The sequence below is a fragment of the Berghia stephanieae genome, chromosome 2 (assembly GCF_034508935.2).
Source record: "Berghia stephanieae isolate SIO BIC M18660-M18661 chromosome 2, UCSD_Bste_1.3, whole genome shotgun sequence".
NCBI classification, from domain to species: Eukaryota; Metazoa; Mollusca; class Gastropoda; order Nudibranchia; family Aeolidiidae; genus Berghia; species Berghia stephanieae.
This window is the reverse complement of record NC_088361.1, coordinates 17365959-17438047: the sequence shown is the minus strand read 5'-3', so window position 1 is coordinate 17438047 and position 72089 is coordinate 17365959. Positions and strand designations below refer to the sequence as shown.

The window sequence follows — 72089 nt, the reverse complement described above, 5'->3', positions numbered from 1 at the left end:
CAAATTAAATTTAACTGGAAGGGATTTCGTTTGCTGTAATGTTAATTGATTGGATGAGTTCAATAAAGTGCGCACCAGTTCGTTCTGCCAAAAACAATTGTTGTTATCATTATTAGTAGTAGAAGTAGTAGTAGTAGTAGATAGTATTTTTTTTAATTTACTAGTAAAAACCCCGCAATTTCGCGGGGAAAGAACTATTTTCATTCGATACTGTACTCACCATCATTTAATGGGGGCAGATTGGTAAACAACGTTGTCTGTGTAATTTGGTATATCTTCGGTTGATTTTTCTGTGTGGCCCAATAATATATTTAATAATATATTCCCTCAACTAACCACAAGAAAAAATTAAACCTAGTACCTTTAATTAACCCCAATAGGAAAAACAAACACCCTAGCACTTTAATAATACTTATGACTAATCCTAATAGGAAAAAAAATCATCCGATCTCGAGCTAACCCTAATAGAAAAAAATCATGACAAATTGAATAAATAAACGCCTGACAAAAGATCAAAGGTGAAAATACAAATTTAAAGAATACTGGGGATGTAGGAGCTTTCGGAATGTCTCCCCTTTATTTAACTTCTGGAAAAACAAACTTCCTAGCTCCTTTAATAAGACTTATGACTAACCTCTCGAGCTAACCCTAATAGAAAAAAAACAACTCTCGGACTGCTTTGCACTACCTTTCAATATTTAACAAATCAAAATGGCGGCTGAAAATCAAAACAATGGTCAAATTAAGAAATTTTAAACTTTCACAAATCTATCAAGGTTTGTTCTAGAGTTTTTAAAATACTTCTAGATATAATGACAAATTGAATAAATAAATGCCTGACAAAATATCAACGGTGAAAATACAAATTTAAAGAATACTGGGGATGTAGGAGCTTTTGGAATGTCTCCCCTTTACTTAACTTATGGAAAAACAAACATCCTAGCACCTTTACTAAGACTTATGACTAACCTTAATAGAAAAAGAAATATCCTCGATCTCGAGCTAACCCTAATAGTAAAAAAAGAATCAAAATGGCAACTGAAATACCTTCATGTGATCAAGTGAATAATATCACTATGAATGCCACGATTTGCTGAAAAATGCCAACACCCACACACACATGTATACACCACACAACACACACCCACACAAACACACACACGCACACACACACACACACAAACATACACGCAATTAGAACATACATAACAACACTATCACCGCTAAATCAACAACACAACGGAAGTAATAATAATAATACTTGATGTCATAAATAGATGACGCAAATTGACAACTTTTTACAGTGTCAAAATTAGTTGATTTTGGGAGTCAAGTGTCGTCGTTGGTACATATTTTATGATATCTGTTTGACTCAACGAACTTTCAAACTGACTTTAAATTATAAAAGGAAATCAAGTTATCTGTTTATCTATCTGTAAAAAATACATTTCTAAATTTCAAATCTTTCACTAGAGTTGTGCGCCGTATCAATTTTTTTACTGACTCAAATAAGCACAATGTTCTCCACAATGCTATATTTTTTAAAGAAAGGATTATTATTATTATTATTATTATTATTATTATTATTATTATTATTATTATTATTATTATATTATTATCATTATTATCATTATTATTATTATTATTATTATTATTATTATTATTATTATTATTATTATTATTATTATTATCATTCTTATTATTATATTATTATTATTATTATTATTATTATTATTATCATTACTATTATCGTTATTAGCATCATCATTGTTGTTATTACCATTATTACTATTATTAAATCGTGTTGTTTCTATAGGACCCCTTTTAAAACGCTTCCAGCACATTTATTTTGTGTTGCCAATCTTGTTTTGTTTCTCCTCCCCCCACCTCCTCCACCCCCACCTTCCTCAGCCTTGTTTTTGTCCCCTCGTACTCCTACAGCATGGTAAACTCTTTTCAATTTCTCTCCGGAACCTTTCATGAATGAGATCGTTGTTAACATGAGCCCTATTGTCACAAGACACGCACAAATAAACAACTCGTTGGCTTACAGCGACGTATGAGAGGAAAAGTGTTTTGTTTTTTTATCTCCCCTATTCGAGCACTATTGGAAGCGCGTGACAAATATCAGAATTTATAGTTGATGCAGCGAAACAATCACAATGGGATGAAAGAGGCAATTTTTAACCCTGGATATTCAGAAATCCAACGTCAGAACACGTCACAATGTTTAACCCTGGACATGCAGACATCCAACGTCAGACCACGTCACAATGTTTAACCATGGACATGCAGACATCCAACGTCAGACCACGTCACAATGTTTAACCCTGGACATGCAGACATCCAACGTCAGACCACGTCACAATGTTTAACCATGGACATGCAGACCTCCAACGTCAGACCACGTCACAATGTTTAACCCTGGACATGCAGAAATCCAATGTCAGAACACGTCACAATGTTTAACCCTGGACATGCAGACATCCAACGTCATACCACGTCACAATGTTTAACCTTGGACATGCAGACATCCAATGTCAGACCACGTCACAATGTTTAACCTTGGACATGCAGACATCCAACGTCAGACCACGTCACAATGTTTAACCCTGGACATGCAGACATCCAATGTCAGACCACGTCACAATGTTTAACCCTGGACATGCAGACATCCAACGTCAGACCACGTCACAATGTTTAACCCTGGACATGCAGAAATCCAATGTCAGACCACGTCACAATGTTTAACCCTGGACATGCAGACATCCAACGTCAGAACACGTCACAAGGTTTAACCCTGGACATGCAGACATCAAACGTCAGACCACGTCACAATGTTTAACCATGGACATGCAGACATCCAACGTCAGACCACGTCACAATGTTTAACCCTGGACATGCAGAAATCCAATGTCAGACCACATCACAATGTTTAACCCTGGACATGCAGACATCCAACGTTAGAAATTCTCACAATGTTTAACCAGGTGCGTACTCCTGAAAAACGTATTAAAAATTTGGCCAGAAAACTCGTCCTTCAAATATCGATCGATTAAAATGACCCTCATCTTGGCAAAAATTATCAAACCTTGGACTATGCACTGGATAAACCCTATTCATTGAGAGCAAAAATGTCCATGGTGACAGATGTTGGGATCATTCAATGGTCAGTAGTAATGGCTGGCTATTCTTAAGATTAGACGGTAGTCTACTGTAGACTTCATTCTACCAGAATGTATGTGACCCAGCTACCCACTCACAGATGGATTCACAAAGTGGCTAATGTTAACTTCACTCGACCTGGAATCGAAACCGATCTTCTTGTTCATGAAGCAAATGCTCTACCAACTGGGCTACAAAGCCAGTTAGGTATTTTTATCCGCTCTGGTGAATAAAAAAAATACACGAAAAAGTAACAAATAGGGAAAAAATTGAGCGTTTGTATCCAATAAACGTGCTCAAAGCGCTTTACAAGGGGTCCCTGACCAACTGCAACACGTAACATATTGAACGAGACATGACGCCAGTTAGGCGATATTACAATTTTTTTTCCGACAGAGACAACGCTGTGAACGGACAGGTACTCATTGTACACCTTTGTACTGTGAGAGAAAGTGAGTAAATAGCTTTTTCCAGGGACTCAACTCGAGGCTCGAACCGAAGACCTTCCGATCCGAAAGCGAGTGTCATACCACTAGACTACATAGCCGCACATAGAACCCCCCCCCCCCACACCCATTCCCCCACCCTCCCCTCCCAGAAAACAACAACACAAACAACAGCAGCGACAAAAAAAAAAACAAAAGCCGTCATTACTTTCGTTCCAACGATGACCCTGGCTGGGAGGCTGGCAAATAAACAAGGGGTGTTTTCTGTGCCTCACTCATCGACTGGACTGCTATTTCGTTGGAAGAAAAAGGAAAGAAATTGGACCATCGGGGATCGAGTGAGTAGGAGGGAAGAAAAGTCGTGGTGTTATACTTTCTACTTTTCTGGTTGCAAATTCCTTGGAAGTGTGTATGTAATCAATTCTTCGGAGGACTAATAATGTATAGGTTACATATTTAAATTGAATTGAGCTTTATATAGCGCAATATCCACTAAATGTGCTCAAAGCGCTTTACAAGGGGTCCCTGGTCAACAGAAACATTTAACATGTAGGACGGGACATGACGCCTGTTAGGCGATATTACAAATTTTCAAAATATTACAAAATATTTACATATATATACACAATGTTTACAAAATATTGAATTATAAGGTGGCATAACTATTTTATTAACTGGATGTATTATGATACCGGGCTTAAAAGAGCGAGGATGGATGATCTTTGATGACAACCAGCATATATTTAGACTAGAAAATAAGATGCCTTACTCTGAAACCAGAAGATCAATTACACAAAGTAAACATTATATTCAATCCTTCGGAAAAGTGGTTTTACACTTCCAATGGGATAGGAACCAGTTGTTTGACATCACACGTTTCTTCCCTATTACAGCTTTGTTCACTCACCTTTGACCTATTGGCCAATTAGCTGAGGTATTTTTCCGTGGATAGATTTCCGTCAATTAGCAACAGGTGTTAGAGTCTGAGTAACAAACATACTGAACCGGTCACTATTAAAATCTTATCGTAACTGTACCAGAATGTGGAAAGCCTTAGGATGTCGGCTAATTTGAATACCAGTTATTTCTGATATAGTAGTGGTAGTAGTTAGTAGTAGTAGTAGTAGTAGTAGTAGTAGTAGTAGTAGTAGTAGGAGGAGGAGGAGGAGGAGGAGGAGGAGGAGGAGGAGGAGGAGTAGCAATAGTAGTAGTAGTAGTAGTAGTAGTAGTAGTAGTAGTAGTAGTAGTAGTAGTAGTAGGAGGAGGAGGAGGAGGAGGATGAGTAGTATTAGTAGTAGTAGTAGTATTAGTAGTAGTAGTAGTAGTAGTAGTAGTAGTAGTAGTAGTAGTAGTAGTAGTAGTAGTAGTAGTAGTAGTAGTAGTAGTAGTAGTAGTAGAATGCGGAGGTAGAGACAAGAGGAGGGGGAGGAGGAGAAGGAGGAGGAGGCGGAAGATGATAAATTGAAAAAAGAAGAAGAAGAAGAAGAAGAAGAAGAAGAAGAAGAAGAAGAAGAAGAAGAAGAAGAAGAAGATAAGGAAGATGAGAAGAAGACAAAATCATTAACTTTATTGTGATTGTTAATGATTACACTATCGTTATAACGAAAAGCAAACTGTCTGAACTTTCACCTGATTAATTAGCATTCTCCTCTTTTGAAGTTGTTGTGGTTTTCGTTTACCATAAAGTCTTTATATATATATATATATAATATTATATATATATATATATATATATATATATATATATATATATATATATATATATACAGAAAGCGAAAGACAAAAAGGAATATACAGAATGACTATCCTTTCGTTTCGTTTACTCGAGACACATATCAAAGAACCAGCTGGTCATCATTATTTATCATCAAGTTATTAATGACGAGCTAAATCCCAGAGGGACTCACTTCGATGAGAGCCAGATGGTGGATGTTTGCACAGATGGAGATTGAAAAAGATTTTGATCTTTTTGTCATGGTCTAAATGAGTGCTAAAGAGCTAACTCGACTACATTTATAAAATAAAGATTCGAAGAATAAGGTCCCCAGAATTTACTATTGTCAGATGTTTAATAGGTGGAGCGTGTTTTTCTTCTTTTTCTCAGCTGCCCCCCAATGCATAGCTGCAAAAATTTGTATGAACCTCTGAATCAATTTGTCTTAGTAAAAAAACATTTTTTCATGAATTTTAAAACAATATGAAAGGATTTCGTTTATTACAGCTATATTAAAATCGATAACAGGTGAGGATCGGAATTCATTAAAGTTTTACATTATCAAAATTATGAATTTTCCGCATATCCATTTTGAAGGAATTAGTTAAACTGGAGTGTTCGGTTAATTGAAGCTGATACGATATACGTGCAATATTTGAATATGAAGCAACGAATAGCAATTTTTAACTATCAGACATCTACATTCTATCAACTATCAATACACATTACTGGTGAATCCAAACGAAAGTGAAGATAACACGCTTCCAATATAATTTTGATTGCAAAAGTTTGAGAAATAGCTTTGTTTATGCCAAAGAGGATTACATCAATTTATGTAAAGCAAAAATTCATCAATTAAGAGACAGTGTCTCCACAAATATGTGTTCAACAATAACAACAACAACTACAACAACAACCAAGAAATACTGGATGCATCAATCAAAGCTAGTGAAGTGCTCCACAAAGTCCCGAGCATAAGATATAAATCTCGAAAATATAGATAATATGAGGAGTGGAATAGTATGGCCGTCAGGGCATAGGTTATTGAGAGAAGTGAGTGAGGACAATTAGAACGATCAGAAGGTAGAACGAAAAGTATTCACTAATTTGAAATGAATTCAAAGAGAAGGCGATTAAAGGAAAGATGATCTAATATTAGAAGGTAAAGTTTCTCTAAGCCTACAGAAAAATAACTGGAGTGAGATGAATTCAGTTCTTAATAAAATAAAACTTAAATAAAATAAATGTGAATAATCGTTACTGTGACGCTTTTGTTCTTTTGATTTTGTTGGGTTTTATTTATTTATTTATTTTGTATTTTTGTTTTATTTCTTCCCGTTGTTAAGTTAGTGTTGAATGCCTCCGCGCGACATTCAAATTTAAATATACAGGTCTCTTTCAGGCAGATAGACTGTTGAATGCCTCAGCCATATAGACTGTTGAATGCCTCAGCCACATAGACTGTTGAATGCCTCAGCCACATAGACTGTTGAATACCTCAGCCACATAGACTGTTGAATGCCTCAGCCATATAGACTGTTGAATGCCTCAGCCATATAGACTGTTGAATACCTCAGCCACATAGACTGTTGAATGCCTCAGCCACATAGACTGTTGAATGCTCAGCCATATAGACTGTTGAATATCTCAGCCACATAGACTGTTGAATGCCTCAGCCATATAGACTGTTGAATGCCTCAGCCACATAGACTGTTGAATTCCTCAGCCTCATAGACTGTTGAATGCCTCAGCCGCTATGAATGTTGATGCCTCAGCCCTATAGACTGTTGAATGCCTTAGCCACGTAGACTGTTGAATGCCTAAGCTATGTAGACTGTTGAATGCCTCAGCCACATAGACTGTTGAATGCCTCAGACATATAGACTGTTGAATGCCTCAGACACATAGACTGTTGAATGCCTCAGCCACATAGACTGTTGAATGCCTCAGCCATTTAGACTGTTGAATGCCTCAGCCACATAGACTGTTGAATGCCTCAGCCACGTAGACTGTTGAATGCCTCAGTCACATAGACTGTTGAATGCCTCAGCCACATAGACTGTTGAATGCCTCAGCCATATAGAGTGTTGAATGCGAATGCCTCAGCCATATAGACTGTTGAATGCCTTAGCCACGTAGACTGTTGAATGCCTCAGCCACGTAGACTGTTGAATGCCTCAGCCACATAGACTGTTGAATACCTCAGCGACGTAGACTGTTGAATGCCTCAGCCACGTAGACTGTTGAATGCCTCAGCTACATAAACTATTGAATGCCTCAGCCACATAGACTGTTGAATGCTTCAGCCATATAGACTGTTGAATGCCTCAGTCACATAGACTGTTGAATGCATCAGCCACATAACATAGACTGTTGAATGCCTCAGCCACATAGACTGTTGAATGCTTCAGCCACATAGACTGTTGAATGCCTCAGCCACGTAGACTGTTGAATGCCTCAGCCACGTCGACTGTTGAATGCCTCAGCCACGTAGACTGTTGAATGCCTCAGCCATATAGACTGTTGAATGCCTCAGCCACGTAGACTGTTTAATGCCTCAGCCACGTGGACTGTTGAATGCCTCAGCCACGTAGACTGTTGAATGCCTCAGCTACATAGACTGTTGAATGCCTCAGCCACATAGACTGTTGAATGCTTCAGCCATATAGACTGTTGAATGCCTCAGTCACATAGACTGTTGAATGCATCAGCCACATAACATAGACTGTTGAATGCCTCAGCCACGTAGACTGTTGAATGCCTCAGCCATATAGACTGTTGAATGCTCATCCACGTAGACTGTTGAATGCCTCAGCCACGTAGACTGTTGAATGCCTCAGCCACACCTTTCTGTGATATGTTTTATTTTATTTGTTTTTAAGCATACAATCGTACATATGTATTCAAGTTTAATGAAAAGATAAAGACTATTATATCAAATTTAATAATAGTTTATTTGCATTTCATTAACAAATCATTTAAAAAACATAAATATGATAAAAATGGACAACTAGTCTATCTACAAATATGGAATTTGAAAAATAATGTATAAAACAATCCTAGATATTATAGATATTGCGTGACGAAGCAAATACCTTTAAAATAATATCAAAGCAATGCGAATGAATTGATCCATATTATTATACGATAATAAGAACAATAATGATAATGATGATGATGATGATGATGATGATGATGATGATGATGATGATGATGATGATGATGATGATGATAATAATAATAATAATAATAATAATAACGACGACGACGACGATGATGATTATCACTTTTATCATAACAACACAAACATTAACAACAACAAGAAGAAAAATAAGAAGTAAGTTTTCATTATAAACTGCAATGTCCGAAATAAACTACAATAAATGGAATGCTATCTCATTATCGCCTTAACCAAAATCCAACTGCTACATGCGATGTGTTTATGCTAATAAATGCTAATAAGTGCACGTCAGGTACGTGCTATCAAACAATAAAAGTACATTGACATGTTATTCGCTCGGTTTGATAGCATCTAAAAACAACAAAAAAACTTGAGATTGTATTTAGCGCAATTACCACTAAATGTGCTCAAAGTGCTTTACAAATGGTCGTAGACCAACAGCAACACGAGACATAACGCCTGTTGGGCGATTTTGCAATTTTTGTCTTACTGATACAACGCTGTTGACAGCTAAGTACTCGTTTTACACCTGAGTACGGTGATAGAATATGAGTAAAGAGCCTTGAGACTTGAACTCAGGACCTTCCGACCCGAAAGCGAGTGTTATACCACAAGACCACATAACCGCGTCAAGTAAAGAGTAAATTGTGAAAACATAAATGATATGGCTAGGCACTGATTGGAATGGTCCTGGTCCTAACCATGGGTTTGAGAGGCGCCGTTATTGTGAGTCTGCCATCCCTGAAGTAACACTGGAGACCACTGACATCTACGTCATCGTTCACAGTCAGTCTTTTGGTGGTAGTTCTCTGTGACGTCATGTTTCCGGTTTTGGCCTGGTCCTTACTTGCAGTGATGGAGAGTAACCTTTTGGTATTGTCGAAAGTAACCTGCATGCTCTCTGGTTTGTAGGCTGGCATTTCGAGACAAAACAGAATCTTGCTGTTGTTGTCGATATAATTATTTTGATCTTCACTAGATTTTATATTCCTTTTATTTTGTTCCTTGTTTGATTCCGACATTTTGTTATTTTTGTCATTTAAAACATTATCGTTTTTATTTGTTTCTGTTGCACTGGAATCGGTCAAATGTTCCTGCATTTTGCATAGATGACCATTGGTCACTCCTTTATCGCAATCAGAGGAATTTGATGAGTTCTCATCAACCCCATTCTTGTCGTCAGGGCTTTCAGTCTCCAGTTGAGGCAAAAGCACACGAGAATTATCAGAAGCTTTTGAACTAATTTCATCTCTGTGATTTGGAACTTCAAGCTCTTTTGTATCATCATCATCATCATCATCTCCTGTGGTGATTTTTACACTTTCAATGTCCCTAGTTTCAGTATTTCTTTTGTGATTTATCTCAAAGTCTTTATCTTCAATGTCGGCATTTGTGAGACCATCTTTATCTGTCCTGGAATCTTTGTCTTCAGTGTCAGAGGATTTTTGATCCATTTCATTTTCGCCAGAATATTCTGACTGTTCCGTGTTTATTTCCTTCCCATCCATGATGTCTATTCCCTTTTTTTCATCGGGACTATTGTCTGAACAACAATTTTCTGTATTCTGTGGTTCATTGCATTTCTTATTCGGTCTCAGCAATTTCTCAAGCTCCGGTAGCATAGCTGTCATTATTTCGTTTGCAAAGTCTAGGCTGTTTTCTTTGATATCAGTGTCCAAATATGGCGCCTCTATCAGCATAAACCCATTGGACAGGAGTTTGCATTTAATTTTCTTTGTGTCGATATTTTCCGGAAGTGACACACTCATTCTCATCCCCATTGTACGGACTCCCTTTTCGGACTCCTCTTTCTTGTAAGCTTTTAGCACCAGTTCTTGGTTGTCGGTCTTTACTCTAATATCTTTGAATTCAAACCCACGACAGTCAACGCGTTCTTTCCAGAGGCATCGATTTTCTCTCGGCCTTTTAAACTTGACATAACAAGTTTCATAATGTCTCGGACGCTGGCTGTATGAGATTCCATTTGTCTTCGTGATTTACATCCAGCCTCACTTTGATGAGCTGTATCACTCTTACGCTTTCTTTGTGGACAAGTCTTGAACTGAGTAGGCGTCCTGTTGTCCTTCTTCCTTTTCATTTGCTCATGGGGTTGGTCATTTCTGTTGTCTTCAGAGATGTGCTGCATCCCATTTGCTACAGGGTAACACACGTGATCTGACTGTTGAATTCATGGAGTTCGACAACGAGTTCTGTATCGATTTCCACGGCGAAAGTTGGGCTCAGCCCCGAAGGCAACGAAATAAGGAACCATGCTGTGTTGACCTCTTCGCTGCTCAAAAGGATCCATCAAATTTGTTGTGGAAAACATGGGGAGCTGTTGTGATGCGATGTTCTGTTGTAGAAAAAAAAATAGACCCGATAATTTAATTATTTGTATGAATCTTGGTAACGTTCATACAAATAAAATAGACGCTAGCAGTTTTTAAATATTGTATTCTTACACACACACACACACACACACACACACACACATATATATATATATATATATATATATATATATATATATATATATATATACATACATAATCCATACACACATAATTACGCACACACACACACACAGATATAGAAAGAGAGGGGGAGCTTTGTGTGGGTGCGTGGGTGCGTGAGTCTCTCTCTCTATCTCTCTCTCTCTCTCTCTCTCTCTGTGTGTGTGTGTGTGTGTGTGTGTGTGTGTGTGTTGATGTCCTTTTTTCTCACTCTTTCTCCTTTGTCCCTAGTAATAAGTAAATGTTTTGACTGTGATGAAGCAATACATAGTAAATAACATGAAAAAATACTGAAGTCGTGTGCGTGTGCGCGTGTTCGTGTGTGTCTGGTTTAGTTTGTTTGCTTTTGTTTTTCTAACTGATCGAGAATTTAACTTTGATTGATATCCATATCCATGGTTGTTTTAATTGAACTTTTCTTTGTCTTCACATCTATTCAAAGGCTGTTTACCAAAGCAACCCTTGCCATCATGTGTGTTATGTGCTTGATTCTTTTTGTTTTGCTTTGGGTGTGTTCTTACTTTATAAGAAAAGTAAGGCAGTTGGTGTGAAGGTAACACATTTACCACACCCTAATGTGTAGTAAATGGACCGACTGGGTTTGAGCGTGCCTTAGTTAATTTGAGTCTGTGTCGAAATGTGTTCCCATTTCATCGGTATTTTTTTTTTCATCCAACGGTAAATGACTTGACAGATCTCTCTGGTTCATTTTGGAAGTCAAGACAGGGCAACTGTCCACACTAGTAACAATGCACAGTCTTACTTTCAAGAGAAAATTACATTGGATTCATTTTTAAAGACATCTTATGGCCTCCACGGAGTCCTGACTTGAATCCAGTGGACTACAGTATTTGTTACTGATGTTCAACATGGTTCATAAAAGTCGTACACAGAGGTTTACACGGATAGTACTGAGTTTAAAAGAGTCAATACTCTTCAACAGTCGCAACGTCACTTCCTTCCTAATGACGCATGGTAACTTAGTAACACTGACTCTAAACTATCGGAACACTGGCGTATGAAATATTTCTCAGACGAGCATAGAAGCGTATCCAGAGGAAAAAACACATAAATTTGATCATGGTTTGACTTTTACACATTCTGATCACAAGGCATATGAAAAGTTCAAGCCAGCACGAAGAATAAAAAGTAATGATTTTCTTTGTTTAGAACCAAGATGGCCGCCGTTGCCAGGCGGCGTGACATCATACTACTGAATCCAATTCAACATGCAGTGGACCAAATCACCATTTAAGTTCAAGACATTAGAAAATCAATGGGAGCGATCTTTTTTCATGTTTCAGTCCAACCTAGTCATCAATCAGTTGATTTACTGTTGTACAACTATTGGGCATTTCTCAATGCATCTAAACACGCTGCTTTGTTTATGAAAGTTGTAAACATACCCATGAGTCATGCTGAGAAAAATGACCAATTGTAGCGTTGGATATTTCTCAAATTGTGAACACTTTTCACTACGTTTGTCATTTTGAGCACACTTTGCAATGTGACCAATGACCTCGAGCACATGGAGATGTAATATAGATCGTGCCCATTGGATCATGGAAAAAGGCCACGCATAGTCATAAAGCAAATTGGGGGATCTACAAATTATATCAACATTTGAAAATCACGTCATAAAATCTTCGATTTGGCAAAAATGAGGCGTGTTAGTTTAAAGGATCGTGGATTTCAAAATTTTCCACATTTTTCCTTGAAAATTTGAGTACTTATGTATATATACGTTAACTCAAAAGCAAAGCAACTTACCAGGTGACTATCAAATGCCTTAACGAATGTGGTGGTGGAAAAAAACGATTATTGTATTATTATTGCTATTAGTATTATTCTATTCTCTTCCAAGTCAGATAGAAATTATGAAGAAAACTTTAGATTCGTAAGATATCCTTGGTAAGCCTTATATACCCGTCAATTCGAACGTGTAGCGTGATCTCGAATTACCGGGAACAGGGCTGATCCTTCCAGAACGTGTTATTGTTTACAAACAATCTAAAAATAGAATTATTTTCTAAATTTAGTAACACCTTATTTTCTAGTTCTTTCGAGAAAGAGTGGTATAAAATTTGGCAAAAAATTTGGCAGTTGTCCCAGGGTTGCCAGTTTGGCATTTTAAATGCCAGATTCCAAAAATCTGGCATTTTTGAAAACCGTTTGGCATTAGAAAAATCATTTGGCATTTGGCATTTTCATTTGGCATTTTCTTTTCTTGTATATTATACTTCAAATGACACCTTTTCTTAATTATTTCATTACCCCAACAGGAAATTTAGTATAATTCAAAAAAAAAAAAGAAAAGAAAACACGCAAGCCACCAGGATATGATATGATAGTAAATTGTCTATTAAAAGTGAGTAGTTTTCTTAATTCAGAAAAGTGAGTGGGGCAGGCACTTATGTTGGTAACAACAAGAAAAGTGCCAGAAGACAATAGAGAATAAAAATTTTTCGCGGCGGTGGTGGGGTTTGAACCTGCGACCTTATTGGTACGACAACTCCGCCTGGCAGGTGAGAGCGTGGCTCTACCGTGTGAGCTATCCACGAACACAAAAAATATTCGTTTCAAACTCAAAGTCATTACTAGATCCCTCTCTCACCCACTTCTTGAGACCGCCGATTCGTTCGTACACCACCATCGCGAATAATTTTGACCAGCAGTTAAGCCTAATAGCCAATATTCTCAACACAAACATATAACATAGAAACGATTGAGACATTGAGTATGCTCCGGTGTATGGGGTGAATTTTTAATTCAGAAAAGTGAGTCGCAGGTTCAAACCCCACCACCGCCGCGAAAAATTTTTATTCTCTATTGTCTTCTGGCACTTTTCTATTCACTTCATATCTTGTTGTTACCAACATAAGTGCCTGCTCCACTCACTTTTCTGAATTAAAAATTCACCCCATACACCGGAGCATACTCAATGTCTCAATCGTTTCTATGTTATATGTTTGTGTTGAGAATATTGGCTATTAGGCTTAACTGCTGGTCAAAATTATTCGCGATGGTGGTGTACGAACGAATCGGCGGTCTCAAGAAGTGGGTGAGAGAGGGATCTAGTAATGACTTTGAGTTTGAAACGAATATTTTTGTGTTCGTGGATAGCTCACACGGTAGAGCCACGCTCTCACCTGCCAGGCGGAGTTGTCGTACCAATAAGGTCGCAGGTTCAAACCCCACCACCGCCGCGAAAAATTTTTATTCTCTATTGTCTTCTGGCACTTTTCTATTCACTTCATATCTTGTAGTTTTCTTAGTGGGAGTGGGAGTCAACAGACTTTGGCATTTTTTTGAGTGTTTTGGCATTTTTTGAGTCTTCCCCTGGCATTTTGTTGAAAAATAATCTGGCAACCCTGAGTTGTCCCCCTTTGTTTCGTCAGTATCGTAATCCGTCTTTGCGTAATCAAATATTTTTGTTTCAAATATGTTCGGTTTAAAACCAAATGACAATGATTAAAAACTAGTTTTTAATGTGTGCTATAGTTTTTGGGGGTAAGAAAACAAACAACTACTTCAGAAATAAATAAAATCATTATTAATGACCCACACCTGCGAACAAATGAGTACTGAATTTGTACTTGTCAGAGAGAGCAACCAAATCAAACAACCGGCCGAGATAAGATTGCCAAATTGGCTTTTTAAAAGCCAAATTTTATAAATCTGGCTTTTTTTTCAGGCGACAGGCTTCACATTTTTCGTGTTTTTTTTGTTTGTTTTGTTTGGGGTTTTTTGTGTGTTTTTGTTTTGTTTTGTTTTTTTGTTTTTTTTTTTTCGATCGGTTTGGCTTTTTAAAAAATTAATGTGGTTGTTTTTTTTTTTGATAATGAATTGTATTTTGATGAACATATAATATGTGATTGTTATCTATAGATAGAATGCGCTTGGCCAATGATTTCACAACATTGCCATCCGGAAGTATAACGGACCAACACACAAACTCTGTGTAACCATGAACTTTTATAGTCTGGTTAATACAGTTTAGTGAGAACAACTCACAAACGCGGATGGAAAAACAATAACAAAGGCCTGAGTGACGTCATCTGCATACTATCTATATACAGAAGCTTCAGTTATCTTGACTTAAAACGTTTGTCTAACTTTATAAGTCTGTCATAAGACCTTCATTACTAGACTTTTGCCTGACATTCAACATCTATCTTAGACAGATTAAAGTATCTAAATTTGCCTTCACTGAAATATCGTAGAATAAGAGGTGATCTTAGTCACAGTATGAGCAGCGTAGAAGTTGCTATCCTTGTTTTTACAAATAATATCTACAAACATTTAGACACGCCTAAAAGCTACTTCAGAATTCTTTTTTTTTTTGTTGATTTTTCGTCCGCCTTTATAAAAAAAAAAAAATTCAGACCCATCGCCTTGCTCATAAACTTTCTACTTTTAAAATAAATCCTTATATCATCTCCTGGGTACTAGACTTCCTCACAAATAGAATACAATATATACAAGTAAGAGAAGATGTCTCCAATAACATAACATAACTAAAAATATTGGTGCTCTGCAGGGCTGTGTAATCCTAGAAATAGGAGAGCTAACGCGTTAGCTCTCCTATTCCTGGGGTGTAGTCTCGTTATCAACTTCTTTTTTTTTTTTTCCAGATAAAAATTGGCTTTTTATATTATTTTAATCTGGTAACTCTGAGAAGGGAGTCAGGGATGGGCCAGATTCAAAATGGCAGCCCCCATAGTTTGTATCCCTGGTTGGTACCAAAAATGAAATTTAATATCACGATGAAGTGTCATTTTGAGTGGTCTATGAATGCGAGCAGCGAAAAATTATCAATTGTCATTCATGAATTATGTTTTTGTTCCTCAGTTTTATCTAATATTCTCAAATTAAAAGCGACGTGCTACTGCTGAGTCTGACCAGCTGAGCCATCGTTATGTTTTGTTTACGAATAATAATAATAGACAGATTGCGCGTCGGGGCTCTAACGGGGCCCATTAGAGATAGACGACGATTGGGATTGTTTGGAAGCTTTAACCCTTTTCCCACTAGTCATTATGATATCGGAAATGCTATCGCCGTCTACATCTACGCCAGAATAGAAATAGAGGGTGGAGCCTACCATGATATAGAGAGCCTCGCCTTTGGCCGACCAACCTCCGCTGCACGTCCAACTCGCCTTGAGCATGCATTCACGTAAAATATAAAGATTTTTTTTAAAACCTACCTCTGTTTCAAAAACTAGCATCTTTCACCTTTCTAAGAAACATTTTGATTTTTCAGAACTTTAGTTCGTTAAAAAATACCGGCCAATCTGACCCGTTGAGTCGAATGAAAACGAAATTTTGTTGTTTACACGGTTCAAAGGAAATACCGTAAATAAGCTTTCATGGACTTCCTGTGTTGTTTTTTACAGTGTCACGTGACCGTTTTGAGAAATTTGTCGTCTGCTACAAATAATTAGACCGGTAGGGGGTAGATATTTTCGTTGGAGCAGAGAAAAAGTGAGTATTATTTTCTTGGACCTGTAGAGAGGCCTAGGGTCCACCAGCAGTCAAGTTTATTGAATAAAAGAAAAAAAGGCCTTTTTACTGCACTAATGCACCAAATTGCATACCTATCTATGGACACTTTGTTCCGTATCTTTTTCCCAATAAACTTTTTTAAAAACCTGGGGCCAGGGTTGCTAGTTTGGCCTCAGGGTGTCCAGTGAGGTCGGATAAGTCGGATAAAGTGGGATTTTTTACCTTAAGGTCGGGTTGGTAGGAAAAAGTCGGATAATTGAACCCGAGGTCGGATTTTTTGCCGTGTCAAGCATTTTCCTCAAAACCACAAAATCACCATTATGTCTTGTGTCATATTTTGACACCTGTGCTCAGTCTCTTGAAATTTGGTGACGGTCCCGTTTTTATGACGTCGGGCCAGACAGAATGGCACCAGATGTCAAAATTGATACAGAAGACCAATGGTGTTCTTTGATAAGCTGGTTGATGGTTGAAGGGGAAGGGAGGGGCAAATGGGTCTGGATTTTTTTCTCCGTTGTAGGTACCTATTGCCTTTTTAATACACCCCCCCCCCCCTTCTCTCTCTCCCTCTCTCCCTCTCTCTCTCTCTCTCTCTCTCTCTCTCTCTCTCTCTCTCTCCTCTCTCTCTCTCTCTCTCTCTCTCTCTCTCTCTCTCTCTCTCTCTCTTTCTTATAATCATCTGGTTATACAGAGATAATAATATATTATTAGAATAGAGCAATGGTGATTGGCTTAATTTACTCTTCTTTCTTTTTACCTTTGGGCTATGGCTTTAAATTTGAGAAATTATTGGGTTGTATTTAAGCTGAATAACCACTATGTTTCGGTAACAAAGATATTGTAGCCTGCTTTATGAAATAAAAATCAAAACAAAACAACACTTTCTGGCCTTTTATTTGAATAGCATTGTAGGCCTTTTACATATGGAAAGGACAATTCATTAAATGTTTACAAAAAGTAAATTTATGTCTAATAATAAGAATGGATTTATACTACATATAGTAATATATTAAATAATACTAATACAAGACTATGTTCCTGTTATTTTTACACTTTGCTTGTGTTTGATCTATAGACGGAGACATTTTCCTCCTATTTGACAAATTGCTATTATCATCATTGAATAAAAAACACTCACCAAAACCACTACATCAACATCTCTACCACCACTACCATTACAACCACCACCACCACATCATCATCCCTACCACCACCACTACTACTACAAATAACACCACATCATCCCTACCACCACTACTACTACAACTACCACCGCGTCATCATTCCTACCACAACTACTACAACCACCACCACATCATCAACCCTACTACAACCACCACAACAGCATCATCCCTACCACCACTACTACTACAACCACCATCACATCATTATCTCTAAGACCACACTACCACTACAATCACCACCACATCATCATCCCTACCACCACTACTATTACAACCACCACCACCACCACATCATCATCCCTACCACCACCACTACTACTACAAATAACACCACATCATCCCTACCACCACTACTACTACAAATAACACCACATCATCCCTACCACCACTACTACTACAACCACCACCACATGATAAACCCTACTACCACTACTACAACCACCACCACATCATCATCCCTACCACCACCACTACTACAACAACCACCACATCATCATTCCTACCACAGCTACTACAACCACCACCACACAATCATCCATACGACCACTACTACTACTACAATCACTACTACCACATCATCCCTATCACCACTACTACTACAACCATCACATCATCATCCCTACTACAACCACCAAATGTTTAAATTACACTTTCAACTTTTGAAATTCCACCGAGTCGTGTCAGAATTTGCTGCAAGACAAATTTTGGATTGCATCTCAGTAAATTTGAGTGAAATTCAAATTTATAGGTTATGGTCGCATGGATGGGTCATGATCTTCACGATGAAAAATTTCCTCCTTTTTTGTGACCAGTCATTCTCACCCCTGCTTTTAAATTGCTTGGTAGGATTTTTTGGGGGGAGGTAGGATTTTTAAGTCTGATAATCTGCTGGACACTCTGGGCCTCCTGGTGGCCAAATTTGAGAAATTTGGCCTTTTCCCAAGCCATTTGGCCTCCCAAAATTTGGTTTGGCCACTTGGCCTCCTGTAACCAACTTTTTGGCTTCCTCTGACTTTCCCCGTTATATCGTTATACTCTGGTACCGGTAAAACTTATTTTATTTGGCAATCTAAATATCTAAATGCAACACGTGCTAACGCCACAGATTGCATTTGCTAATGCTTCTATATATACGAATTTTCCTTATCCTATCTAAATTGTTTAACAAATCTAAAGAGTTTTCGCGAGGCTAAGGTGGGTTTGGTGGTATTTGGGCTCCTGTCGAGGAATCTGGCTTCTTGCTATAGCTAGTTTGGTCTCTTACTCAAAAATGATCTGTCAACCCTGCCTGGCTAGGCGGAACCTTGATAACAGAAACGGGGCCCACACGATTTCGCGAGGAATTAATCATGAAAACAATTAGGATATAATTTCAACACAACTTTTGAAATTCATCAAGGATTGTCCATTGCCGAATGTTTTTTGATAGAAAACAAATGCATCTTCAAATCTAAACTGCTTTTGACGGTAAGCGGTAAGTTTTTATTTATTTTTCTGTCCAAACGAATGATTTGTCCTGGTTATAGAAGCTAAGTATTGGTAACACCGGCTCAGCTCTCTAACATTTTATGAAGCCCTAATTTCATCACATCAGTTCTGTCCACTGACAGGTGGGTGGGTATCGCTTTCAAGAACTTATGTCCTTATATTATGAAATCCTGAGTTTTTGACCAATCAACGATTGCTCTTTTGATAGCTCGCTTGTCAACATGAGTCAGCTCAGCCCTTGATTTATGTACAGGCATCACAGGCGGGATATGTTGTAACTTCAAAGACCACGGTTGATCGAAAGCGATGAATGGAAGCCCTACTATGGCGTGGAGAACGAGGTTTTGTATGTATAGTTACGTCATATCTCAACGCTCGTGAATTCTTAGTAAGGCTGGACTCACAATCAAAACACGAAATCTGTGTTTTAAACTCTTGAATCAATCGAGTGACATCAGTGCGTTAGTCTCATTGAGAAATGAAAAACGATATATAAATCAAGAACATCGACCGGAAAATAAGAATTTTATCATAAAATTATAAAATTTGAGAAAGCTATTTTCAAAATCAAATCTATTCCAAAAAAGGTTATTTCTAGACCGATTTTTATGAGACAAAGACAATTTTTCTCCACTTTTCAAGCTGATTCCAACAATGAGGTTTTCAAATTTATCGCAATTAGATTATTTGTCTTTTTTTTTTTTTAAATACCCAATTGACTGCTCAGGAAATGAATACGTAATCCTTGATGGCTAGCGAGTAGGTGTTCTTTGAAGTTACACAACATATCCCGCCTGTGATGCCTGTACATAAATCAAGGGCTGAGCTGACTCATGTTGACAAGCGAGCTATCCAAAGAGCAATCGTTGATTGGTCAAAAACTCAGGATTTCATATAAAAACATAAGTTCTTGAAAGCGATACCCACCCATCTGTCAGTGGACAGAACTGATATGATGAAATTAGGGCTCCATAAAATGTTATATCATGGTTGGCTCCACCCTCTATTTCTATTCTGGCGTAGATGTAGACGGCGATAGCATTTCCGATATCATAATGACTAGTGGGCAAAGGGTTAAAGCTTCCAAACAATCCCAATCGTCGTCTATCTCTAATGGGCCCGTTAGAGCCCCGACGCGCAAACTCAGTAATAATGCGAAGGCCACTGTCTGACTCACTGACTGAAACTGAAACTTACAACTCAATCGAACTCTCCAAATTATTGTTGTTGATCTGATTGTAATAGTTATTGAATTGGACAATGTTTTGCGTTGATTGGGAGTTATTCCATTGCAACATTGAGCCCATAACAAATTGGGCACTGTTCCGAGTTCGGGGGTTGATGCCCCTAATACAGTAGAACATGAAAGTAACGTACTCGTAAATAGCGAGAACTCGGAAATAGCGAGTAAAATCTAAATCCCCGTTTTTTTTCTCTTATTTGAGTCAATAAAATTAGCATGAAAGTAGCGAGTATGAAAACGAGGTCAACTCGGAAATAACGAGCATTTCCTGCCCCAGCCTAGGACTTCGAACGAAGTAAAGCAAAACAACAGACAAGGGCGATTTAAATATTTTTAGCCTAGCTTCTTTCCTTTTTTTATTTTTCGTTACGAGTAACATTACATAGTAGCAGTAGCCTAGTCTGTAGTAGTACATAGTAGGGGAAACACATTTGGGTGTGTGTGTTTGTGTGCGTGTGTGTGTATTGGGTGGGGGTCAATTATTCACCCAATATGGTGCCACGCGACACACGAGGTAAGCACTGGCAGCCAAGATGTCAACACTTAGCAGTATCGGTCAGCGAGTAGCATTCGTTAACGAACGACACGATCAACGAGAAAGGGGAGCGTGGAACCATCATTTTCAGTGGGTCAGTGATTGAGTGATGCGCTTGCTTACCTCATCAAACATGCCTAGTGCATACAAACACTCGCACACACACACACACACACACACACGAAATCTTGATGGAAATGGAAGGGGTGGATCAACTTCAACCTGTGGCCATCATTACGTAGTTAACGAAGGCCGTGTTCAACCCCGCCCTCACCCCACTTTATCCACACACAGTCATTTGCACACACGAACGGCACACATGCACAAACACACACACGAAATCTTGATGGAAATGGAAGGGGTGGATCAACTTCAACCTGTGGCCATCATTACGTAGTTAACGAAGGCCGTGTTCAACCCCGCCCCCCACCCCACTTTATCCACACAGTCATTTGCACGCACGCGCGGCACACATGCACAAACACACACACACACACACACACACCCACACACATTGTCTTTCCATATTTTTGTACAGCCGAGTGACCTTTCCTGGCAACTCGGGAATAGCGAGAACTCGGAAATAGCGAGTAATCAGGAGTGGACCCGTCGAACTCGCTATTTCCGAGTTCTACTGTATGAGAGGGCGGCATTCTTTTTCTGAAGTCACTTTTTCTCCGAATGCTGGTGAAATAAACTTGATTTCTATTTCTCCGAAAGTTTCCGTTCTCAAGATTTGGGACGCCTTCCGAAAGCTCCTACGTCCCCAGTATTCTTGTTCTAGTAGGGGGTTTGGAGGGTGAGGGGGTAAACATTTTTTTTATAATATTCCAGTAGTGGGTTTGGGAGGGGCGCTGTGAAAATTCGTTATCCCCAGACAAATATTTGAAACTCTGCTCTTTTAAACAATTGTCCACATTCCAGAATATGGAATGTTTCCAAAGACACATAATAGAAATAAGGAAAGTTAATAAAATATCTATAAAAACATATAATTAATTAACATTAAATCAGTTGTTACTACATATACACAATATGCGTCGACTTCAAAGTGGGTGTCATGGCCGAATAGTTTAGTTGTCTGCCTTGGAAGTTTTACCAGAATCGACGTTGTGGGTTCGAATCCTGGGGGAGGATGGATGGGACATTTATCCCTTGCAACGTTCTGTAAAAAGATGACGGAATTTTTTATTTTTTTTAAAGTGGCAGAACCAGGATTTGAACCCGCAACGTTGATTCTGGTAAAACTTCCAGGGCAGACGACTAAACCATTCGGCCATGACACCTACTTCGAAGTCGACGCATATTGTGTATACAGTAGAATTACTTTAAACCAAAATTTTGGAGACCTTCTAAACCATTTCGGTTTAAAGACATTTTGGTTTAAAGCAAGTTCCTGTTTTGCAATGTTTTTAAGGGTAGTAGGTAACTATTTAAGGAATTTGCTCATTTAATCGTATCATGGGTTTCCCGTTAAATGGAGTTGTTGAATAAATGCCGTCTTCGTAACCATTAATTTTTTATTTTTTTTTGGGTGTGTTTTAAAAATATTTTTGGGGGTTTTCGTTTTCAATTCAAAATTGTTGAAAGAGTTGTTCGGGATGCCGTGTATTTTACATATCCGTCTTGATCAACTTTTTTTTCATCGACTTCACATAGTATTTTGATTTTAAACTCAAACGTGTTAGCACAGTGCTTACTTTTAGACATCTTTTAGTAAAATGCAAAGCTAAAATAAGATCGAAAGGCCTTGTGTGATAATTGATAATGAATGATGCGCAGCTACTCAGAGGTGAAATGAAATGGAAATGAAAAGGCGTGTCAACGCTAAGCTGTCTACTACACATCTCTCTTTTGTTGAAAAGCCATTAGGTTCAAAGGCCTAATTACATAGAACCTCCCCCCCCCCCTCCTCACATTTAAACAAAGTGGAAATGAAATGGCATGTCAATGGTAAGTTGTCTCCCCCCCCCCCCCCCCCTTCCTTATCGGTGTTGCAAATCCAGTCAGTTCCAAAGCATCAACACATGAGCGAGAACATCTCGCTTGCGTGATTCTACACCCCAACTCCCCCTCTTTCCTCATTTTTCGCCTGCCAGTCACCCGCTGTCTTTGTTTTCCAGTCCGTGCGATTGTGGTGTTGGCAGTGACATCTATATTATGAAGTCCTAGGGTGTTGGCCTAGCCCAAGTGCAGTGATTGAAGTGTTTGCCTCCCCCCCCCCCCCCACCTCACCCATCACCCTCATCTTATACTTACGCTCTGTTTAATATCGCCGGGCATTATTACGTGTGGCCTCCTTCCCGAATTTTTGAAGAAAAATAGAGAAAGAAAAAGGGAAGATGCTCTCAAGTTGTTTCGTTTAAAGAAAGTCCTGCTTAGAAGTATTTCGGTTCATCGTAAGAATTAGTACATAGATAATGAAGAAACTAGCACAATTTATTAAATTCTTTGCGGTTTAAGGTATTTTTCGGTTTAGCTTCTTTCGGTTTAAAGTAATTCTACTGTATGTAGTAACAACTGATTTAATGTTGGTTAATTTTATGTTTTTATAGATATTTTATTAACTTTCCTTATTTCTATGTGCATTTGGAAACATTCCATATTCTGGAATGTGAATAATTGTTTAAAAGAGCGAAGTTTCAAATATGCGTCTGGGAATAATGAAATTTCGTTATCCCCAGACAGGTGTCCTAGGAATAATTTAAACTTTGATCTGGCAGATTAAGCCTTTCCAGTATTTTACATGGTTTGTAGTAGAAAGTGTAGATTGTTACAAAATTTTGTTTTGTAATCATTAAAATGCCAGATTAAGAAAATAATGTTAATCTTTTACTACAGGTCAAAGGCTTTCACGGGCTGATGATTGTCATGTCGGTGGTTCTGGTACGTACACGAGGGGAGGGTTTATTTATTCCAGTCTGGCCGGATGGCTCCAGGAAGATTTACAAGAAAACAAAGTAAGTCAGCAATTTATATGTCATGTTTTTCCAACTTAAAATAATCCATTCAATCTAGAGTTAAATAAAAAGTTTATTGTTCCTGCTTTTTTTTTTTTTTTTTTTATAGACTGTTTTTCTGATTTATATTTGGCACCAGAGCTTTTCACATTCTCGGTTTCATAAATACAAAATAAATGAATAAAGTTTTAGTTTTGTTTGACTCTCATAAGACTTTTATTAAAAATTTTGCCCAACTACCGCTGAAGGCAGGATTTTAAGGGTTTTAACAGAGTTGCCTCTTTTCCTGAAATTTCCGGAATTCCAGAAATTAGGAAACACCTGATTTAATTCCAGATCTGATAGACAGCGGGTGCCCCAGCACCTCAAAGACAAAAGTAATAAATATACAACCTATTTCCCTATCAGCTCTCCAGTTTGCCTGGACAGTCCTCTGTTGAGGTGAATCGAAATCTTATTTATTTTCATTACTTTCCAGTAACATGTGTTTACTGTTTTTTCCCTACTTAGTGAATGTGAAAAAGTTCATGAAATTTCACATAATTGAAGTGGCATCTCTGTCTTTCGAACCATGTTAATGTTATACAAACATTTGTAGCCCTATTAATGCAACTTGGTATACATCTAGTTAAAGACTTACTGTTATGGATTTTTAAAAATCATGTTATCACTCTGGTAGTTTTGGGAAAAAACACAATTTAAGGTGTTGATTATTAATTAAAATGAACTTAAAAGCAATCAGAAACAAAAGAAATGTCAAATGTCATTTAAACATCATTATTGAACAAAACTCATTTTGATGTGGTAAATTTCTAATGTACAGACTGTAATAAAATTAGGGGAGCATTCATTTTATTCTAATTGTAATTTCCTGTCTCCTCTATTCACAGACAACTTTATCAGTTGAAACACACGATGTACAGACCGTTATTCCAAGTATTGATGCCATTGTCACAGCAAGAGTAAGCATTATAATTATATTTAATTAATTCTTATTTTTAGCTCCCTCAATATTGCAAAGAAATTGAACCATAATAATTAATAATCTACCTGCTCAAAATATTCCTCATAGCATATTTTCTATGCAATTGTGCCCAATTTTGAAAAGAACTTTCCATATTTTTGTTTGATCATTTGGCTTCTGTTTTGTTTTGTTTGTTTGCTTTTTTATTTATTTTAGTATAAATATTGAAGATCCCATTTAATGAACATTTAAAATAGTGAAAAAATGCATTGATGTTCTAGAGAAGTTTCAGAAGAAAGCATAAAATAGGCAAATCCAGGGCTGCCAATCTCAACACAAGAAAAAGAGTAAAATTTGGAGAAAAAGTGAACGATTTGAACATGTAACTCTTCAATCATCCCATTGCCTGCCTATGACTATGAGAAACATTGGATAGAAATATTTCTTGTATCAATTTTGTGGGGTTGAAAAGTTTCAGGAACTTCGGGGGAAATAAAAATGAAATTATTAAGCAATGCAAATAAAACCCCTTAAATCTATCATCTATCTATTGTTGAAATATATATTGCAGGAAGCGTGTAGAATGCTAAGAAACCTTTTGAGAAACAGAATTAAAATACATTAGAATGTTAAGATTGATTCTCATGAGAGAAAAAACGTACAATCTGGCAGTACAAGGTGAAAGAAGCTTTTTTGGTCTACAGTTGGCAGTCCCGCAAGTCTGCTACAGCAATCTGTGGCAAGTATGATATTTACCTGTGAAGCTTGGGGATTAACGCTGCTGCCAATTGCTATGGACCCTCTGAGGCAGATGTAGAAATAGACATTCTACCGTGAACAAGCAAAAAGCCTACCCGTTGCCATGGAAGGCAGTTTAACAACCAAAGCAAAATAAAAATTATTTATTATACATTTTTTTAATTTTTCCCAGCAAAGAGCGAGAGTGATTGTTGCATTGGCCCAAAGAGATCTAAAGTTGTTGTCACTGTTTTTGGCTATAATTTCAGCTCTATTTTTAATATCTGGTTGCAATTTGGTTCCATTTTGCATATATATTTAGTACTAAATTTATGAACTAGCTGATCAGGTAACTTTAAGACATGTGTAGACCTTGTATTTTTTTGTGCCATGCATGCTCCGAGATTATTCAATTCAATCAATTTAATCTTTCGGAATCATGTGTAGATCTCAATTTCCAATTCAATTCGTTTCTTCATTGGGTTATGGAGTTAAGGATAGGATAGATTCCTTTGCTAAGCCACTTCCTGGTAAGAAGATGACCTACAGACTAGAGATGACAATGAGGTATCCCAGCCTTGTCAAATCTTCAAATGGTGCTAAACATATTTACTGTACGATTTATTTCCATGAGTTTTAAGTTGACAGTGGGATTAATAACTGTATTCAACGTGTAGGGGGATGGTCAGTGTAGATTAAATGTCACTGAAATGCCACTGAAATCACTTTTTTGATGTTGGCTGCTCTGGAGAGATCACAAGTTTCAGCTTCGTGCAGATACCAATGGAAAGGCTTTGAATGAGAACGGTACAGACAATGGATGTTTCGGGCACAACTCTTTGCCAGCACAAAAAAAATCAAAGGAATGTTGAAAACAAATAAGTTGAAATGTGGTAAATATTGTAGCATCTGCATTCTTTGGTTTCAGCTCCATGTGCTTCCATTGATCTAATGACCGTATTTGAACTGATTTATCTCCAGGTCACAAATGTCAAGCCCAATTTTTGTAAATGTGCCATCTTGAGTGTGGGGACAACTCCTCTACGGGAAGTCTTCAGAGGTATGATCAGGTATGTTGATGTCAGAGAAAGTCATTCATGGGATTAAGAAAAAATACTTTGTGTTGTTGGTGAATATTTAACTTTTGCAGGATTTTGTTGTTTTGTTTTCGGCCGTTCTGAACCCCAGTAGTATGCTTGCCAATCAGTACGATTTTCCATATTTAATACTCTTTGAGGTCCAAAATATGAAAATATGGAAATGTTGATTAAAATATGATAAATGCAAAAAGTCAACAGTTTGTAACAAAAAGGGGAAAAAATGATAAAAGTCTTCACCTAGATGAGAACTTGAGTAGCCAGACAGACGACTGTCACAGGAATTGTAGGATTTTTTTATTCATGTGTTTATTACTGTGATGATACTTTATGAAAGTTTCTATTGGGGCTGCTAGATCATCAGTTTGTTGTATATTTTATTTTATTCAACTGATAGCCTATGATGAAAACGAATTATTGGCAAGTGTCACAAAAACAAGCTATTGACACAGCTTCATGTATTCATGATGCTGTGTTTATTCCTCACAGAAGATAGATGAATTACACAAGGTATGTATCCAGTCCTCTGGAAGAGCGGATTTACACTTCCAATGAAATAGGAACCAGTTTTTTGACATCACGCTTTTCTTCCCAATTATTGACAGATCGTCAAAAAAAAAAAGTTTGAAACTGGGATTTGTACTGACTCAAGGCCTTCTATATAGCTACCAGGCCAGGAAGCACAAAACAAGATGGCGGCGTTATCAGGCCGAGATTCCAGTCGCGCTAATAGTCATTAACAGCCGCCTTGCGGGACAGGTATACTGCCCGTGGGTTTGTTATTATTATTTATTATTATTATTATTATTATTATTATTATTATTATTATTATTATTATATTATTATTATTATTATTATCATTATTATCACCATCATCATTTATTATTATTATTATTATTATTATTATTATTATATATTATTATTATTATTATTATTAATTTGAAAGCTGTTTCAGGTCTTTTGACCTATGTATATGTATGTATATATACACACACACACACACACACAGAGAGAGAGAGAGAGAGAGAGAGAGAGAGAGAGAGAGAGAGAGAGAGAGAGAGAGAGAGAGAGAGAGATTCAGTTCATCTTCTCAAGTCTGTAAGAAATAATTGGATAAATTCTGATTGATATCTATTGAAGCTCCATTGTAAATTATATAGGCGATATTGATAGGTAGATAGATAGGTAGTCATATATATGTGGAGATCTCAGAAACATGTGTTTCAGCCACAAATAAGTGAGTGACTCCATTTATATATATATATATGTGACCCTCCGCCTCGAAACGGTATTAAGTCGGATTTTTCAATTTTGGGTTTTTGGTACCCAATCACAGCTTATTTTATGCTTTAAAATTTGATACCAAATTTATACAATTCTGATTATTCATTGCCGAGATATGACCGTTTGAAGTAGGGAGAGTGTGAAAACCAAGTTTTGAGAAAATCGACTTTGAAGTGAGGCACCGTTTTCACGCACAGTCAAATCAATGGGTAAAGATAACTCCTTAGATACGGGCATCGAAAATTTGACGAGAATAGTGAAATTTAGCATGAGCTTAGATTATACATTTAATAATGAACATACAAATTTTTGAAACAATCCAATTATCACTTTTGTAGTTATTCATTATTATGCAAGATATTCTTAAAACAAATAAAACACTGAAAAAAAAATGCCGACAATTGTTCACTTTTTCAAGAATTTTTGATATTTGAATAAAGAATCAATGAAATAATGTATTATTAATGTGATATTAATGTGAAATGTTTGTCTTATTTAATAGAGAAAATAAGATTTCAAATACCCAAAGTTAAAGACGGGCTTATAATTTGAAAGTACAGTTTTGAAACTACGTGAAGCCGGGTGGGCAGGGAAAGAATTATCAAGAAGAGGATTGGAGAGGAAGAGATAGAATGAGAGAGTAAAATACACACACACACACACGCACGCACACACACACACAAACACACACATGTGAGAGAAAGAGAGAGAGAGAGAGAGAGACAGAGAGAGAAAAAGAGAGAGATATAAAAAGAGAGAGAGATATAAAAAAAAAAAAAAAAGAGAGAGAGAGAGAGAGAGAGGGAGAGAGAGAGAGAGAGAGAGAGAGAGAGAGAGAGAGAGAGAGAGAGAGAGAGAGAGAGAGAGAGAGAGAGAGAGAGAGAGAGGAGAAGGGGAGGGGAGAGAGACTGCTTGTGCATTAAGAGGACGCGAGGGAGATATAATAAAGATTGAAACCTGTATAAGTGTATGTGTGTGTGTGTGTGTGTGTGTGTGTTTGTATGTGTGTGTGTGTATAAGTGTGTGTGTGTGTATGTGTGTGTGTATAAGTGTGTGTGTGTGTGTGTGTGTTTGTGTGTGTGAAAGAAACAAAGGGAGACGGAGAGAGTGAGGTAGACATGAAGAAAGGGATGGAGGCGGAGCAAAGAATTGTAGGGATAGTTTAAAGAAAGCATTTTGTTACAAAGTAAGTCATAGTCAATCAACTGGAAACATATTGACCAATGAGATTGCAATTAAAGAAATGGGCTGGTCAAATCAATCATTGCATTGTTTCCATTTTGAGTCAGTTGACAGCTTGAGGAGGAGGGGTGGGGCTTATTGTGTAGTGACTTACATGAAAACATGTTACTGAATCTCTCAAGTTTTCCTTAGCGTTCCACCACATTGTTCATTATCTAAATAGACCCCCCCCCCCCCCCCCCTCTTTCTTTCAGTATACAAAGAGAGCACGACAAAACGAACATCTCTCTCTCTCTCTCTCTCTCTCTCTCTCTCTCTCTCTCTCTCTTTTTTTTTTTTTTCTCTCTCTCTCTGTTTGTCTCTCTCCCCTCTTTCTATCTATCTATCTATCTATCTATTATCTATCTATCTATCTATCTCTCTATCTATCTATCTATCTATCTATCTCTCTATCTATCTATCTATCTATCTATCTATCTATCTATCTATCTATCTATCTATCTATCTATCTACCTATCTATTTATCCATTAATAGGTTTGTCTTTCTGTCTGTTTATCTATCCATTTCATTTTTTAGTTACTCGTATATCCACCGGGAGTTCATTAATTGTTGAAGGCTCTATTTATTATTCTGCTTTTGTACTTAAATTTAAATGTTTATCCTACAACAATCTCTGTAACTGTAAGTGTAAGTGTACTGTTGTCCTATTAAGTCTTAGAATGTCCTATAATTTCATGAATAAAAAAAAAAGAGGGACAAAAGAGGACCCTCACCTTGATCACCAATGCAGCTAGACAAAGAAGTAAAAGCACGTGGTGTGTATCAAAATGCACAAACACACACATATGTAACACACGCATGCTGACGTCATGAAGCATCGCCCGAGCATTATGGCCTACAGCCACAGCGCATGTGATGAGAGTTGACCAATCAGAATCATTCATTTGTAAGGTTGTCAGGGAAAAACCTAGACTTGTTTACAGTTTTTAAAGTTCATTATTGGTTGAACCATGACATTGTGGAAACAGTCATGCTTTCTCTGAGATAGATAAAGACACGCCCTTTGCTGTGATATCTTACACGGTATTGGTGGAGAAAAAGACTCGGTATTACTAAGCCTTGGAAAGGGTGGCTCTCTGAGAGAAAGTCAACTCTCGTTTTGAATGTGTCACTGATAGTTGCATTTTTAAACTTGAAATTTATATAACTTATCGTCAATATTTATGTTGAATTATTATGTTTTCATGTAGAAAAATGATTGTAGTTTCTGAAACAACCAAAAACTGAAATTTGATAATTTTGACCATTTCCACTTTAAAACCGGTTTTCTTCGTTTTCCAAATCCCGACTTAATACCGCTTCGAGGCGGAGGGTCACATATATATATATATATATATATATATATATATATATATATATATATATATATATATATATATATATATATATATATATATATATATATATATATATATATATAAATGTAAATTTTCACTCACTGGATTCTGCCGACTGATGAAGTGGGAACACAGAAACGAAATCGTCTTGGCAAGAATAATGTGAGTGAAAATTTACATTTATATATATTAGCTCTAACCACCATTATCGAGCACTTTCGTACCTACAAGTACCCGCCAACACTCATAAATATATATATATATATATATATATATATATATATATATATATATATATATATATATATTAACATATATATATATATATGTATCATATATATTATAATATATATATATTATAATATAAATATATATTTATATATATATATATATATTTATATATATATATATATATAGATCGACGGTTAGATAGATAGATAGATAGATAGATAGATAGATAAATAGATGGAGAGATAGATCGACGGTTAGATAGACAGACAGATAGATAGATAGATAGATAAATAGATAGATAGATGGAGAGATAGATCGACGGTTAGATAGATAGATAGATAGATAGATAGATAGATGGATGGAGAGATAGATCGACGGTTAGACAGATAGATAGAATAGATGGAGAGATTGATGGATAAGCTTGCCACACATCTGAGTTATTCAATCACCAGCGAAAAGATAGTAGGACGGTGACGACTGTGTGATTAAAGAGGGCATGCAATAAAGTGTAATAATCTGCCAACAATCATGAGTAAGTTTTGAATTAAGGAAATTTATTAAAACAAAATGAGAGCAATTGAACTATTTCAATTTTAAAATATAAGACTGAATAAAGTTAGCATTTAAAAATGTGATATTAAATATACACATATGTATAAAAAAGGGATGAGATCATTAAGTAAGCATTCAAAAACAATGATGAAACACGTTTTCACTTTTAAATCTTGAAGCAACATTATTTACATATTATCGATATTTTATGTATAATAATACCAACTATTTTGTTCTCAAAGCACTTTACAAGGTGTCCAAAGCCAACATTAACATTTAACATGGAGGACAAGATCAATACAATCTATTATTATCAATTATATTTATAGGTCAAAATTATATAATAATATAACTGAACAAAGTAAAGAAATGCATATTATATGTCAACACACAATTGTTTATGTATATTTTCATGAATATTGTAAGAATGTTCCACTGAGCAATCTCTAGTGTATTTTAAAATTATATTTTGCATAGTAAAATAATGAAACAAACAAAATTCAATCAATCAACTGAATAGCTGAAATGTATGAGTAGTATTTGTACAATCTACCAATATCAATGACATTTATAGCACAAAATTATATAATAATATAATTGAACAAAGTAAAGAAAGGCATATTATAAGTCAAAACACAATCGTTTATGTATATTTTCATGAATATTGTAAGAATGTTCCACTGAGCAATCTCTACGTGTATTTTAAAAACATATTTTGCATAGTAAAATAAAGAAACAAACAAAATTCAATCAATCAATTGAATAGGTGAAATAATGGAGCATATAAATGTAATAGGTATAAAACAAAATTATGTATTCTCATTCTAATTTGTGGAACATATCATTAATTCATATGGCTACTGAAATTTTAATGCTTTCTTTGCTGTGCTCTGAGAATTTTGAAAAGCGTCATTGACATTCTTTGAGTAATTATTTATCAAAATGTTCACAAAACTAACATAACATTTATTTAGTATCTTCTCTCTACTAAGATTACATTTACTGCAAATGGAAAGAAATTCAGATATCGAATCACAATTATCTGCCCAGTAATACTCATTGATTTTAATAAGAGCACTTTTCTGATTTACAAGAGACATAAACTTGTTTTCAAGATCCCCAACTGCAATGTTCATGATGCACAAGGCAACCTGAAAACCTTCAACGAGGGTTTGTGATGGATAAGTAAGACCCCCACGATTCAAATGATCGAAATAATCTATAAATTCCTTGTCAATAACAATGTCAAAAGATTTGTTTTTATCCCCAATCAATTCACAACATTCAGAACAGTCAATAGTTGAAATCAACTTCTTAGCTACATATCCTGCAACATAAATAACAACATTCAAAGATTTAGCAGTAATTTCAATTTTGTCGAAAGGAAAGTCATTAACAAATGATTTGTCACCGTCATTAAAACTCCCTGAGTCGAATTCAGAGAGAAAGGATTTAATGCTGAGGGAAATGTTTCCTTTGGAAACAGAGTGAATTTGGATGAGTTCTTTTACAATAAGTTTTCTTTCGCTTTGTAGCAATTCATCAACGGAAATCAAGGTGTTTCCTCCAGACATTTGTCTATATTGTCCGAAACGACCTTCTAAATTATCAGTTTGAAATTTACCAGTCAGTACAAATTTAAAATGCATGTCGTTTAACAAATATGGAATTAAAATGACTAAACAGTCCAGGGTGTGAGTAAGGGCAATAAAAGTGTCTTTACTAAGGAAACCTTCATTTGATGATATAAAATGATCATGCCATTTTTTCAACCATGATGACATATCTGCTAACCATGACAATCTTTCATCATCACAAGAAAAAAATGGAATGGCGGAAGGTTTTCTTTTGTTCCGTCCGTAATACTGGTGTTGGACATTGACAATATTCCACCAATGGCAAATTGTCTTGATGAAATGGGCTGTGCCGTCCCATGAGATAATGCTTTTATCAGAAGGACCAATTGATCGTAATGCAACAGCATTTGTTTCGTTAAAAATTTTAAGAGCTAAGCTAACTTTTTGTCGCTCTAATGAATGAGGATAGAGGGCTTTCCAGCATAATGCAGGTGCCTCCTTTAAAAGATTGTCTTTCTCCAGTCTGTACAAATTACGTAAGTCATTAAAAGAGGCATGGGTTATGACAGTGTCGTCAGTCCATTTAGGGAAACAAAAAGTTTGTGATTTGTTCTTTAAATTTAACCAGTTATTTCGTACAGACTTGAGAAGATGAACTGAATCAAACAAAAGAAATATTTTGAGATTAGGACGAACGGGGTTGGGCATATAGAAATTTGAATCAGTGCCTCTCGTTAATAAAGAAAACATTTTACGGTTAATTCTGTTGTTATCAGAAATAATACTAATGATATTAAAACCTGCATTGATTACACTTTTCATAACGTTAAAAGTTATTTCATGAAGAAACTCAGCAGTCATATTATGTACAGGAAACAAACCAACAATCAGTTTTTTATCTGAAAGAAGAGAAGATATCATAAAACATTGAACACTGTTGGCTAATTTGTCACAGTTATTGGCCTGTCCAACTATATTACCTCCTCTAAATGACAATTTTGATTTAACATGAACTTCGTCTAACAATAAATTTACAAAAAGGTCTTTTTCATTAAGATACTTGACTTCATTTTGAAGAAATGAAGAGCCAAGCAGACCATCTTTTACAGAGACATTTCCACATAGCTGTCTTAAAAACCTTACACTGGGTAAAATAAGTAGAGTGTTTCTAATTTTTTTGTAAGAAGAAGGAGATATTGAAAATATACAAAAGGCGTGAGTTATACAATCATTAGAATATCGTCTTCTTGAGGGTGGAAGACGTACAAGTTTGAGTTGTTCAATTAAAAAACTACACAAATCAGTTTTTTCCTCATCTTCTTGAAACACTTCTGCAACTGTGCATATTGCACTCTCAAATATGGCTTCCTTTCCAGGTAAAGAAGAAGAATAATGTGTAATAATGTTCTGTAGTTGGCTCCATCGGTCTAGTTTATTGTCCTTTGGAATAATCCATGTGAAGTTAGAAATTTTAATATTTTCACACCACACAGAAACAGCCAAGTCATTGTTTATGGAAATACTGAATTTGACAAATAATCCTTGTCTCTCATTGAATTCCAACGAATATAATTTTATATGATCATCGTTAAATTCTGTTTTAAGGTGAAAGAATTTCCATTTCTTGAATTGATCATCCAAACACTGGGTCAAATCAGTGAATGAAGAAACTATGTCCTCCTCTAAAAACTTCTGGAGAGAATCTTCTTCTCTTTCTTCTAGCCGTCTTCTTTTCGATCCCGGACTTTCTCTTTTTAAAGGCGGTGGTGACGATAAGTAGCCAGGGAGGTTTTCAAATATACTGGGAACAGCTCCTGATTTTAACTTCTTCCGTTTACGAGGAATAGCGGTATCTTGTTGTCCTTTAACACCTGGGATAATGTCACTGCATATAATGTCACTTTCATTAAAGTGTCTTTCACAAACGACAGTGTTTTTTGTTATGAGTAAATTTTTTCTTGGAATTTTCCTCAGCCACAATTCCTTAAGTTCAGGGTCTTTGGGGAATTCAAAACATGAGGTGTATGTGTTTTGCTCTGAATCTCCTTTTTTACGTTTATAATTCGATATGCAAGCAGGAATGCAGCACTTATTGACCATATTTTGTTTGATGTCTCAGGAATGTGTAGCTCGATCTGAAATAGATACAAAATAGAATTTTATTGAGTGATGATTCTTGCTATATTTATACATCGTTAAGATATGTAATGCATTATTCAGAATATATCAAATGTTTCTATTCATTAATATCGATATAATAGATGCGCTCATATTTATTTGTATTTTTTCTCACTGTATTGCTTTTAAAAACAAATAAATATTTATGCTTTATAACGCTTATTAAATTATTCTTATGATTTATGTCTGTAAGCCCAATTTCCTTATGAATCAATATAGTTTATTTATTAGTTATCATTATTATCTAATAACAATAATAATAATAATAATAATAATAATAATAATAATAATAATAATAATAATAATAAAATAATAATAATAATAATAATAATAATAATAATATAATAATAATAATAATAATAATTATTATTATTATTATTATTATTATTATTATTATTATTATTATTATTATTATTATTATTATTATTATTATTATATCATCTTCATCGTCAGTTAAGAAGGAACTTTCTCTATCATGTATAAGAAAACAATCATTGATTAACTGTTGATTTGTTCTTCAATCTCTTTATTTACAACTCAACCCCCCCCCCCCCTTATCTTTAATTTTGCTCTACAACTGCGAGACCTCTCCAGAACTTTCAATGCCATCGCAGGCAATCGTAACCATTATCTCACTGACCACCGCATTCCAATCACACCTTTGGGAATTCTTTCTCCGTGCCAGTGAAAGTTCCATATGGTGTGTGTTGCATGTTTTCACTCTTTTCCGTGTGTTTTCTCTCTCATGCCCAGAATAATACACGGGTTAAATATTACAGACACTTGCTTTAGTTATTATTTTTTTTGGCACATCTTTAATATCAAACAAAAATACTATTCTTAAATTATCACGATATTAATCATTCATGGTCAGTTTCATCAGTCATTATGTCATCCATAAAATTTATGACGATAAGTCTTTGATTTTGATTTGTTTCCTTGTTTCATTGATATGTAAAAACTCATATTTTATGATAATGGATGTAAAATAGTTAAACAATCAACTGCTATTTTAATATTGAGTTGTATCGCGTAGAGAAAAAATGTGTAAGAGAAGCGAGATAGAGATTTAGGTTGGGAGAGTCTAGTAGGTATAGCAATAACATCAATATTCGAGTGACAAATAACATATCATTGTCTCCAAACAATAATAATGATAAAAATTATATATTATTTTATTTGAGCTTTTAAAAAAAGTTATATTCACCATATTGTTAAGCAGCACCAACACAACCAACTCCAACACTAGGTCTGACTCTGACTTGAGTGATTAGAGATGGTCTCTGATGCCGATTTAATTAAGATTACCAATAAATTAAAATAAATTATATATTAATTAAGCTGCTTACCTTTTTGTCATGCGATTCTTCTGTAAAATGTCTTTGTTCCAACTTATTGAAAGTCAAGTTGACGATAATGAAAAGTATGGCGTATTTTATTTCGTTATAAAAGCAAAGAAAAGAAGTTGATGCAATTGCCGGTCTAATCAGGGCGCGGACATATTGGAAAAGGCGGTGCGCAATGATTTCAGCTTGACCTAATCACGCAGTCAGTGTACCGTTTTTAGCAGTCTCAAATAGGGAAGCGTAGATGAAAAATAATTCCTCAGCTCTTTTACCTTTTCAAGCTTGAAACTGAAATATTATACTTATACCAGACTATTACTTAAAAATCATTGATTGATAAATGTCTTTGTAAACATATAGCCCAAATTAAATGCAAAACAACGAACGGAAAAGTCGGCCTGATAGGTCGGTAGGATTGGCACTTCTTTTTAAGCTTCCTGGCCTGGTAGCTATATAGAAGGCCTTGACTGACTCCTTTACATGTGAGTTGAAAGCTCTACCAAATGAGCCATCAAAAACCCCAGAAGTATTTGGATCATTGAGAACTTTCTTCTTTTTTTTTTTTGATAAGCTCTTATTCTCACAAATCCTGATTTATTTTGCTTTTAACTTATTTTTTTTCTTTTTCAGAAAAGATGACGTGAGAGCAACAGAGAAAGGCAAAGTGGAAATGTACAAATGTTTTAGGCCAGGAGACATCATCATTGCTAAAGTTGTATCCTTTCATCATTCGTTAGGCTATGTGGTCTAGTGGTATGACTCTCACGTTCAGATAAAAAGGTCCAAGGTTCGAGACTCGTTCTGAGCGGCACATAGTTGAGGGCTTGTAAAAGGCTCTTTACTCACAATCTCTCACCATACTCAGGTGTAAAATGAGTACCTGGTCGTTAACAGCGCTGTCTCTGTCGGAAAAAAATGTAATACCGCCTAACAGGCGTTATGTCTTGTCCTACATGGTAAGTGTTGCTGTTGGCTAGGAGCCTCTTGTAAAGCACTTGGAGCACGTTTAGTGGATATTGTGTTATATAAATGCTATGGTTTATATGGATTTTAGGGGAATGCCAGTTAAGTTCAGCTACATAAAAATCTTGAATACAAAACGAGTATTAGGAATTTGGTAGTCCTTGTTTCATATGCTATATAATCTATTTAGCTTGTGCACTACCACGACTTCTACAACCACAACACCACATGGGGCAGCGTGGCTCAGTGGTACGGTCTTTGCTTCCTACCCGAAAGGTACCGAGTTCATTCACCCGCCGCTGCTTTGTGTGGCCTTGAGCAAGTCACCTTGCCCGAGCTCACTTTGCAGCGCTGCTCTGCGGCTGATGCCTGGGTTATTCCAGTCTTCCTTGGAATAGACCCTAAAGACAAATTTCCCCTTGGGGATGAATAAAGGGAATTTTTTTTTTTTTTTTTTTATTTTATTTATTTTTTTTTTTTAATTTTATTTTATATATTAATTTATTTATTTTTTTTTATATATATCATTGCAACCACAACTACCACATCATCATTGCCACCACGAATTCCACAACCTCCACCCATACATCATCTTCACTGCCACTACTACAACCACTGAAGAAATTCACTACCACAACCACCACATCATCATTGCTATTGCAACTGTTACTACTACAATCACAACCACAACATCATCATAACCATCACTACTAGAACCACCACCACACCATCGTTACTACTGCTACAACCACCATCACCACATCAACATGATTACCACAAATATCCTTAACCAAACCACCAGCTGTCTCTAGGGGATGCCCAGTCATATGTCTTGACAACAGCAGAAAATGAACTCGGAGTGGCTTTGGCTACAAGTGAAGCAGGTCCAAACGTTATTGATTTTTTTCTTGTCTGTCTATTCAAATATTGATCGCGAAAGTTGTGGATTTTTGTCTCTTTTTTATTTATATATAGAGCTCTGCTGTATTTTTTTTTTTTTTTTTTTTTTGAGAAATTTAAATGAATTTTGGGACAGAGTGGCTCACTGGTATGGTCTTTGCTTCGTACCTGTAAGGTACTGTGTTCGACTACCAGCCATGTTGTATGGCTTTGAGCAAGTCATCTTGCCTTTGCTCACTTTGCAGCGCTGCAGCGCAGCTGATGCCTGGGTTATTTCAGTCTTCCCTTGGAATAGATCCTAAAGACAAATTTCCCCTTGGGGATGTATAAAGGGAATGTATTTATTCATTTATATATACTTATATATTATTTTTATAAAAATGAAATAGTTTTATCCAATGTCAGAAAAAGTGACCCATTGGGGAAATTGACTTGAAATTGCTTTCATTTATCACTTGCTGATGATGGAGTTGTCTGCCTTACGCGTTGCTACAAGGCAGTCGTGCAGATAAATCCATAATATCAAATACATCATCATAACAGCGGTCAACTGGCTTGATATAATCGGGGCTGTCCCCATTGGACAGTCCAGAGCAGAAATATTTTTTTTAAATAAGATTGTTTACATGTACTGAATTGACCTTGGCATGTCCCAGGATTAGGATTTTTAGACTAGCAAATTAAAACAAGTAACAGACAAATCTCCAAATCTACATTATAATTATATTATACAATAGTCCAAACATGCTGCTGTTGGGGTCATGACAGTATTGTGTGTTAGGTAGGATGTCCCGTTTTAGCTCTGTGTAATGTTGGCCGCTATGCATCATCATAATTATACAATAGTCCAAACATGCTGCTGTTGGGGTCATGACGGTATTGTGTGTTAGGTAGGATGTCCCGTTTTAGCTCTGTGTAATGTTGGCCGCTATGCATCATCATAATTATACAATAGTCCAAACATGCTGCTGTTGGGGTCATGACGATATTGTGTGTTAGGTAGGATGTCTCGTTTTAGCTCTGTGTAATGTTGGCCGCTATGCATCATTATTTACCTTGCTACAATTTGATTTGCCATTACTGATAATTTACTTCTGATGTCGTTTGAACATCTGGAACTTTTTGAGATTTTTTTTCTTCTTGGAATTCTTTTTCTTTATCAAAATGTACAATATATAGTATATAGTTTGTGTGCTACCAGTATAATAATAATCTAGGCTGACGTCAAGGATCAAATGCCAATTTTCCGTATTTTTATGGAATTCAATATTTTATAAACCCTCAGTATATTATTTTCCAATCACCTGTGAAACGGAAAAAAAGTACAAAAGTCTTTTTACTGGAGTTCAGCACTCGGAAATGGGCCACTCAATAGGTTTTGTGTAAAAGTTCAGACAATTTTTGCCGTCTGAATTGGCAACCATGGGATAATCATCATCTCTTGCTTTTGTTATTGTAAACGAAAGCAAAACTGTTTCCTAAACCATAAAATTACATAACATTAACATTATTTATAGTCAAAATTTAAAATTCACGTCAATAAAAAGTTTGGTCAGTACCTACTAATCATTTCTGAAATTAGACTTGACTATTTTAGATTTCATACACGGCAAATGAATTCTATAGCCATCCACGTTGATCATTTAATATTGAATAATTGTATATTTACAGGAGTCAGTATGGTGCCTGTAAGTTGGTGCAAGATGCAGTGTCCTAAAACATTAAATGAGGAATACAGAAAAGTGGCCAAAGCACAACCAGAGTTTATCAAATATGTCAATTCCTGACAAAAATTATTTTTATCAATAAAAAAGATTTGAAAACATCAAACTGAGTTGGATTGTGTTGTGATTTTATTCTTGGCTGGGAGTGGGAGTGTGACGGGCCATGGCCAATGACATGCAGTTGTTGGAGGAGACAATGGCATGCATTTGTTGGAGGGGACAATGGCATGCATTTGTTGTGTGGCTTTTTAGAAACCGGAGTCCTCTGTAAACAAGGCAAATGTCTGCTGATTGAAAAGGCCACGAATCTTGCATTTTCGTTGGCATTGGATCTTCTTCTTAGCCCTTCTGTCTTCCTGGTCCCTCTGACTCTTGACTTCCTGACCCTCTGTCGTACTGGCCCCTCTGTCTTACTAGTCCCTCTGACTTACTAATCCCTCTGTCCTACTGGTCCCTCTGTCTTTCTCGTCCCTCTGTCTTACTGAACTGGCCCCTCTGACTTCCTGGTCTCCTTGTCTTTCTGGCCCCTCTGACTCACTGGTCCCTCTGTCTTCCTGGCCCCTCTGTCTTACTAGTCCCTCTGTCTTACTGGTCCCTCTGACTCACTGGTCCCTCTGTCTTACTGGCCCCTCTGTCTTACTAGTCCCTCTGCCTTCCTGGTCCCTCTGTCTTACTAGTCCCTCTGTCTTACTGGCCCCTCTGTCTTACTGGTCCCTTTGACTTCCTGGCCCCTCTGTCTTACTAATCCCTCTGTCTTACTGGTCCCTCTGTCTTACTAATCCCTCTGTCTTACTGGCCCCTCTGTCTTACTGGTCCCTCTGACTTACTGGTCCCTCTGTCTTTACTGGCCCCTCTGTCTTACTAGTCCCTCTGTCTCACTAGTCCCCCTGAACTATAAACGTTTAACTTCCAAAATTAGCTCAGTTTTGGTTTATTAATTTATTTTTTGTCATCGGGTTTGTTAGATAGTGGGTGTATTTATGAACATTGACTCACTAAATCACCCATTTGCATTCCTTTTATCGCTTCCATACGGGTGGGTCTTTTTGCCGAAACCCGACAAAGTTATGGGAAGTAGGAAGCAGTGGGGAGTGATCCTGAGACTCAGGGAAGTGTACACCATTGGGGAGTGAACCTGGGACTGGGTTTCGTAAAAAGGCAATCGGTGGGTTTCGGCATAGATAACAGGACTAGATAAGACAACAGGTGGGAAAACGTCATCAAAATTGGCTAGTGAGAGGCCGAGCGCTGCCATTTTTTTTTTTATGCAACCAGGGATGTTGTGCGATTTAACTCTTTAGTTGCCACGGTCGCTGTACGGCGATAAAAAAAATGATCGCCGAGTTGCCACGGTCGCTCTACGGCGACGAGTCAATGACCTCTATTACTATTATCGAGGCGAATAACGAGCAGTAATTATACTGCTGAACTGCCATACATCTCACTGACGGCTATTGACAGCATTTTCTCGTGCATTCATGATTTAAATTCGATTTTTACATTGTTTTTTTTTTTCGTAATTTTCCGTTGCCAAGGCTTTGTTTGTATTCCACTGGGGAATCAGATGAAGAGATTGATGTGTATAGACATGATAGTGACTCAGGAGATAAATTTTTATCAAAATTGGAGATTACGGACATTGAATCTAGTTCGAGGAGTGACGAGGGAGGGTCAGACAGTGATTTTAGTGATGTTCCAGGGGGTCGTGGGGACAATTTACAGAATGTAAACAGAAGGGTCCGTGGCACAAATGCTCGAGATGATAGTCACCAATGGATATGGAATGTATTGACACATGATGAGACTCATAATCCAGCTGAATGGTTCATTGAGGTTGAAAACAAGTCTGGAGCAAGGGATGTTGGGTTTAATGAAAAAAAGGTTATGCCTGTGAAGTATTTTCATCTTTTTTCCCCCGATGTTTTGGGAGAGGAAATATGTTACTTATTTTTTCTCCCTCCCACCCCCCACACAAAGAAGAAAACAAACCACAGTAAATGAATAGATATCAATATGATATTTTCTGTACTTTTTGTTCAATCATTACTCAATAACATGCAACAATAAAAAAACAAAAACATTTTTATTCATATATGGTGGAGATACAGGCCCATAAACACAGAAATGCATGAAAAATGAATATTAATTAGATATCCAAGATGGCCGCCAAGGTCACGTGGTCTAATTTGCATATCACATTACATCAAATTGTACCTACATCTACTCTTATATACCTATGAAAATATGAAGTATGTGTGATGATTACTTTTTTTTTTTGTGATTTTTTTTCTGAAAGCACTCAATTTTCGTCCAATTTGGCCAAAAGGCTTGGCAACTGGGATTTCTTTTACTGCCAGGATGCTTGGCAACTAAAGAGTTAATCTCTATTTTAATGACTTTGATTGAGGTCGTTTAACCTTGATTTGTGGACGGAAAATAGAAAAAAAAAAGGTCAGGTTTATGATGATAACTAAATTAGACATACATATTAAACTACACTTTTACTTGCACATTTTAGGCTTGGCTCCATTGATCGGGTTTATATTAATGTTTTTTTTTTAATTTTTAAAAATGTCCTACATGTTGAATGTTGCTGTTTACTAGGGACCCCTTGTAAAGCGCTTTGAGCACATTAGTGGATGTTGCGCTATATAAAGCTCAATTTTTAAATATATTTTTTGGTTTATATTAATAACAATGGTAGCAATAGCAATAGAAATCAAACATACATCGACAAAAGAGAGAGGGACTTGTTCACTTGGATCAATCTATCTATCTATCTATCTATCTCTCTCTCTCTCTCTCTCTCTATATATATATATATATATATATGTCTATCTATGCCCCTCCCAAACCGATTATTTATGACATGTGTCCAATTAAATTTACCATCCCTGGACCGACAGCGCTTCATACAATTCTTTGATTTTACACCGCCTTTAATCGACTCGACGCATATTAATGAGTGGGACTCGTCTCTTTGAAACTGTTGTTCGGACTTGCTTGTTCATTTCATATGTAACTGTTTTATAACACAATGGTGTTATTAGGAGGAATAGATTAAAAGTGAGAAGGTCGTGGGAATTCCTTTCTTTTTATAAAGCATTTTAATAAATTAACCCCAACCGTTGTCAGTGTGGATAAATAACTGGTGATAGGCATTGACGGAAACTGTAAAACTACTACTACTACTTCTACAATTACCCAATGCATTCGACAGAGTGGGTACCTTGATGAATAATAATAATAATAATAATAATAATAATAATAATAATAATAATAATAATAATAATAATAATAATAATAAAAACAATTATAATAATTATCATTATTATAGAACGTTATTGTTCAAAGAAATGGAAATTCATTTTGGTTCACATTGATGCCAATATAAAATGATGATGATGATGATGATAAAGATCTCTCATAATAGTAGATGGCGCTGACCGTTAGTCTTATACAACATATTAAAAGTCATGTAATGCTATTCTGAAAGAAGCAACTAATTGAACGAATGAATAAATGAATAAATAAATTAATTAATTGATTAATTAATCAGTCTATAAATCATCCGATCAATGAATCCATGGAATTTTATCTTTTTATACAGGTCTCATAACAATAGACAACACTGACTTTTGGTATTAAACAACATTTTTTTTTTTAAAAAGTGCAATGCCAGAAATAAAGAAAATAAGTAAATGAGTGAATTAATTAATTAATTCATTCATTCATTCATTCATTAATGGGAATTCTTTCTTTAAATTAAAGATGCTGCCATTTTGGTGTGTGTCTGTGTGAGTTGGTTGAGGGTCTTCTTTAAATTAGATTGCTGGCGTAGATATTTTAATGTTGTTTTCTTCACATAGGCTTTTACTTTGTCGTCCGTCTTGTTGCAGGCTGTTTTACCCATAACCCCCTGCTTTGTTTGCATGCAGTTCGGCTACTCGAACAAATAAATTATAAGAGGTTACAAAAACTGTTAACATACATAATCAGACATCATTTCGACACCACCGAATAATCATAACACAGTGATGCATAAATGGTAGCTTAATATTGTGTTACGTGCTACACGATCTGATATTATTTACATTACTCACTATGCAAACACATCGCGACGAGAAGAACGGTCCATCAATGGTAAATTGGTTTTTCCTCTTCGACGGAAACATGTTAACAATTTGGTGACAAATGAGCAGAATTTGGTGAACATTTATACAGGACATGTCCATGGATTCATCATGCTCTCTGTGTCGCACAATGTTTCATTTATTCTCCTAGCAGGTCATAATATGGAACCATACTTCCATTTCAAACAGAACAAGTCGCCTTTAGCTGTTTTTCTAGTACTAACCATCTTAGAATAACCGCCACTGCCTTTCACACCTGAGTTGAGCTATTTTTAACAATAGACGTTGCTGCCTATTACAGTAAAAAAAAAAAAAACTTTAAAAACTTGAGCTTTTATATAGCGCAATATCCACTAAACGTGCTCAAGGCGCTTTACAAGGGGTCCCTGGCCAACAGCAACACGTAACATTTCGAACGGGACATGACGCCTGTTAGGCGATATTACAAATTTTTGTTTGGACAAAGACAACGCTGTTAACGGCCAGGTACTCGTTTTACACGGTGAGAGAATGTGAGTAAAGAGCCTTCTCCAAGGACTCGCCGAAAGCGAGGCTCAAACCCACGACCTTCCGATCCGAAAGCGAGTGTCATACCACTAGACCACATAGCCGCATACAGTACCTACTTGTTATTTTAAAATAGTGTATGTCTCGACGGTGATTTGGTAAATAATTATACTTGCCCAAGTCTGCTTGTCAAAGTTACCAAAAATAGTTGTAATTCATACTTATAGGGCATGCCCAGTTAGCTTATCCATTTGCTTCTCTTTCTGATTGTCTATAAACAACTAACAATAAAGTGACGTCAGTCAACTGCATTTATTTATATTTTTCAAAATACACCTGCTCTGTTGTACTCTTAACAACAAAACAAAACACCCCCCCCCCCCCCCCCCCCAAAAAAAAAAAAAAAAGACATTTCTAGAATTGTGTTCTGGCCAGAAAATTTGCCCTTTAAAAATCCATCGATAAAAACGACCATCCATGCAGTACGAAGAGAATTGAGAGAGATAAGTAAAATAAATAAATAAATAAGTGAATAGAAAGATAAACAAATGTACAATGAATAAGTAAAAATTAATAAATAAACAATAAATCTAAATGAATACATTTCTCATGTCAATCGTGCAGTGATGTACACGTCGGGCGTATATGTGCAATGTGCACGCCTGAATAATAGGTACAACCAGGGTTGCCAGATTATTTTTCAACAAAATGCCAGTGGAAGACTCAAAAAATGCCAAAACACTCCAAAAAATGCCAAAGTCTGTTGACTCCCATCCCCACTAAGAAAACTACTCACTTTTGATAGACAATTTACTATCATATCCTGGTGGCTTGCGTGTTTTCTTTTCTTTTCTTTTTTTTTTTTTTTTTTTGAATTATACTAAATTTCCTGTTGGGGTAATTTTTTACCTACTGACTACTAAGTGGAGTGCTAAACCACTACACCACGGTTGAGAAAAGGTGTCATTTGAAGTATAATATACAAGAAAAGAAAATGCCAAATGAAAATGCCAAATGCCAAATGATTTTTCTAATGCCAAACGGTTTTCAAAAATGCCAGATTTTTGGAATCTGGCATTTAAAATGCCAAACTGGCAACCCTGGGTACAACAATCAGTTCAACCAACGAAATAGGAAGGAGGAGAATTTGTACTTCCATAGTAAAGAGTTCCGAAAAGTGGCTCTCGCATGGTACCTGGCACAGCCGCGATGAAGAGGTTAGAAAGCCGCGGGCGTGCCTAGTGATTACCTGCGCGTACAGTAGAGTGCAATAAGAATTTAAGTTAGGAACTGTGTTTTCAGTCCACCGGAAATAAAAATATTTTAAAAGGACCAATTATCGTCTATACTTCTTACCAATCGATAATGACGACATTGATACTAGCCCTATTGTAGGTTAGGCATCATCAGAAGTGGACAGGCATAACATTTATGACAATTTGACAGCTTAATAATATCATTTACAGCGTTTTATTTACTCTCGAAAAGTCTTGATTGAAAGTTGTTCGAAATCGGGAGCCTGAAATAGACAAATTTTTACCATGGTTGCCAGATAGCCAATGGCCTGGCTAATTTGGCCAAAATTGGCCACACAGAGAATAATGTTTCTATAAATAATTTGAAATTAACATTTATATATATTTTCAATGTTTCCTAGTCCGTTAGAATTTTTATGATAATCAAAACCGATGAGTTTTCCAAGGAGATCGGAGTTTTAGTATTGTTTGCCCAAGTACGGTTCTATTTGGTCACTTTTCACATCGATCACTGGCCTCGAGCACGCCTGTGTACCCCCTTGGCAAAAAATTCTCAATTTTTCTAGTTCAACACGTTGACGCCATTACTCGAGAAGTTTGATCGATCTTTTTTTTTTTTTTTAGTTTATACTTTTACTCACTTTTAAGATTATTATTTTAATTTAGAACACAGTGAGACGTCAAAATGTATTTCCTTGTGTATTTCTTGTACGTAGCAATATGAATCCGGAGAAAAACGAAACAAAAACGAACAAACAAAACAAAACCAACCAAAAGAAAAAAGAAAAAAAAGAAAAATAGAGAACAACTTTATAGTTATAGGGTCTTGAATGTGTTTAAGGGAGCATCAGAGAGAGAAGGGGGTGGGGGTGGGAGAGATTAGAGAGAGAGAGAGAGAGAGAGAGAGAGAGAGAGAGATAGAGTATAGATAGAGAGAGATAGAGTATATATATATATATATATATATATATATATATATATATATATATATATATATATATATATATATATATATATATATATATATATATATATATCCACGGTAAGAATCTCGTCAATGTATGATAAATCGGTTTCGAGAATTGAGATTTATTTCAGGCACCCGGTTTCGAACAACTCTCAATCAAGATTTTCCGAGAGTAAATAAAACACCGTAAATGATATTATTACGCCGTTGAATTGCCATAAATGTTATGCCTGTCCATTTCTGATGATGCCTATAATAGGTTCAGTATCAAAGTCGTCACTATCGTTAAGGTAAGTATAGACGATAATTGGTCCTTTTTAAATATTTTCATTTCCTGTGGACTGAAAACACAGTTCCTTTAAGTTAATTATGTCCGTGTTTGGCTTTATTCATGGGTCATTCTCAGTCTAATTGCCAGAGCAGATGGATTCTCTATATAAAACCCAATGTGGAAGCTTTACAATTTACAATTAATAAATTAAAATTACTATAATCCTTCAATTATAAGTGTCCGTTTGGAATTACTGAAAACTTTGCACTTTACCCACATAACCCAATTCAAATGGGCTTTTTTCTTCTGAATTTTCAGAATTTTAATCAACCAAATTCGACTCAGTTGTAAATGTTTACCAGTAAAACATAGTGACGAATATTGTAAGAATATATATATATATATATATATATATATATATATATATATATATATATATATATATATATATATATATTGTGTGTGTGTGTGTGTGTGTGTGTGAGAGAGAGTGTGTGTATGTGTGTGTGTTAAGTTACTCCGTCAAACGGATCTTTTCTCATAATAATGTCTACTTATAATCTATTTTAAAATGCTTCGTTATTGTATGAAAAAAACCCATACCGTATACACCGTTAAAACAACTTATTGACATTTATTTTCCTCTCAAATGTCAAATGTAAGCCTTTTTGTATATTTTCAAAATCATTTTGATATTAATTGTAATTTTTTGAAGGATTAATATTGGCTATATCCATAATTAACACAATTTTTATACCAAAAAAAAAAAAACGAATTATTTTATATAGGTAGTAGAGAGCACATGTGCACTTTGTGCCCTCTTGACGAACGAGCACCTGTTGCTCAATTACAGCCACAAACAGGATGTCAGTCCGCCGTCTTGTTTTGATGAAATATCGTTGGTTGCATCCCAGCAAGCAGCTGGAAACTGGAAACGAGGCTAAAGGCTAAAGGTGGTCAAGGTGTGAGACCAGTCGCCGTCTGTTTACGTTTTATCGAAATGGATACATTTTTGGAAGGAAAAGTTTATACAAACTTTGCAGAGGTGCAGGCGGATATTGATGAATATTGTAAAGTCACTGGTTACGTTTTTGTCAAGAGACACGCTAAACTAGTTACGACTTACAATCAAAGGGTCAAAGCTGAACGTGCAAAGCTTCCACCCAGCTGGACATATTCACAAGTTGATTTTCAGTGCAAGTTCAGCGGTAATTATTCAACAACATCAAAGGGAAAAAGAAAGAATCAAAGGTAAGTGTTTTACATGCGTATATTATCATTAACAGTTTGAGTTGAGTGGAAATAACTGAAATGTCTCCATCATTCATATGGGATCCTCCATATGGGGATGAGAATGACAAGTGTCAGTTTTTTTGGGTTTTTTTTTTTTTTTTTAAGAACTTGAATAATTAAATATCTAGAGAGGTGGGCCTTTGGCCTACCAACCTCCGCTGGACGTCCAACTCGCCTTGAGCATGCATTCACGTAAAATATAAAGATTTTTTTAAAAAACCTACCTCTGTTTAAAAAACTAGCATCTTTCAGCTTTCTAGATTCTAAGAAACATTTTGATTTTTCAGAACTTTAGTTCGTTAAAAAAATACCGGCCAATCTGACCCGTTGAGTCGAATGAAAACGAAATTTTGTTGTTTACACGGTTCAAAGGAAATGCCGTAAATAAGCTTTCATGGACTTCCTGTGTTGTTTTTATAGTGTCACGTGACCGTTTTGAGAAATTTGTCGTCTGCTACAAATAATTAGACCGGTAGGGGGTAGATATTTTCGTTGGAGCAGAGAAAAAGTGAGTATTATTTCTTGGACTTGTAGAGAGGCCTAGGGTCCACCAGCAGACCAGTTGATTGAATGAAAGAGAAAAAGGGCTTTTTTATCCGCCGCCACCACCACCTTGAAAGAGTGGAAGGGGGGGGGGGGGTGCATGCCGACAAGAGGGAGACGTGTCGATTGGTGACCTTGGTGACGTAGAGCATCTCAAGGATGCTGGCAGTTGCAGTTGCAGGTGTTCTTAACCCCTTAACAGCGAAGCTAATTTTTTGCTTTTAGATAGTAGTTTGCTTTTATCTTTATTATTGTTAACGGGGAATACGTTTCCACCAAGAGAGTAGTCAGACTATCGCAACTCAGACTTCAATTGTCTATAATAGTTTTGCCGTTACTTGTCTTTTGATGATAGAAGATTTGGTGTTAGGTCAAAGATCGAATTTCGCCGCTAAAAGGTTGCATTGCTACTGGGTTTGCTCTCCCCCCCCCACCCCCACCTTTTTTTTTCTTATTTTTTTTTTCACCTTAGTATTGTTGATTGCTGCTATTTCCTTTTTTATGATTAGCAAGTGCCGTAGGAGTCTCACAGGATGCAGGAGTACTGCAATTAACCCTTTGCCAGTGACACTGATTTTTTTGTTTTTCAAATAATAGTCTTCATTTATATTATTTTTTAACGCAGAAAAAAAACGTTTCCACCATAAGAGCAGTAAGAATATTGATAAAAAGCGCTTTGAGCACGTTGGGTGGATATTGCTCATATAAAAGCTCAAGTTTTTAAATTGTAATTTGTTTTTTGTCTTTTGATGAAAACGGTAAGATTTTATTTTTGGTCCAAGTAAGATTGATATTCGCCTTTAAAAGTAAGTTGTTTTGTTTTTTCAGTTTTTTTTTTGTTTTTGTTTTTCAAATGCGGATACGCTGCTTCTTCCTTTTTTTTTTTCCTCAACTGGCAAGCTATCGCTGTACTTACCCGCATGGCTTGCACACACAAATGGATACATCTAAGTCACAAAACCTTACATCCAGGTCACAAAATCAGACAACTAGGCCACACATCAAGACATCTCTGTTTCGTTTGTTCCAAGATAGCAAAACAAACCAGACGTCTTGGAGTTCGAAAGAGCTTTCCATAAAATATTTGGTATTTGCAAGACCCCCAGAAACCAATTCCCTATACAGCTCTTGTGCACGGTTACTTATGACCTTGATTTCTTTCGTACCCACCCCCCAAAATCCCACTTATTATGTGGTATAGGCAGAACATAGTAAATAGCTGAAATTGGCCAAAGAGAGAATCTATACTTTGGCATTAGACACCCATTACCTGATGTCTTGGTTTTTAATCCTAGCCTAGTGAGAGAGAGAGAAAACAAAACAATCATACATGTATCTGCAAACAACAGAACGTTTTCATTTTACATTGAGATGGGAAGGGGAAGGGATAACATTATGACAAGAGAGAGAGAGAGAGAGAGAGAGATGGGCGGGGGGGATGGGGGGATAGTAAGGGGAATGGGAAAAGATGAAAGAAACAATGGGTTGCCTGATGACGTAGATCAAAGGATTGTTACAGCGGTGTTCACGGAGCGTACTTCGTGAAATTTTAACCTTTTACAGTGACACTGATTTTTTTTCTCCAGATTGCTTATGCAGAATAAATCGTTTCCACCAAGAGAGCAGTAGTAAGAGTATATTTCGACTCGGGCTTCAATTAAACTATAAATCGCAAAGCTTGTCTTTTAATGATAACATTAAGACTAAGATCTGGAGTTTGGGGAGTGTAAGATGGAATCTTGCCATTAATGGTTAAAATTGTTTTGATTAAACAAAAACAACTCACACACACACACACACACACACACGACAGCGAGGACCATCACTGACAGAATGTTGCAACTGTAAACCGTTTTACGTGTACATAGATCCTGAGGCTAGATGCCCCGTTACCGTGTACGTAGGCACTCCCAAACAAAAAAGGAAGAAAGAAAGAGACACACACACATACACACACACACACCACACACACACAGTCTCGCATCCTCTACGAACTAATTTTGCGCACCAATTTTTACTGCTCTTATGCACCAAATTGCATACCTATCTAGGGACACTTTTTTCCGTATCTTTTTCTCACTAAACTTTTTAAAAAACCTTTGTTTTGCGCAGCAGGCGGCAGGCACCAACTTGGCACCAACCATTGAACAGACGAAAAACACACACGATTTAGCGAGGAATGAATCATGAAAATATTAAGGATATAATTTCAAACACAACTTTTGATATTCATCAAGGATTGTCTAGTACCGAATGTTTTTTGATAGAAAACAAATGTATCTTCAAATCTAAACTGCTTTTGACGGTAAGCGGTAAGTTTTTTATTTTTCTGTCCAAACGAATGATTTGTCCTGGTATAGAAGCTAAGTATTGGTAACACCGGCGCAGCTCTCTAGGCTATAATTCTTAGAGTTAGAGTCTAATTCTTATTCTAATCACCCTAAATTTAAATTTTCATTATCGAGTTCATTTTAATACATGCAGTTTCAGCATGGGATCCATATCTGGGAAAGGACGAATACCAACGCCAGACTCTTTGCAGACGATACTGCAGTCTACAGCACTGACAGTGACAAACTGCAAGCGGATCTGTGTCAACTAGAAATATGGGAAGAAAGCTGGGATATGAAGTTCCACCCAGCGAAGTGCGAATCAATGTCCATAACAAGATCAAAAACACCAACGATAACTGAATACCACTTACATGGACATACATTGGAGACAGTGAATGTTGCAAAATATCTTGGTGTTAGCATGAAAAAAACCTAACATGGGATGAGCATATTAACAAGATCACAAGTAAGGCAAACAAAACACTGGGATTTTTAAGGCGTAACCTAAAAATTAGCTCCTCGAAAATCAAGGAAAAGTCATACAAAACATTTGTAAGACCTGTTCTGGAATATGCTTCCACTGTTTGGGATCCCCACACCCAAAAATAGATCTCAAAAATAGAATCAGTGCAAAGAAAAGCTGCACGCTACGTCCTGAACAGACATCACAACACCTCAAGTGTATCAGACATGCTGGAAAAACTACAGTGGCCGAAATTAGAACATCGCAGAAAATCAGCAAGATTAACAATGCTATTTAAGATCAAGCACCACCTCGCTGAATGCCCAGTCATCAAGAAAAAACTGATACCAGCATTTTTGAGACAGAAGAGGTAACAACAACCAATACAGCCTCATAAAACGCAGAACACAATACCGTGGTTTTTCCTTCTTGCCACGTACGGTCAGAGACTGGAACCAGCTTGACGCTAAAGTGACCAAAGCCACTACAATTGATGCTTTTGTGGCAAGTTGCTATGCAAATACTTAGACCTTAAACAAACCACCACTGACCAACGTTGATGACCCCTGAATGTCCCTGGAAATTGATTTTAGACTAACGATTATAAACAAGGAATACAGAGAGATTAGAAAGCAGTTTCATATTTGCCATAATAATCAACCAATTGATTGTGGGCAATCAAAGGAAGAAGAAGAATGGTGCAAAGTAAAGAGTAGCTGGATTCCTTACGAAGGACAGGACTACATAGAGAAGCTAAACCAACTGAGATGGAGCAGCTTTCCAGATGGAAGATGAGCAGTGAGACTCATCCTGTTATTCAAGATTGTCAAGTGCCTGGTCGCGGTGGAATTTGAACAACTTACACAGTAAACACAAGAAGGAATCAAGAAAAAATATGTTGTAGTTGAAGTTGCACCTAAAAAATTATACCAGCAACAACAAACCAGTACAAGTACAAACAGACTCATTTCTAGTTCGTACAATTAAGTACTGGAATCAGCTGGATGACAGTGCTGTCACATTTACAACAACTGAAGATGCCTTCAACTCACATGTACACGTACGTGAAGACTAGCTGCTTGCAGGCACTCGTGCCCACCATCTCCTGCGTCACTTTACAGATACAGAGAACACAATAGCACACAATACCAGATTGATGAAGTGGGTCACATTTTTTTTAACAACAGGTCATCTGCAGTGCTGCATTTATGATAGAACCACCATCACATCATCTTTGCGAGAACCACTACTACTACAACCAACATGACCGTAACATCATTAGCAATACTATTACTGTTACAACCACCACCACCATCATATTATCATCGCTACCTCTATTACTAAAACCTGCAATCACATCTTTATCACCACTTCCCTTACTACAACCACCAGAACATGACATATCACTACCACCTCTACTACAACCGTCTTCATCTCACTTACACCCTTACCTCAACTGCCACCATCAACACAGCATCATTACTACTACTACTACTACTACCACAACCACCAACACATCATCATCACCACTACAGCCAGTAGCAACACAAATAAAAATTGGATACGAGGCTGGTCAAATTTATTTATTTTAGCCATCAAAGAGCACAATATTCCCTAAATGTGCTCTATCTAAGTGCTTTACAAGTCAACAGCAACACTCAACATGTTAGACGAAATGCTATGGTTTACGGAAGTGACCATGCTGTTACTCTCCAGGTACTAATTATAACTCTGGGTGAGGTGAGGTCAGCCTAAAAAGATGATGAGGCCATTGATGTGATTCCAAGTGAAGGATAATACAAAAGGTTAAACATAGCCCCATGACTACATATTTATTGATGTGGCTGAGAAAGACTGTCCCTTGTACTTGTGCCTGATTTGTTTTTAAAAAATATAATTTGAGAGATTTAAACTTCGCTCTTGTTATGATTATGATTGGTGGTTTTAGCTTTTCAGCTACACCCCAGATGGCACCACTGACTACAACCATCATCACCTCATTATGACTACCACCACTGCTATTACTATTAGCACATCTTCATCAGTTCCACCACTACTACGGTCACAAACGCACCAATACCACCACCCCTAAAAAAAACATTACTATCATCTATACTTCAACAACCACTGCACGAACATTACTTCCACCATTATCATTTCCACCTCTACTACAACCACAACTTATCATCACTACCACCACTACTAGAACAACATTTACATTATCACTACCACCTCTACCACTACCGTCACCACTGCCACCAGCTCATCATCAACACCACCACTGCCACTGCAACCACCACCACATCGTCATCATCACCACCACCACCAGCTCATCATCAACACTACTACTGCCACTGCAACCACCACCACCACATCGTCATCATCACCACCACCCCTATTACAACAGCCACCACACCATCATCAAACCACCACTACAGCTGGGTTGGGTCTTTTAACCTTGGATGGCGGGCAGGAGATCACTTGTTGTACCTCCCTTTATTTCTTTTCTGAGTTGCTTTCCGTCTATCTTGGAATGGGATTGCTTGGGTTTGTCCTGGCCCTTGCCGGCGCGGAGTCCTTGGTTGGGATTTGACTGTGTAGTGTTGGTTTTGGGAGGTGATATATTTTTTTCCTTGTCGGCAATCTCTTAGTTGAATTGTTATGTTGTTTTGAACATATCTTGTAAATATTTGAATTTGAGTGGAACCCTCTTCTTAGTGGGATCCTGTGTTGGTGTCTGATTGGAAGTTTGGATGGTCTCAAACTTGAGTACATTGATGGTGTGCTCTTGCTTTCTCTTGGATGCTTTAATTATATTGTAATTCTGGAATTCTTTGACTATCCCATTTTCATCCTTTTTGCTGGCACTGATATGACCTAAATTTGTAGCAAGCAAACTTAAAGACAAACAAACCGCCACCACCATATCATCATCATTAACACTTCAAATTACTGCAATAGCCAGATAGGACCTCATATGCAATTTTTTTCAGTCACTTTACTTAGTTAGCACATAACACTTAACAAAATAAATGGAAAAAAACACAACTTTTTAAAGATTCTAATTACATACAATTGTCAATAACATCAAGCCTTGAAATAATGTTTATTTTCATTTTGGGTGGAATTATGGGTCAAAATGTACAGTAACATAGCAAATTTGTATATTAATTAGCTTTCCAAGATGACTGCCATGGTCACATGGCCTAATTTGCATATTTGATTGCGGCGGCATGTTCACAAAACTATCCATTATTGTAAACTAGAGGTGCCTAAATGAGCCAATAAAATGGAGAGAAAGATAAAGTGAGTAAATGTGACTCATAAATAAGGAAACAACACATTTACTCACTTTATCGTTCTCTCCATGTCCACTATTGTCCATGTGAAATGAAGGTGAAAATAGTAGTTATCTTTTTGTTGCATTTTTATTAGCATTACCCATTTTAAACTGATTTCTGCCAAAATGCTTAGCAGCAGCAATTGGGGAATTAAATTGGTGCCAGATTTGGTTGCAACTAAAGACTTCAAAATAATTTTTTATCAGAAATTCCTGTAAACCAAGTTTTTAGTTGGCGTTTCTGTGTTGGTTTTAATCTAAATAGCTGGTGATAATAATACTTGTATGATGATACAGGCAGCCATCTTTCATTTATTTTATTTTTTCTTCCCCAGGACTTTCAAAATAGGATGTGGAGCCAAATTTTGCTTTCGGGCAAACATTGGAAAAGGTCTTTATCTCAAGACGATAGAATGGCAGCATTGTAACCATGACCAAATCCAATCCTCTGACCTTGGTAACTAGCATCAGTATTTGTTTTACAATTCATTTGTTTTTGTATGCTCAGATAATTAGTTATGAAAGTTTTACTTTGTGTTTATTTCTGAAATTGAAATACGATACAACTGGCGTACAACAGGCTGGGAGGCATAAGGAGCTCGCCTACAGCGGGAAATCTAAAATTCCCTGTTCTACAGCCTTTATAATTCATATACACCATGCATGGCTATGACGGGGTAATATTTCTTACGGGACTCAAGGCTACAGCAGGGATTTCTTGCTAGTCCCATTATCCCTGTTGTATCTGAATTCCATTGTATAACTTGTTTTTAAATAAAATTTTAAGTAATCTTTTTTGCTTTTACAGGTAAAAATTTAGGGATAAAATGCTTTTCAATAGCCATTAAGAATCTACAATTTTACTAAAATGTATTCCTTACATTTTTTTCTTATTTTTTTTTCTTTTCATGTTGTCCTCCTTACTTAACTCACTCAACCCTTAAGACCCAATATCTCGGTATTTGGCAAGGGCTACTTTTGTCCATCATCATTTACATTTTTCAGAGACAAATTATATACATATCAAAGTTACTATTTCTAATCTTTACAAGGCAGCGGTGGTTGAAAAATAACAACTATATATACATTGCAATTTTCTTTGGATTTAGCAACGGAAAAGTACCCATAATCTGTAGGGAGAAGGGACAGAATGAAGTTAGGGTTTAGTGAGTTAAACTGTGGTTTTTGATTACCACACATTATTATTATCATTATCAGTGGTCTTTTGTCAATATGGGACATCACAGTGTATTCTGTTCTTCAAATGAATCATATATCAGTACTGTAACAGTCTGTGCTTTTAAACAAGCTAAACAGAGGGAGATTTATGAATATGAATGTCTTGTTCTCTTATTGCTTTTTTCCCCCTTGGTAACAATTGTCATTTGTTTGTCATCTATGATTTTTGAGCATCTGAAAGTTTTGATTTGAAATCTACTCCTACAGCCAATCAATTTTCTATCTATCTATCTGTCTATATTATATGTTTATTTATATGTCTGTCTATCTATTTATCTGTATATTCCACTTCACTATCACATCGCCATCCAACCATTCGTCTGTATGATTGTATTTCCTTTGTGAAGATTCCACAGTCATCACTCAACAACCCCCCCTCACCTCCGCCGTGACCTTTTCACCTCGCCCCCTCCACCGCCCCCTACTGTTCCACACCTTTCTACTACTACTACTACTACTACTACTACTACTACTACTACTACTATTACTACTACTACTATTACTACTACTACTACTACTACTACTACTACTACTACTACTACTACTACTACCACTAATGTGTCTTTTATCTTCCATTATTTTCTGGATGGTTCTGTTCCCTGATGCTGACCTTTTCTTATCAATTTGTTCACCCCCCTGGGACACCCTATCTGCTACCCACGCCATGCTAACATTTCATTCATACTGCAACCACCATTGAGTACAGATGATACAAGTTATTTTTCATTATATTTTATTTGTTTTCCACGTTTATTTGTGTACTGTTGTGCTGACGAAGGGTTTGTACCCAAAACGTCCATTGTCTGTTTTGTTCCCATACGAAGCCTATCCATTTTCACTCTTTCGTTAGTATTTTACGTTCACCGGCTTCAGGCAGCCCTGCCGTTTTCTACAATCAATATGTAATAGTGTGCGGCTATGTGGTATGACACTCGCCTTAGGATCGGAAGGTCTTGGGTTCAAGTTCTGAGTGGCTCATAGTTGATTCCTTGGAAAAGACTCTTTACTCACATTGTCTCACCATACTCAGGTGTAAAATGACTACCTGGCCGTTAACAGCATTTTCTCTGTCCCAAAAATATTGTTATTCGCCTAACCGGTGTCATGTCTCATCTTACATGTTTAGTGCTGCTGTTGGCTCAGGACCCCTTGTAAAGTGCTTTGAGCATGTTTAGTAGATATTGTGCTATATAAAAGCTCAATATTCAAGGTTGTTCATTATAGAGAATGTCTAATATCTTAATTCAGTTTCAATATAGTTGTTAATTTTCATGTAAAATCAAACTAAAGGGTGCTGGCACTGGCAGTTTCTACTGCTGCCCTGTGCAATGGTCAATGTCAACATGTATTTTTGATACGGGATTGTATGATAGCAATGCTAGCAGTCATTTATGGCAACAATACAGCAGTTGTCTTTTTTGTTTGATATGGGGTGGTATGATAGCAATGCTAGCAGTCATTTATGGCAACAATACAGCAGTTGTCTTTTTGTTTGATATGGGGTGGTATGAAAGCAATGCTAGCAGTCATTTTGGCAGCAATACAGTAGTTGTCTTTTTGTTTGATATGGGGTGGTATGATAGCAATGCTAGCAGTCATTTTGGCAGCACTACAGTAGTTGTCTTTTTGTTTGATATGGGGTTGTATTATAGCAATGCTAGCAGTCATTTTGGCAGCAATACAGTAGTTGTCTTTTTGTTTGATATGGGGTGGTATGATAGCAATGCTAGCAGTCATTTATGGCAACAATACAGTAGTTGTCTTTTTGTTTGATATGGGGTGGTATGATAGCAATACTGTCATTTTGGCAGCAATACAGCAGTTGTCTTTTTGTTTGATATGGGATGGTATATAGCAGTGCTAGCAGTTATTTATGGCTGGTGCCATGTCAGCAATACAGCAGTTGTCTTTTTTGTTGTCTTGAAAAGCTGTAAAAGTGAAAGTAGTTTGGTCAGGTGTTGTAATTCTTGTTGACACAGGCGTTTATTGCTTTCAGTTTAGTTCGCCAGGTAAATCTAGCCAGTCTAGTGATGATGAGTCATAGTTTTACACTAAGAGAGGGAGACAATTTTTTCGCCGTTTTGATCGATTTTTTCTGAATTTCAAACTAATGTAATATTGCCGTTATTAAGTGTAGCAAAAATATTTTTATACTACCAAACAGTTTATTAACAGAGTTTTCATTGATTATTTAATCATTATTATGATGTTGTTAAAAAGCAAGAGGGATAACCCATGAAATTGATACATAAATTTAAGTGAATTAAAAATTTTAAGAGAATATTTTAACATGTTCAACACTTAAGATTTTAAAACAAAGGTAATGGAAATGATGTTGAATATCTGTAGAATGTAGACATATAAATTTTATACCAGTAGATTGAGGCGTTTTTGAAATATCAGTTCACCTGTACGTAAAAGTAAGGATTTTGAGTAAGGTAAAATTGAAATCCAATCACAGCATTGTCTTAATAGAAATTCTTAATAAACGAAATATAGTCAAATGTGATTCACTTATATTTATCCCAGAATCAACGAATTATAAGAATTCCATTAAAAATTGTTATATAAGGACATTCATTTAAAGAAATTTAAACCACTAAGAAAATCTTAAAGAGTTCCTATAATTTTCATAACCTTATTTTTGAGATATCCGTGCCCATTACTTTTTTTCATGTACTTGACTTGCACCTCTTTTAATTTGTGTGCCATATAGACTGCATATAGCACATCACTGGTGAAAGATTAGGATCATATTCACCTCATTAAGTATTGTTTCTTGTTCAGAGTTTTCTCATTGAACCAAAGGTATTAATACCTGCATCGCATTTCTTTAAATTATGTATCAGTGAGATACATTTCTCGCAAATTGAAATATTTAAATACGAGGGCTCTTTCAGAAATAACCGAAAAATGCCCATTGCTCAGCAACCAGTGGAGATTTTTTAATTCTGTAAACGACATGATATTCCTTATTTCCTTACGGATATTCGAATTATGAAATGCATCATTTTGCACAATGAATTTCTAGACGATTTTAAGATGGCGGCCCACTGAAACTTGGTCAAAGGAGGAAATCAGAGCTGTCATACGTTTTTTGAACGCCAAAAGTCTGAATCCTACCGAAATTCATAAAGAACTTCAGAGTGTATATGGTGAGCATGTTATAAGCCGTACACAAGTCTATCACTGGTGTAATTTGTTTGAAGCCGGCCATTCCGACTTGACAGACAGGGAAGGGAGAGGGCGTTCGATAACTGCGACGTCAGAAGACAATGTGAAGCGAGTTGATGAGCTTATTCGTCAAGACAGGAGGTTGAAACTTCATGAAATCGCAAGCAGTCTTGAAATTTCGGAAACTTCTGCCCATAGAATTGTATTTGATGAACTTGTCTACAGAAAAGTCACCGCAAGATGGGTTCCTAAGTAATTGACAGACAATCATAAAGAACAAAGATTGGACATCTGCAGGGAACTTTTGAGAAGAAGCAAGAGCTCACGCAGGGTTCACGGGCATACTGCCAACGCCGGCGGAGACTTTCTAGGGTACGATGTGACTTTTCTTGACAGCATAGTCACCGGTGATGAGACTTGGTTGCACCATTGCACCCCAGAAACAAAGCAAGATTCGATGACATGGAAACATCCATCCTCACCTGTCGCGAAGAAATTCAAAGTCATGCGGTCAGCAAAGAAAATAATGGGAACTGTTTTCTGGGACAGTCGTGGTGTTTTTCTGTTCGAAACCTTACAACCTGGAGAAACAATCAATGCTGCAAGGTACTGCCAAACTCTTGACAAGCTTAGGGAGGCCATTCGCAGAAAGCGCCCAGGGCAGTTGACCAACGGTGTCATTTTGCAACACGACAACGCTACACCCCACACAGCACAAGTGACGCAAGGTTGGCTAGAGAAATATGGATGGGAGATTTTGCCACACCCACCACACAGTACAGACCTCACACCATCTGATTATCACCTTTTTGGGCCACTGAAACGTGAGCTGGCAGGAAAGCGCTTTGATGTCGATGAAGAGCTTGTTGACCATGTGCGGAAATGGCTACAAAACCTTGACGGAAATTTCTTCCGAGAGGGTATCTATTCCATGGTGCGGCGTTGGCAGAAGTGTGTCGACAGACTTGGCTGTTACGTAGAGAAATGAAGGACGAGTCAAGGTATGAACACGTGCAAGAATTTTGTTGATAGCATAAAAAACGCGGATTTTACAGGCATTTTTCGGTTAATTATGAAAGAGCCCTCGTATGTCAGAATTTCACATTTATATTTATAGTCAATTGTTGATAACGTCTAGAGTCTTTTAATCCTCTCAGCACGGCTCTGTACTCTTTCACAACAAATTCGACATATTTCATTTGTACTGGTGTGATGACAGTCTTCAGTGTGTCTCTCCATGACCTGAACAGAACTTAAATAAGTAAATTTAAGAAATATCTACAATTCCTGCTTAAATTCAATGAAATCAAATTAAATAAATGTCTCTTATCATCACTATCTAGTTTTATTATTGGGTTTCTAAAAGATCATGAAATATTTTCCTCTTTGTTGGTAGCAAAATAATTATTGAGATTCCTTTCCACACCCTCTATTCTTAAATCCCTGAATCTACATAATAAATTATATATCATATGAAAGATAATTTTATCTACTTTTCTCTGATCCCTCACACTTGATGGTAAAAAGTGTTGGTTTGATATTTTGAATTTTTAAATATTTCTTAAACTTATAATTTTAATAATTATTTCAAAAAAAAACTCTGATTATTCAAAAGAGCAAAACACAAACTTATCATTTAATGATGTAAATAAAAATAATTGCGTCTTGTAGAGGAAAAATTGGCCTTTGTATCCATATATGTTTGAAAATTATGAAAAAGATGCTGCGTCCACAACGGGCTGAGAAAATTGAGTATTTTTATGAAATTTCTACTACTCTCTGCCTGAGAGAAATTCAAAGCGATGAGATTTACCTGCAGACATAATTATTTGCCAATGCACGTCGTCTTGACAGCTGTTATCACCGTGGCTGACGGTGGATTGTTTACATTACTTGACGGTAGCCAGTGAGGGAAGAAGTAACTAAAGTGAAAGTTTGGGCCCTATTTAAACGGCTGTGTTGATTTATTAGTCGTGTGTTTTTTTGATAATTGGTCCCGTTTGAGTTGTATGGGTGGCACAAAGTTGGGTCATTTGGAATGACTCTTGACTTGCACTCTCGCCTTATGCAGATCTAAAATGAGAACCTTGTGGACAAGAGCATTCGTCGTCATCTAGTGCCATGCTTGGCTGGAAGTGTTTGCGGTCATAGGCTCCATTCCTCTTTTTTTTTTCGGTTGCTCTGATCGTGTTGCTGTTTCTTTCCATTTCCAGCCAGTCCTTCAGGAAATCCATCATTCTTGCTCTCTGTCCTCCAGGGGCTCTCATTCCTGTTAAATTTCCGGTGACATTGTTTTTCCAGGCTGTCACTTCTCATCACATGACCTAGGAATTTGCCTGCCATTGACTTATAGTACCAATTACTTTTCTTATACACCCAGCCTCTTACACGTCATCCCCATTTCTATTTTTATCCACCGAGCATCATTATCCTTGCTAAAAAAAACCCAAACAAAACTAATATCAAGCGATACCTCCTTACAGACGTTGTCTTTTCTTAGAATTTTGAGTTTTGGTTTTAAAAGATATAGACTACTCGAGGCGGTGAAGGAGGGGAGAGGGAAAAAAAAAAAGAGAGATAAGGGGGGGGGGGGGGGGGGTTAAAAAGTGTTTTAAAAAAACAAATTCATGTCATAGACGTGGAATTAATTCCCCCTTAGGTACATTCAGGTAATTTTTTTTTTCTCTAAAATTAGACTTTTTAGGTATTTTACAATGAATGCAATAATTTTCTTGTTTGTTTTTTTTCTGACTGTCACTATTCTTTATTTCTTCTATTATCAAGTCCAGAAGAGTTATCTCCCTGAAAACAGACTGCAAGCATTGACGCCAGTACAAACCAATGATGTTGCATTCCTATTGAAGCTCAATGTGGGAAGGAACAGAATAATTGACTATGTAAAGGAAAGATATGGGGTATTGCTTCAGTCCTATGATCTCGTCAATCTCAAGAACAGGGCAAAGCTACCTCTGAGTAAGCACGAAGAGGCTCTGAGTTATTTGAAAGTCATTGTGCAGGAGGACAGTACAGCCTCTGTTGACATCGTTGCTGATAAGAAATCATTAACCTCAGTGATTTTTATACAAACAATTGAGATGAAGCTTTCATTTTTGACAAATGGGCATGTTTTGTTTCTTGACAGTTCATTAAAGGTCAATAAACAACATATGCCATTATACGTATTCATGGTGGATGATGGGGACAACAAGAGAAAGACAGTAGCCTATGCTTTAGTCATTAATGAATCACCAGAAGTTGTTACAAATATTTTTCAATGCTTTGTAAAAAATAATCCTACATCTAGAGGACTTGTCAAAACTGTAATGCTGGATAAAGACTTAGCTGAGACTAAGGCAGTGAAGGAGGTGCTACCTGGAGTCAACGTTTTACTTTGTAATTGGTCTGTTGATAGAGCTGTCCAGACATCCTTGAAGGACATGTCAGTGGACGACAGCAATGATGTTTTAGCTCTTGTGAGATCTATGATGTCCTGTTCGACTGTTGAGGAATTCACTTCTTTTCTTCAAATGCTAAGGACAAACCATTCAGAATACTATAACTCTTATTTTGCAATCAATTGGTTAAATATTAAAGAAATGTGGGTCGGATGTTTTGCACGAAAACTTCTTACATTTGGCAATCTTACAGATCATTATGTGGAGTCACAGAACCAAAAGATCAAGTCGGTTCTAGACTCGAATAGTTCTGTTTTGGATTTGTTAAAAGAATTGCTTTCCATCCAAAACAGTTCATCAAACAAGAAACTGAAGAAAAGACATGTCAATGCAACCTTGACTGACAATAGATTAGTAAATGAGGTTTTTGATTTGTTTTCTCTTTATTCAGGAAATCTAATTCTTTTACAATTAGAAAAGGCAAATGAAAAGGTATTGGTTGTAAACATTGAAAATTCCACTGTTTTAGAAAAGGGCAAAATTCATAGTACATCTGACAACAGCTGTTCTTGTTGTTTTTTTAATGCCAAGAAATTGCCATGCTGTCATATGTTTGCTTTCCGTATGGAGAAATCTCTTCCTGTCCTCACTGAAGGAGATGTGTTTTACCATCACAAAGTCTCTCACAATTTAAATTGCGGTGATTCTGTCAGTACCAATTCCGCAAATAATGTGTTTAGGCATGGTGTTGGTGAGCCTGTGGAGAGAAATACTTTGAGTACCGTTCAAAAATTGAACAAAGTTAAGCCGTTCTGTATGGAAATGGCAAATATGATTAGCCATCAGGATCTGGTGACATTTGAGAAAAGTCTTGCTTTGATGAAGGATATTACAGAGGCATTAAGATATGGTCATCACATTGTTTACTTTGCCTCGGATATAGCAGAAGAGTCTTCGGATTCCGAGCTGACTCATGACTTGTTGACTCCCCCATCTTCCCTTCCTTGTTCTGTGTCTCCACCACCCCCATCCCCACCTGATCATTCAATGTCACCCGATTCACCTTCTTCCAGTGATTTTACAGTGAAATGTGAGAATACATCATCTCTCATTCTCTCTCCTAGTGATTCACCTTCCAGTGATTTTCCAATGAAATGTGACAATATGTCATCTCTCATTCTCTCTCCCAGTGATTTTGTTTCAGCCCCAGAATCGAATGATTCATCAGCTCCACTGCAACCACTTCATCCCACAGATTTTCCAATGAAATTTGATGATTCATCATCTTTTTCACTTTCCCCTGGTTCGGCTGATTTCGTATCTCCCACGGAGTGTGATGATTCATCATCTGTGCCACTCCTAAATCCTCTCAGGGACTTTCCAAGCGAATGTGATAATTCAGCTTTTTCACTTTATCCCACTCCCAGTGATTTTGTATCGCTTGCAGAATTTGATGGTTCATCATCACTCTGGCCCAAACTTCTATCAAGTGATTTACCAATGTGGGATTCTGATGATACGTCATCTTTCTCTCTTACTTCCCCAAGTCATTTCATGTCACCCGAGTTCACTGATTCCCTCTCACTTCAACCTCTCAATGACTTTATAACACCACCAGAATACGATGATCCTCTATCTCTAGAGCTCAGTTCATTCTCTCTTCCCATACTTAACGACATCTCTCTTGAGTCACAAGTTGAGCAGCCAGTGGTCAAGGCCTCCAATATTTTGCACAAATCAAAAGACATTGCTCTTGATGCTGACAGAAAGACATCTGCCTCTTCTATCAAAAGATGGGGCCGACCTCCTGTCAAGAAAAGGGGGGAACTGAAGAGGAAGAGTCGCTGTACTTATCCAAATAAGGTTAAACGGCAAAGACTTGATCAGTGAGTATAATGATCAGGTGCAAATACTGGAAGATATTTTACTAAATTCTTTCCCTTCAATTACAGAAAGTTTTATATTTGTGGGCTTAAAACCGATGTTTGTTTCTTTGGTTCTTTATATAAAATGTCATGGTTTTTTTTCTCTCTGTTTACACCATATATATATATATATATATATATATTTATATTTATATATATGTCTTTCCGGAATTTGCTTCCCCTTGCATATATATTCCAACCTTCTTTTGACCTTTACCTAACATCAGGGCTTGAATTAACGAAATAAAATATTTCGGTTTAATGTTTTGTTCTCTACACCATGAGTTGAGCATCATGATTGAATGTTCTGTAGTCATATATCCGGTTGTGGGATCGTCCGATTGTAAAATATTATCAAAAATTGAGTTTTGTTCCACTTTAGTCAACATTTCTTTCCGGGCAGCTTTAAACAATTTGTCTGAGTTGTAACGTGTCGTAGCAGACGTTAATGCTTTGTACACTGGTGAATTTTTTGATAAATTAGCCATAATATCCTCGATCGTTTTAGCAGTTGGATATTTTTCAACTAATTGTGACCAAAAGGCCAATTCAATATCATTCTTTTCTGATTGAAGATGCAATGGTATGTCTATTTCTTCTTGAACATCAGCCTTTGACGTAGACGGTCTGTCTTGTATTTTGCCAGTATAAAAAGGAACTATTTTCATATCCGAAATCGGAAGTTCTGGTTCTTCGAATGTGTCTTCGAAAGATAAAGGCGGTGGCATTTTCATACCTTCGATGTCCTCCACTGCTTTATTTATTTCATTTAAAAGATCTTGACTATTAGTTCCTAAAAATCTTTTTTCCAAATCTCTCTCCAAGTATTGAATAAATGGTGAAATTGATTGTTCAGTTTTAGTAATAATTTTTTTAATTTTACAATATCCAGTTGGAATCGTTTGAAAAACTGTCTTCAATCGACGATATTCTTTGACTTCTGATACATTTTTGATTTTACTTTTCAGTAAAATATGGATGTGTTGTCCGTAACTCGGTATATCTTTCATCATACTACAAGTCTTGTCGTGAAAATATACGGCGACTTCGTTTTGTTGAAGAAAATTTTTAGTTTCGTACATCACCCTAACTTGTTCCTTAGTCATTTGTTTTTTTAGATCGTTTGAACATGTCCAATTAGCAACTAGCTTTTCGTATTTTGAAAAAAGATCCAATTCAAATGTTTTAAAAAAATTTGCTTTGTCCGATTTCACCTTTTGACCTTCGGCGTTTAATGCCCAAGATCTTGGTTTATACTGTTCCGGGTGTACCAGTGTAGTGTCTTTGCATCCTATAACTATTCCATAATAATAAATAACATCGGACGGACTTGTAAATTTAACGAAGTTATCCATATTGAAATCCGGTGAAGAAATTTGAACACACGGAGCTATTTTCCTATCTGTGAATATAAATCTAAACATCTGTACTAATATTACATTATTTCGGCTTTATATACCCTTACCGGTGCAGGTAAAAAAATTATCATATTTATTTATAGAATTTCGACGATAAAATTTTTTATACATATACACGTACCAAACATGTTAATGGTGATATAATTTACTGCCAGCAGTTGTCGATGTAATATCTCCACTTGCTCCGTGTAATGACAAAACCGTTTTTCTGCGACGAGCCCGATGCATTAATTGGGACCATATTGGACGTTGTAAACGATCTCTCCACGTTGCATTTATCCGATATACCCATGCTTGAGGTTGTTCATCCGTCCTCGGATATAAAGGCGACGAATGATTAATTTCTTTGTTATTAATATAATATTTAGAATCTTTATAAACAGCAAAATGGCCTTGATAATCTTCATTAGGTAATCCACCAATTCCAATATTTAAATAAATCGGTGCAGAAGCTGTCCTAATATAAAAATCTACCGTACTGAAATATTCAATTTGCAAATTGGCGTGGTAATTAAAATATTTTGTATCCTTTGAAGTAGGTTCAGTTTCAGGATGAACCCCTATCATGTAAATAGGTGGTCTTTTAGATTGTGGTATTCGAAAATTACGTGCATTGTTGTCGCTATGCGGATATTTTTTATCGTAATTCGCTCCTTGTTGATCCAACGGTGGTTTGTTATCCGCTCGAGCAATATAAGGTGCACCACGTTTTCCAATTGCGTTCGTATTATAACCATCGTTCGATTCCCACCAATGACTTCTTGCTAATCTTTCATTATAATAAGCTGTTTGTATTTTATCAGTTTTTCCGGCCGATCCAGTAATTACAGTTTGTTGAGCGTGAGTTGGCCATTCTTTTAATCTACTTCTATTACTGTCTACATATTTTTCTTCTTCCAAAATCGGTGTAATATTAGTCCAACCTAGATCTATAGATGGTTTAGCAGGTAGTAAAACAATTGGACCCCCTGTACATTCATATTTCATACTAAATCCTCCGTTTGATATAGTTGTTTCTCTATATCCTGGATGTTTTTTAAAATTATAAATATCGTTGGGTTCTTTACTTTCATATTTTCCGTCTTGACTAGTATCCTCCTCAAAATGATCGTTTAACATTTGCATACTAAATTCTATATCTAAATACAATCTTCTGTCCGGTTGAGTTTTTAATACTCTTTCCGATGCGTTAGACATACATTCTTCTTCTTTAAATTTATTATTATGCGATAAATCTCCAACGTCTTCTGCTATTCCATAATCGTTATGTACATCTACAAACGTCCAAACTCTTGCATTAGGTGGTGCTGTTACAGGTACATCAAGAGCATCGGCTTTTTGATTATTCATAATATGCAACGTCATATTCGGTACTCTAAATCCGATTTCACGAACTTTCCATCCGATTACTTGATCATCTAAATTCCAATCTTCCGTTCTTGTTGATGCTTCTCTGTACCAATATGGAATTACCGTTCCTCCATGATTTACTTTTCCTTCGCAAACTTTTTCATTTCCCGTAGCATGAATCCAATGAACTGCGCTATCGAAAAATAATTCCGATTTTCTTTGATTGCTAAATTCTATAGCACTAGCAAAACTTCTTTTGAAAGTTTTACTTACTTTCAAAACTGTTGGATCTGGAGTTTTAGTTACTTCTCCATAACCTTCGTAAAATGCGTTATTTCCCGTAGCCGCTGCCATAGCAGTGCCAGCTTCTGTTTCATCACCTCCGCCATGTGTAGCTCGACGAAATGGACTTTCTGAAGATTCATTAACATTTTCTCTCGATCGACTAATCGATTGTTCATCTTCCATTTGTTCGTAATGAGATAAAATTTGTGAATCTTCTTCTTCGGTTTCATTCTCCTTTCGTTTTCTTTTATTACTATTCGACGACGTAGATGACATTATTTCATAAACTGCGTCTTCTTCTTCTTCTTCTAAATCAACTTCGGGATAACTCGATATATATATTAAATCTTGAATTGCTGTCTTTAATTCCGGTGGTGGAACTTTTGTTTTTTCTCTCTCTTCTCTATATTGTTCCAATAATATTCTCCACTCTTTATCTCCTTTCTCTTTACTCCAACCTTTATTTTGGACTACGTGTTTATCAAATAACGATCTTTGAATAGCCCACAATCTTCTAATTAATTTAGGATCGACACCTTTTGTTTTTACTTTAGCTTTAGGCATTACTCTTTAATCTCATTCCATGGATATTTTGCGGCGAAATCATTTATATTATCTGTCACAATTTCAGTTGTTTTATTTCCTCCGTAATGAATTACACTTTCTGTTATACTTTTTCCAATTTGTCCGAGTTCTTCTCCAAGAATTTCTGTACCGTATTCTAATGCAATTTCACTAGTAACACCGGCCACTAAATCTGTTACTGTTGAAACCGCAGCGCCGGTTAATGCTATTACAACGCTAGCCATCGTAATAATAAGATTTGCAATTATGCGGTTCATTTTTATACCTGAATATGTTTGGTTTCCTCGTAGTCGATCTGTAAAGCTAGCACTCAAGTGAGAGCTGATCAATCAGAGAGAGTTGCTAGGCCGACGACTTTTTTACCATGCCACGTGGTGTCGGACTGACCTTGTATCATGATACTTCGTGCGCGTAGCGCATCATGATGCGAAGCACAAGGTCAGTCCGACACCACGTGGCATGGTAAAAAAGTCGTCGGCCTAGCAACTCTCTCTCTGATTGATCAGCTCTCACTTGAGTGCTAGCTTTACAGATCGACTACGAGGAAACCAAACATATTCAGTTTCCAAATCGATCAAAAGATTGAACTTCTGTAAAGTTATCCTGTTCAAGGATAACACGAATAATAATAAAATTATTCGTCAGATGCCAGGGAAAAGATAACAAATGTAAAGCATTTGTTTTATAATGGGGCAGGAACCAATCATGTCATTGAATATTTTTGTTAGAGCGTTCGCAATATTTATCGCAAACACTCTTTTTTTTTTTTTTTTTTTTTTTTTTGGTTATAGGTAACCACCTTTATTATTTGATTCAGGACAAGATATATAAAGTAAATTAAAATAATGTATATAATAATAGGGTGAATATAAACAATTGTTATCATTTGAGTAATAATAAGTAATAATGATGATAATTTGTTTTCTTAATACAAATAATTGTTACAATGTTTTACGAGTAATATTTTTTTCGTCAGTATACGATTTTATATTAATGACATTATTATCATTTAATAATTTAATATAATCAGAAGTATCGGAATCTTTAAGAATATTTAGAGTATAATGATTATTTTCTTTAGTTTTAGATAATATATTTATTTTAAATCCATCGATATCATCGGAATTTCCAAATTCGTCATCGGGTGGAAAATAAGATTGGTTACAAACTTGATCATCAAACATCAGTTGGCTCGCCTTGGATTTTTCCAGAAGCTGAAATGAGATATATAAAAAAGAAAAAAAAACAAAACAAAAAGATGAGAAAAAAAATTTTTTTTTTTAAACTTTATTTATGATATAAAATTAATTTTGTTAAGATTTTTTTTTTTTTTTTTTTTTATTGTTTTTTTTTTTAACATATACAATTACCTATATCATCTAGAAATGCAGAAATCGCTTGATTTTCTTGTTCAGCAAGAAGTTCATCTGGTAAATCTATTGGATCATAGATTTGTTCTCTTTCTCGATTTATCTCAGTTTCGATTTCGTCTTCGTCATCATCGATAATAATGGCGTCATTTACATCATTCGAAATGTCGATTCTTCTCATTTTCGTAGACGTATGATATTCATCGTCATCTACTTCCTTCTTTATTCTTTTTTTCAATGCTTCTGCTTTAATCTTTATTTCTTTGTCAAATTCTTCATTGAAGACTTCTTTACAAATCAACAAATCATCCTGCGTCCAGTCATCTGGCATCCAAAGCGTTTTAAAAGGAACGTTATGCGGAACTGGATCCTCATCGAAAGCTTCGATTTGTTGTTGTAACGCCAAATCATGCTCATCATCTGAAAATCTGTGAGTGACGAACATTTTAGGATTTAATAAACCGTACGCTTTTTGGATGACATTACTTTTTTTAAGATTTTCGAAGAAGTAGAGCCTGGTTTTCATTATCTTATTTTGTTCTGTTGTTAATGTTTTACCGAAGCGATGATTCGAGTTCAATAAAACTAAAGATGCATTGCAATAACCGGGCTGCATATTTTTTCGTTCACATGATGCCGAACCTCCGGATAACAAAGTTTTCCATGCTTCGATATTTGTTTGGTTGATAGAAATTTCTTCTCCAAGAACTAATTTTTTATTTGGCAACATTTGCCAAGGGAAGTTATCGTTCGCTATTATTCCGACGATATGTTGGATACAAGTAAAGGTAGAATATGACATCATGGTCTTTCCGGAATTTGCTTCCCCTTGCATATATATTCCAACCTTCTTTTGACCTTTACCTAACATCAGGGCTTGAATTAACGAAATAAAATATTTCGGTTTAATGTTTTGTTCTCTACACCATGAGTTGAGCATCATGATTGAATGTTCTGTAGTCATATATCCGGTTGTGGGATCGTCCGATTGTAAAATATTATCAAAAATTGAGTTTTGTTCCACTTTAGTCAACATTTCTTTCCGGGCAGCTTTAAACAATTTGAGTTGTAACGTGTCGTAGCAGACGTTAATGCTTTGTACACTGGTGAATTTTTTGATAAATTAGCCATAATATCCTCGATCGTTTTAGCAGTTGGATATTTTTCAACTAATTGTGACCAAAAGGCCAATTCAATATCATTCTTTTCTGATTGAAGTGCAATGGTATGTCTATTTCTTCTTGAACATCAGCCTTTGACGTAGACGGTCTGTCTTGTATTTTGCCAGTATAAAAAGGAACTATTTTCATATCCGAAATCGGAAGTTCTGGTTCTTCGAATGTGTCTTCGAAAGATAAAGGCGGTGGCATTTTCATACCTTCGATGTCCTCCACTGCTTTATTTATTTCATTTAAAAGATCTTGACTATTAGTTCCTAAAAATCTTTTTTCCAAATCTCTCTCCAAGTATTGAATAAATGGTGAAATTGATTGTTCAGTTTTAGTAATAATTTTTTTAAATTTTACAATATCCAGTTGGAATCGTTTGAAAAACTGTCTTCAATCGACGATATTCTTTGACTTCTGATACATTTTTGATTTTACTTTTCAGTAAAATATGGATGTGTTGTCCGTAACTCGGTATATCTTTCATCATACTACAAGTCTTGTCGTGAAAATATACGGCGACTTCGTTTTGTTGAAGAAAATTTTTAGTTTCGTACATCACCCTAACTTGTTCCTTAGTCATTTGTTTTTTTAGATCGTTTGAACATGTCCAATTAGCAACTAGCTTTTCGTATTTTGAAAAAAGATCCAATTCAAATGTTTTAAAAAAATTTGCTTTGTCCGATTTCACCTTTTGACCTTCGGCGTTTAATGCCCAAGATCTTGGTTTATACTGTTCCGGGTGTACCAGTGTAGTGTCTTTGCATCCTATAACTATTCCATAATAATAAATAACATCGGACGGACTTGTAAATTTAACGAAGTTATCCATATTGAAATCCGGTGAAGAAATTTGAACACACGGAGCTATTTTCCTATCTGTGAATATAAATCTAAACATCTGTACTAATATTACATTATTTCGGCTTTATATACCCTTACCGGTGCAGGTAAAAAAAATTATCATATTTATTTATAGAATTTCGACGATAAAATTTTTTATACA

General features: G+C 36.3%; 2 protein-coding genes across 3 annotated transcripts; both read left to right on the top strand.

Moving 5' to 3' along the window:
* Nucleotides 1–15600: 15600 nt before the first annotated feature.
* Nucleotides 15601–40176, top strand: LOC144964409 (exosome complex component CSL4-like). Of its 2 annotated transcripts, none has more exons than XM_078898628.1 (7): nt 15601–15754; nt 23818–23936; nt 24827–24898; nt 26620–26708; nt 37114–37198; nt 38249–38330; nt 40018–40176. In XM_078898628.1, exons 1-7 carry the CDS (start codon nt 15727–15729, stop codon nt 40131–40133), a joined length of 591 nt encoding a protein of 196 aa, XP_078754754.1. In that variant the 5' UTR covers nt 15601–15726; the 3' UTR covers nt 40134–40176. The 2 variants fall into 2 exon arrangements, with proteins under 2 accessions (XP_078754754.1, XP_078754755.1); XM_078898629.1 differs by lacking the exon at nt 15601–15754 and adding an exon at nt 16173–16197.
* Nucleotides 40177–48154: 7978 nt separating this feature from the next.
* Nucleotides 48155–64990, top strand: LOC144964408 (uncharacterized). The gene is made up of 3 exons (XM_078898627.1): nt 48155–48455; nt 55512–55633; nt 62374–64990. The coding sequence occupies exons 1-3, from the start codon at nt 48205–48207 to the stop codon at nt 64872–64874; spliced, it is 2874 nt and encodes a 957-aa protein (XP_078754753.1). The 5' UTR covers nt 48155–48204; the 3' UTR covers nt 64875–64990.
* Nucleotides 64991–72089: the final 7099 nt, after the last annotated feature.

Coding starts and splice junctions, on each gene's coding strand:
- LOC144964409 (XM_078898628.1), top strand. CDS start 15,727: ATGGCAGCCCCCATAGTTTGTATCCCTG. Junction 23,937..24,826: donor AAGATTTACAAGAAAACAAA/GTAAGTCAGCAA, acceptor CTCTATTCACAG/ACAACTTTATCAGTTGAAAC. Junction 26,709..37,113: donor GTCTTCAGAGGTATGATCAG/GTATGTTGATGT, acceptor TTTCTTTTTCAG/AAAAGATGACGTGAGAGCAA.
- LOC144964408 (XM_078898627.1), top strand. CDS start 48,205: ATGGATACATTTTTGGAAGGAAAAGTTTATACAAACTTTGCAGAGGTG. Junction 48,456..55,511: donor GGAAAAAGAAAGAATCAAAG/GTAAGTGTTTTA, acceptor TTTCTTCCCCAG/GACTTTCAAAATAGGATGTG. Junction 55,634..62,373: donor AATCCAATCCTCTGACCTTG/GTAACTAGCATC, acceptor TCTATTATCAAG/TCCAGAAGAGTTATCTCCCT.